The sequence below is a fragment of the Heteronotia binoei genome, chromosome 2, assembly GCF_032191835.1.
Source record: "Heteronotia binoei isolate CCM8104 ecotype False Entrance Well chromosome 2, APGP_CSIRO_Hbin_v1, whole genome shotgun sequence".
NCBI classification, from domain to species: Eukaryota; Metazoa; Chordata; class Lepidosauria; order Squamata; family Gekkonidae; genus Heteronotia; species Heteronotia binoei.
This window is the reverse complement of record NC_083224.1, coordinates 186,380,854-186,451,681: the sequence shown is the minus strand read 5'-3', so window position 1 is coordinate 186,451,681 and position 70,828 is coordinate 186,380,854. Positions and strand designations below refer to the sequence as shown.

The following is a 70,828-nucleotide window of genomic DNA, read 5'->3' as shown; positions in this document are numbered from 1 at the left end:
CCACCCACTGACTGTTTTGAGCAGGGCTTTCTTTGTAGCAGGAACTCCTTTGTATATTACCCCTGGTGTAGCCAGTCCTCCAAGAGCTTACAGGGCTCTTAGTACAGGCCATACTGGAGGAGGAGGAGGAGAAGAAGAAGAGTCGGTTTTTATACCCCACTTTTCTCTTCCCTAAGGGTCTCCAAGTGGCTTCCAGTCTCAAACCAACTTCCCTTCCTCTCCCCGCAAGAGGCACTTGTGAGGTAGGTGGGACTGAGAGCGCTCTGGGAGAACTGTGACTGGCCCAAGGTCACTCAGCGGACTTCCTGTGGAGGAGCAGGGAAGCAAACCCAGTTCTCCAGATTAGGGTCTGCTGCTCTTAACACTAGACCACGTCGGCAGGGTTTTGTACGTTTGCAGGGTTTGTTTGCCCTGACGCGGATGGCCCAGGGTAGCCTGATCTGGTCAGATCTCGGGAGCTAATCAAGGTCAGCCCTGGTTAGTATTTGGAAGGGAAACCACCAAGGAAGCCCAGGGTCTCTACACAGAGGCAGGCAATGGCAAAACCACCTCTGAACATCTCGTGCCTCAAAAACCCTACAGGGTCGCCTGAAGTCAGCTGGGACTCCAGGGCGCTTCACCCCCCCCCCCCCCAGCCTGTAAAGGCAGTGACAAGCCTGCCACCTGGTGGCCACAGAACTCAGAGCACCAGAAGCAAACCAAAACCGTCCTTATTTCGGGGAACCAATAAGATTAACAAGCAGCTGAGAAAATAATGACCTCCTCCCCTCTGCTCGGCACAGACTCACAGTGGGTCTTTCTAGGATAAGGATTGCGGTTAGCTGGGAGTCAGAAAAGAAGGCCAGGGAGCCTGGGAAGAGAAATGCATCAGAAGGGGATTCAATTAAAGCAGTTGGTGTTATTTCAGCTGCCGGCTGACCTTCTGTTGGCGGATTGTGGATTAATAGGGCCCCTGAGGGTCAGCAGACTTTTGTCAGTGGGAGGTCATGATTAGGAGAGAGAGTCCTGACAACTGGGAATCTTTCACAGTCAGGGCTTTTTTTTGTAGCAGGATATTCTTTGCATATTAGGCTACCCACCCCTCCCTCCTGGAGCTTACAGTAGGCCCTGCACGAAGAGCCCTGTAAGCTCCTGAAGGATCGGCTACATCAGGGGTGTGTGGCCTGATATGCAAAGGAGTTCCTGCTACAAAAAAAAAGCCCTGTCCACAGTGCTTCTGCATGGGAGATAATGCAATGCTTCTGCATGGAAAAGGGACTCCTGTTAGCTGGGGATCTCTCTGTGCCTTGTTAGAATGAGATATCCTCAGAGCAGGAAGAAGGTAACGACAGAGAGAGAGAGAGAGCAGGCGTCAGAGTTTAGTCATTTTGAAATTGCTTTTGCATACCCTGAATGCACTTTCAATCCGATTGTAATGGACTTCAGGAATTATTTGCAAGTAGATTTTGCCATTTCACACAGTAAGGGCTTTTCAGAATTCTCATTTCTCCTCGCTTGTAAATTCCTGTTTCTTTGGGGGGGAGGGGGGGAGTGTTTCCGTTCCACATGTGTTCTTCTCCCTCTAGTGGTCGATTTGATATTACACGGGTTATGTCTGGCGTTATCTCCCTGCATATTTAAATGGCATGTTTTTATGTAGGCAATAAACTGGTGTAATATCGAATTGACCACTAGAGGGAGCAAAACAGATGGGGAACAAAAAGAAACCCCCCCACACACACAGAGAAACAGGATTTACAAGCAAGGAAAATGAGGCACAAAGTGCATTGGAGTAGATTGAAAATGCATTATTCAATGTGTGTGAAAGCAAGAGAGGATGAAAGTATTTTGCTACGGTTTGCTGAAACTTGGAGTGTAGCCCTGGGGAAAGGTCCGCGGGGGATGCGTATGTTGGTGTCTGGTGGATCCTCCATCTCCATTTCTGCTCTTTGTGTACATTTTGCAAATTCCACAAGATGCGAAGCCCCACCAGCTCTCTCTTCCAACTTGAAATGGAAACATTTAGAACTCACCACTTGGCGAGCATGCAATAAAGCTAGTGGCAAAGGTGAACTTAGTCTGACCATCCTGAAACGCACGTCAGCGTTATTTACACCCAATGCGGAAGAAAGTACACCAAGCATGTGCAGAGTGCTTTGCCATTGTTTCCTGAGGAACTATCGAGGAACAGACCAACTGGTGGGCTGAACCTACCACCTGGCAGCTAAGTGTGATTGGCATTGTGATTTGGAAAGCGAGATGCGCTGGGGCCAAATCAGTTTGCAAGTCTAACCCTGAAAACCCAGGGGTGGGATTCTAGCAGGAGCTCCTTTACATATTAGGCCACACACCCCTGATGTAGCCAATCCTCCAAGAGCTAACAAGGCTCTATTTTGTAAACTCTTGGAGGACTGGTTACATCAGGGGTGTGCGGCCTAATATGCAAAGGAGTGCCTGCTAGAATTCCACCTCTGTGGAAACCCATATCCTGAATTCCAGGCAGGCGGAGATGAGACGTTACAATACTTGGGATCAAAAAAGTGAATGGGAATATTGGGGGCGGGGGAGAGAAGGTGGCATGATATTGCCCGATCTTGTTAGATCTCAGAAGCTAAGGAAGGCCAGTACTTGGAAGGGAGACCTCCAGGAAAAGCCCTGCAGAGGAAGGCCATGGCCAACCACCTCTGCTCCTCACTGGCCATGAAAGCCCCTTGCTGGGGTGGCCAGAAGTCAACTGCAATTTGACTGTGTCAAGATCGACTGATTCTGACTCAAGACTGGGGGGATCTTGGTCTGTTGCATCAGGCTTAGTTAAAATCATAATGGATCCACTGCGGCTAACGTTTTACCCTCTAGTTGTTCCCCCCCCCCTTTTCTTATTTTGATTGCAACTGGTGCGAAGGAAGTAGTCGGCGCCTTCTCAGGGCCTAAGATGGGAAAAGAGAGAAAGGATTAAGAAAGATGAAATGTGTGACTGACATGGAAGGTCTCCAGTCATCACAGCGGGGATGCAAGCAGAGGATAGGGAACTGATATGTACACTTTCCAACCAGCACTGTTTAACAGCCCTTGCAACAAAGAGAATTATGCCAACAGGTCCACCTTTCCTCGATTTTTCCACTGAACATTGTTGGCTTGAGCACTCAAGGAGGTGCTTTCTGATTATATATCCGCAGGAATGGCTATAATGTTAAAACACTTTTTAAAATTGGGGGGAGGGTCCTTTTCTGTCAGTGCAGGGATGTTGCAGCATGAAAGCCAGTTTGGTGTAGTGGCTAAGAGGGGCAAACTCTAATCTGGAGAACTGGATTGGATTCCCCATTTCTCCACATGCAGCTGCTGGAGTGACCTTGGGTCAGTCACAGTTCTCTCAGAGCTGTTCTCTCCACACCGGTTCTCAAAAGAGCTCTCTCAGCCCCACCTATCTCATAGGGTGCCTTTTGTGGGGAGAAGAATGGAGAGAGATTGTAAGCCACTCTGAGACTCCGAGTGAAGGATGGGGAATAAATCCAACTTCTTCTAGTACCCAGCAGCATTAAAAAATATTCTTTGCAGTGAAAACCAGTTTGATTGTGAGAAGACAAGGGTGTGAACATGAACAAAACTTTGGAAATGTAAAACAAAAGTCTTTTGCACCTCATAGAATAATATACTTGGAATATACCCCAAGGTCATCTAGCCCATCCTCCTGCACAATCCAGGAAATTCACAAATACCTTCCCCTAAATTCACAGGATCTGCATGGCTGTAAAATGGCCATCCAGCCTCTGTTTAAAAACCTCCAAGGAAGGAGAGCCCACCACCTCCCGAGGAAGCCTGTTCCACTGAGGAACTGCTCTAATGGACAGGAAGTTCTTCCTGATGTTGAGCTGGAAACTCTTTTGATGTAATTTCAGCCCACTGGTTCTGGTTCTACCTTCCGGGGCCACAGAAAACAATTCCACACCATTCTCTAGATGACAGCCCTTCAAGTACTTGAAGATGGTGATCATATCACCTCTCAGCCGCCGCCTCTCCAGGCAAAACATCCCCAGCTCTTTCAACCTTTCCTCATAGGACTTGGTCTCCAGACCCCTCACCATCTTTGTCACCCTCCTCCGGACCTTGAATGGCAACTGGGTCTGGTTGTTCAAGGCAGGGAGGGATGAGCCATTGTTTGGCACGGGTTCAAAGGCCATCTTTTAATATCTGGTGTGCAAAAACAGGTTTCAGGCTTCAATTCTAGCCTCCTGCAGAAGCTCCGTTGAAAGGAGACAGCTGTTGCTCCCCAAAATAGCTCTCCAGACGGGCAAATGCAAGGAACAGGCCCTGTCTGGGATGGAACTGGTTAATCAACCCTGCGGCCACAGAAGACAAAAGGGCCATTCAGACAGTCCAGCTGCTTGCCTCAGCTTCCTAACTCCATCAGCCAGAGACAAATACATTCCCAGTGCAGAGGAGTCAACACAGCAAAGGGAGATGGGAGGGGGGGGAGAAGACAAAGATTCTGGGCAAGGAAGGGGCTGTCTTGTAGAGTGGCCAAATTTCCAAATGGCATTCTGGGGTAGGACTTCTTCCTGCAGATTTCCCCAGGGCTTGTTTTGTAGCAGAGACTCCTTTGCATATTAGGCCACACACACACACACGATGTAGCCAATCCTCCAAGAGCTTACAGGGCTCTCAGTACAGGGCCTACTGTAAGCTCCAGGAGGATTGGCTCCATCTGGGGTGTGTGGCCTAATAGGCAAAGGAGTTACAAAAAAAGCCCTGCCAGGAACTGATGAAATTGACTATCATCAAGGAGAGGTGAAATTGACTGTCTCATGGTGGCATGCAGGGCTTTTTTTGTAACAGGAACTCCGTTGCATATTAGGCCACGTACCCCTGATGTAGCCAATCCTCCTGGAGCTTACAGTAGGCCCTGTACTAAGAGCCCTGTAAGAAGAAGATATTGGATTTATATCCCGCCCTATACTCTGAATCTCAGAGTGGCTTACTTACAACCTCCTTTTCCTCCCCCACCCCCAACAACAGACACCTTGTGAGGTAGGTAAGGGGCTGAGAGAGCTCTCCCAGAAGCTGCCCTTTCAAGGACAACTCCTGTGATAGCTATGGCTGACCCAAGGCCATTCCAGCAGGTGCAAGTGGGGGAGTGGGGAATCAAACCCGGTTCTCCCCGATAAGAGTCTGCGCACTTAAGCACTACATTCAAACTGGCTCTTGGAGGATTGGCTACATCAGGAGTGTGTGGCCTAATATGCAAAGGAGTTCCAGCAACAGAAAAAGCCTTGGACCTTGAGTGCTCACAGACATCACTAGACCCATTTCCCTGGAGTTTAGATTCAAAAAGATTTCCATTTCCTCCTCTCTGTAGTCCAAAACAGAATGTCTGGTTTCAGTCTTTCTAATCCTACCTGCAAACAAACCACATTGCTTTTGTTTCCATGCCATTCTCTGTCTCCTTGGGCCAATTCTCCCCCCCTCCTCCATAAATTTTGTGCATCAATAAATCACCGTTATCCATTATGCAGATAACTGTATTATAAATACTCTGCAAATGGTACATTAAAAACACATGACAGTATTATTTTATGAAAAGACGATTACATTGTATAGTGATGACTTTGTATCTATAAACCATATAAACTGCAAATAACAGCCCTAAGAGCGATGTGCGCAACACAAACAAGTCTCCAAATCAGCAGAGGGGGAAAGAAACAGAGAACTGATAAAGATAGCAACTATAACAAGAGAAACAAATCAAGGATAATTTCACTCCACCCCAATTTAGCTTAGCCGGGTTTTTTCTTTTGTAGCAGGGACTCCTTTGCATATTAGGTCGCCACACACCCCTGATGTAGGCCCTGGACTAAGAGCCTTACAGGGCTCTTAGTCCAGGGCCTACTGTAAACTCCAGGAGGATTGGCTACTACATCAGGGTGTGTGGCCTAATATGAAAAAAAGTTCCTGCTACAAAGAAGCCCTCAGTCTCTTTATAAGGGGGGGGGGGGGAGAATCAACCACAAATCATGGAAGATAGTTTGATCATGATAGCTAAATGCAACCTCCATATCCAGAGGAAGTCTACCTAAAGGCAGGATGTTGGGGTGGTGGGAGAGTGGCAGGGATCATTCTGTAGAAAAATAGGTGGCGGAGCCTATTAGCATAATTTGTTAGCATATGCTGCCCCCCCCCCCAACCAAAAGCAACCCGATGCAAGAAAGCAGAGCCCCAGGCAAGCGAGGCCTGCTTGGGCTGGCTAGAGATCCAGCCAGCACAAGCAGGCCTCACTCTCCTGGGGCTCCCTTGGGCTGCCCTCCCCCCCCGCCAGTCAAAAGGCCAGCAAGCCACCCACCATCCAAAATTATATAAGAAGTGGAGAAAGGGTTGTGCGGGCTTCTCCAGGGGTACCTATTGTACCGTAGAGTTTTCCCTCCCAAATGGCTACAGCATCTGGGAAAACCAGAGTTTCCCCAGAAACACCTAGAGCAGCTGCTGCACGCTGTCACGGCGCGATGATGTAACTTCCAGGTGACATCATCATGCCGGCGACGTAGGGGGAGGTTCCTTCCACCGGCCCAATGTGGGCTGGCAGGTCGGAAACCTCTTGAGTGGGGGAAGTCCCTCCCAGACCAGGGGTTTGGCAGCCCTAATGAGAGCTGCTAGAGGCGTGGCAAAGCCCCTGGTGGCTGGCTGGCTGCCCACTCTCCTAATCCAGGGATTGTTATGCAGCTGCACCTACTATTTAATGGACAAGGTAGGTGAGGAGAAGGGAGGGCATCAGAAAGGTTCAGGAGCTGTGCTCCTTTGCGCCTGCTGAATCTGAGGCCTGGGGAGCAGCAAAGAGAAAGCTGTAACTTACATTATATTCACAAGTGATGGATCTTAAATTGCAATTAATTAATTATTGCAATTAATTAATTATAATTATAAATCTATAATTTATAGAGGAGGAGGAGAAAGCCCAAGCTCTTCAGCTAAGCAGGACCGGTTCTGGCTTAATAGGGTTGCCAGGTCTGTGTTGGAAAATACCTGGAGATTTTGGGGGTGAATCCAGGAGTGGGTGGGGCTTAGGGAGGGGAGGGGCCTCAGCATGGTGCAATGCCCTAGAGTCCACCCTTCCAAGCAGCCATTTCCTCCAGGGGAAGCAAGCAGAAAAGAGAATCACGGGAAAAGACAGAAGAAAGAAAAGATCCGTAATAAATAACTAAGTACTTTGTCAACGTGAGAACTAACTGTGAGCTCATTGTCACTTGCAAATGGTGTTTGTTTGCTTATATGACCTGGCCGCTTTTCATATGCTTATACACATTTACACCGAGTCTTATATATAAATTGTCTAGAAGTAGTATTCAATTTGTATTCGTTATTTATTGCAGATCTTTCCTCGCTTTGTTTGTTTTCTCCAGGGGAGCTGATCTCTGCCAGCTGGAGATCAGTTGTAAAAGTGGAAGATCTCCAGGCCCCACCTGGAGGCTGGCAACCCTAGGTTAGTATTTAGGGGAGAGATCACCAAGGAAGTCTAGGGTCCACTATGCAGAGGCAATGGCAAACCCCCTCTGTTCATCTCTGGTCTTGAAAACCCTGCACAGTTAATACAAGTCAGCTGCGATTTGAAGGCACTTCTGAGACAGGGAAAAAAATATCTGGAGGCCTAACTTTCCCCCTCCCCTCCCGATAGGATATCTAAATTGTTAAAGTCTTTTGTCTGATCTTTATTGTCTTTTTCTGAGTTCTTTCCTAGAAGAGACTAAAGGTAAAGTAAAGGTAGTCCCCTGTGCAAACACCAGTCGTTTCTGACTCTGAGGTGACATCGCATCACGACATTTTCATGGCAGACTTTTCTACGGGGTGGTTTGCCATTGCCTTCCCCAGTCATCTACACTTTCCCCCAAGCAAGCTGGGGACTCATTTTACCGACCTTGGAAGGATGGAAGGCTGAGTCGACCTTGAGCCAGCTACCTGAACCCAGCTTCTGCTGAGATCGAACTCAGGAGATGAGCAGAGCTCAAATTGCAGGACTGCAGCTTTACCACCCTGCACCACAGGGCTGCTTTAGAAGAGATTAGGGGAAGGGTTAATTGTTGAAGGTTTTTCCCCCTTGGTCCCTTCCTAGAACAGCTTAGAGGAAGAGTTTTAGACGATACAGGGAAAGAATGTCAAAATCCAGATGTTCTTTGGACAGAAAGTTGGCTCTTCCTCTCCAAAAGTTTATACAGAGCTGGTTTCTCAACCAGGTGGCGTAACCAGGACGTGACCTCATGATGCCAGTTTCCAGAAGGGCAGGTTTCCGTGCCCAGTCCCTCCCCTGAACAGTGCTAAGATTCGTTCAGAAGACCTGTAGCCAGACACCAAATCCAAGGAGGTAAGAGGAAGCTGCAAGCTGCAAGTAAGTACCCTTGGGGGGAGGCGGGGGGGGGGGCAGATTCCGTAGACATCATCTGGCAGCAATTTGTACAAGGGCCTCTTGATTTCAGCTTGGGAGATTCGGCATTGGAGGGGAGAGCTGCTTTGTGACTAGATTGAGCAGAGGTAAGGGACCACCATGAATGGGGGGTGGGGTTTCTCCCCAATGAATTTTATTAAATGGGTTTTAAAACACAGAGATAAAGAACAACCAGAAAATATTAAGAGAAAATAAAAGAGATGCAAAACTAAACAGTAAAGCAAGAAGAATCGGGGGGGGGGGGGGGGATATAAAGAAATGACTTCTGGTTTTCTCCACAAGTGCAAGCAAAATTACAAACTTAACACTCTCTTAGTACCAAAGAAATAGCTTTTTCTTTTTTTTTTCCTACCCTCTAATCTTTTTGTCACCCTCAATCCTCAAACCCACATCTCATTAGTTCATTTGATTCCGTTTCCTGCAAAAAGTCTTTAAAGGGTTTCCAATTAGTGATAAATGTAGATAATGTCCTTTCTTTAATCAAGGAAGGAAGCTTAGCCACCTCTGCAAACTCCACCATCTTCATCAACCATTCCCCCTGTAGTGGGTAATGTTGAACTTCCCCATTTTTGTGCATAGATTCATCTCCCCGCCGTCATTGCGTATTTTTTAAAAAGGGCCCTTCCCTCCCCCAGCTGTCTGTCAATTAGTTCCAAAAGAAATGCCTCTGGTCTCATTTGAACATTAGCAACCACCACCATGAATGGGTGATGTTCAAAATCGAAAGCATGGAAACTCCTTGCTTGCACCCTGATCTGGATACCCCAGGCAAGCCCGACCTTGTCAGATCGTGGAAGCTAAGCAGGGTGAACTGTAGTTAGTACTTGGACAGGAGACTGTCCTTGAAATACCCAGTTAGGAGGGCGGAGCAGGCTCTATTCAGCCAGCTCACTGAATATCCTCCAGCCCACCAGTAGGAGTCTGTCATCAGAGGTCGCCATGACTTCCCGGCACAGATACACACACACACCTAAAATACACCAAAACAAAAACAAAAAAAGAAACTCCTTGTTTGCCACATCACTGCACCACAGAAAAATCAGCTGACAAGTCCAGCCTGCCTTAATCCAAGTTCCTAGTCCATATGCCTGCGTTTCTCCAGCAACGGGAGGGCACCGCTGAAACTGGCAATGCACAGGCGTGGTTCAAGAGAGCATCCACCTCCCCCAAAATAATTTCCTAATCAATGGTAGAATCTCTCTCTCTCTGCCTTCTCTGCCTCTCATCATTCCCTGATTTATGTATTTTGCCACCACACTCAGTGCACATACAAGAAAAACCTTCTGTCTGAACTTAGGACAGTGGAGAAAATGTGTGGGAATGGAAAGAGCCGTCAGTTGCAGCCAATTTACTGCAACCCCATAAGGTTTTCAAGATAAGAGGCAGTCGGAGGTGGCTTGCTATCCCCTGCCTCTGCATCGTGATCCGCAGACTTCCTTGGTGGTCTCCCATTCAAGTGCTCCCCAGGGCTGAGCCTGCTTAGCTTCTTGAGATCTGACAGTATCAGGTTACCCTGGGCTATCCCACTTGGGGGAGGAAAAAACAGAAATATGCGTCTTTGTTTCCAGTGTTGTGTTGGTGCCAGGGTGATTTAGATCCAGGGCCGACTCATCCACTAGAGGCCTGGGAGGGGAGTGTTGAACTGGGCTGCCCTCCCATCCCCATCCCCAAGACAAATGCCTAGTTTTCTCTGAGTGTGTGGGGGGCGGCAGCAGAGCGCTGCAGAAGGGAAGGGGGGAGAAAGGGGGCGGTGGTGGTGGCCCGGCCTGGGGTGTGCATGTGCCTAGGGTCCCCAGGGGTGCAGGGCAGTGGACAGTGAGTCTGCCTGGGGCGCCATGCACCCTGGGGCCAGCCCTGTTTAGATCCAGGGGAGAGGGGGATACCAATAAAAAATGCACCTTCTCCTTGACTGTTTTTCTGTAAGAATACAAAATGGTGTTATCTTCCATATGGCACAGAGCTTGGGTTGTCAACTTCCAGGGGGGGTCTGGAGATCTCCCAGAACTGCAGTCGCTCTCCAAACAACCAAGATCGGTTCCCCTGAAGAAAACCAAGATGGGCAGCTGTGCTAGTCTGTCTGTAGCAGTAGAAAACAGTAGGCGTCCAGGAGCACCTTAAAGACTAACAGAATTTGTGGCAGGATACGAACTTTCATGAGTCACTGTGCTCACATCTTCAGCTCTAAAGACGTGAGCCGTGACTCGTGAAAGTTCATACCTTGCCACAAATATTGTTACTCTTGAAGGTGCTCCTGGACTCTTACTCTTTTCTGCTCCAGAGAGCCAATTTGGTGTAGTGGTTAAGAACAACGGACTCTAATCTGGGAGAACTGGGTTTGATTCCCCACTTCTCTCCTCCAGATGCACCTGCTGATGTGACCTTGAGTCAGTCACAAGTTCTTGCAGAGCTGTTCCTCTCAAGAGCAGTTTCTGTCAGCGCTCTCTCAGCCCCACCTACTTCACAGGGTGTCTGTTGTGGGGAGGGGGAGGGGAAGGAGATTGTAAACCGCTCTGAGACTCCTTTGGGTAGTGAAGGGCGGGGTATAAATCCAATGTTTCTTCCTCTTCTTCTTCCTGCTGCTTTGGGGAGGTGGATTATATGGTATTATACTCTGCAGAGATCCTTCCCTTTCCCAAAATGTGCCCTCCCAAAACTCCACTATCCCCCCCCAAAAAAAAAAAAAATCTCAAGAAATTTCCCAACCCAGGGTTGGCAAACCTACACAGAGCTTAACCTTCAGAAGCTAGAAGAGGGAGGGTGCAAAAGGAGGGTGAAATCTGACTCTTTCTGTTGTTAGATGTTGTTCGGTTGGTCCCAATAAAAGGTACTGCCCTAACCCGGATGGCCCAGGCTTGCCTAATCCTGTCGGATCTTGGAAACTAAGCCGGGTTGGCTCTAGTTAGTGTTTCAGACAGTACCAAGGAAGTCCAGGTTGCTACGCAGTGGCAGCAGGCAATGGCAGGCCAGTGAAAGAGAAGGGTTCAAGGGCACTAGAGGAGCTTGAAAACTTCATGTTTCCAAAGTTTCTATTGCCTATGACTGGGGGGCGGGGGGAATGTGCTTTGAAAGCATACAGACTGTGGCTTGTCACATTGCAGTAGACAGAGGAGGTTATCAGGGAGTAGGATTGCCAGGTCTGTGTTGAGAAATACCTGGAGACTTTGCGGGGGGTGGAGTCAGGAGAGGGTGGGGTTTGGGGAGGGGAGGGGCCTCAGAAGGCTCCAGTGCCCTAGAGTCCACCCTTCAAGGCAGCCATTTTCTCCAGGGGAGCTGATCTCTGCAGGAGTTCTCCAGGCCCCACCTGGAGGCTGGCGACCCTACGACAGGGAGGGGAAGTAGTTAAGTCATCCTTGCCTCCCGTGCCATTCATCTACTCACACTGGCAATCTCCAAAAACTGCTTTTGCTAGATGAGGGAACGAATCGCTCAGCTGATCGCCAGATGTCGTTTGGGGCCTCGGAACCAGGGGTTTCAATTATTTAACCAACTAAGATATTTTTACCTCCCCCATTCTCAGAGGAGCACAATGAGGTTCCGTTGTATCTTCACAACAAGGCAGGTTAGAGCCTGAGAGAATGAATGGGCTGAGCTGCAAAGTGGGGGGTGGGGGGGAAGGATCTGAACCCCTGCCTCCCAGCTCCTCATCTGCCACTCTAGCCCACTATGCCACGCTGACCCCTCAAGCTTGCGTAGCCTAGTGGTTAAGGGACTGAGCCACAAATCTGGATGTCACTGGTTCGAATCTCACAACCGCCATCCCTTCAGTAGCCCTATTTGAGGCCTCACCACACATACACTCATCTGCAGGTCACCAATCCCCAGGTGGGGGGCTGGGGATCCCCCATTTTGAGGCCCTTCACGCATTTCAAGATTATCAGAAAGTGGGGGGAGAGGGGAGGGAAATGTCTGTTGGGCACTCAATTATACCTTATGGAGACCGGTCCCCATAGGGTATAATGGAGAATTGATCCATGGGTATCTGGGGCTCTGGGGGGGCTGTTGTTTGAGGTAGAGACACCAACTTTTCAGCATAGCATCTGGTGCCTCTCCTCAAAACACCCTCCAAGTTTCAAAAAGGTTGGACCAGAGGGTCCAGTTCTGTGAGTCCCAAAAGAAGGCGCCCCTATCCTTCATTATTTCCAATGAAGGGAAGGCATTTAAAAGGCGTGCAGTCCTTTTAAATGTGATGGCCAGAACTCCCTTCGGATTTTAATCGTGTTTGTCACACCCTTGCTCCTGGCACAACTCCCAAAGTCCCCAGATATTTCTTGAGTCAGACATAGCGACTCTATCCACAGTACAGGGAATAATAATGCTGTCCTACCATACAAGACGGTTAGGGTTGCCAAGTCCAATTCAAGAAATATCTGGGGACTTTGGGGGTGGAGCCAGGAGACATTGGGGGCGGAGGCAGGAACAAGGGTGTGACAACCATAATTGAACTCCAAGGGAGTTCTGGCCATCGCATTTAGGGTTGCCAAGTCCAATTCAAGAAATATCTGGGGACGTTGGGGGTGGAGCCAGGATACTTTGGGGGTGGAGCCAGGAGACATTGGGGGCGGAGCCAGGAACAAGGGTGTGACAAGCATAATTGAACTCCTAGAGAGTTCTGGCCATCACATTTAAAGGGACAGCACACCTTTTAAAATGTCTTCCTTCCATAGGAAATAATGGATAGGGGCACCTTCTTTTGGGGTCATAGAATTGGACCCCCTGGTCCAATCGTTTTGAAACTTGGGGAGTACTTTGGGGAGAGGCACTAGATACTATATTGAAAATTTGGTGACTCTACCTCAAAAAACAGCTCTCCCAGAGCCCCCAAAACCTCCAGAACAATTCCCCATTATACCCTATGAGAATCTATCTCCACATAGGGATTAATGAAGACATTTCCCTCTCCCCCCCCGCCCCCCGTTTCTGGCGAGTCTGAAGCAGGGGATTGGCCTCTCTACTCACCAGTTGCTGCCAGCTTCTTCATAGCAACACAGACACACCGTCCCAAATTGAAGCCTTTCAAGTCAAGCCTCCAGAGGTGCAAAGGCACATGGTCCTGGGGCTTCCCCCCCCCCCCCCGCCATACAGCTGACTGGGAGTGGGAAGCAGCCTGGGAAAACGGAAGAAAGGCTGCTGCGATCGGGGCTGGGTGGGAAGGGAAGGGCAAGGAGAAGCTGCTGGGATGGGGGCTGGGTGGGAAGGGCCGCCATTCCCCCCCCCCCCCGCTTTCTGGATTTTTGGCGAGCGGGGAGGGGAGGCTCCAAATCGGGGGTCCCCTGCCCAGGCGGGGGATTTGGGAAGCCTAAAGACAGTTGTTAACATTATGATACTGTGTGTAAAGCACTTTGAAGAACACAGAGTGTTGTTCAGCTGAATTTCTCTCTCCAGAGTCAGGCAGTACAGGAACATTTAGTCAGTCTCCTAAAAGTAGCAAACAATGAGGCCAGGGGCAACTACCAAAAAGGCCCCGCCAGCTTGGTAGTCATAGCCAGTTCTTCCAACCACAGCACGTAATCTCTGTCTCTTCCTTCTCACAGCTATAGGAAACTCTGCAATGGCTTATCAGGTCACAGCTCTTTCCCTAGCTTGCATGATGACTCTCCTTCATGGCCTCCAGGCCTCCCTATGCCCTCCGCTGCCCATGCCGAACAATGCCACCGAGTTCTCCTGCTCCTCCCCTTCTCTTCAGGAGTTCCCAACAGGCTTCCCCAATGAGACTCTGCTCATCTCTGTGGAGTTCACAAACATCTCCAAGATTGGCGCAGATGCTCTCGTGGGCCTCAGCAAACTGCAGGAGCTTCACCTGTCCAGTAACAAACTGAGATCTCTTCCCGACGGCCTCTTCCATGACCTTCCAGAGTTGGCCACTTTGGATCTCACTCGCAACCTCCTGGAAGACCTGCCACCAGGGATCTTCAGGAACTCCAGCGTCTTGACTCAACTGAGTCTCCATGGAAACCAGCTGGCCACCCTGCGGCCATCTTGGTTTCACCCCTTGCGTCACCTCGCCATGCTCGATCTCTCTCATAACCAGTTCACGGAGGTGCCCCCCTTTTGCTTCAGCAAGCTGGAGAACCTGACAGATCTGGACCTCTCCTTCAATTTTCTCCACACCTTGACTCCCCAGATACTAGAAGGACTACTCCATCTAGAGAAGCTGAACCTAGAAGGCAACCAGCTCCAGTCCATTGCAGATGGGACTTTCCAACGTACACCGAGCCTGAAGTTTCTCTTCCTCCGAAACAACACCTTGGCCAGTCTCTCAGCTGGGATCTTTGAGCCGTTGAACCTTCTGGAACTGTTGGATGTCTCCTACAACAAGCTCACCTCTCTCGTGCCTAAGTTTTCAAGTCAGGCAATGAAACTCAGTCTTGATCTATCAGGCAATCCCTGGGCATGCAAATGTCACATGAGTGCCCTGGTGGCCTGGCTGAAGGAACATTCTATCTTTCTGTGGGCTGAGCAACAAACCATCTGTGCCACCCCAAAGTACCTGGAAGGGCAGATGATAACATCTCTCGCCCCTGGCAAGTTTGGCGCCTGCTGAAACATAAGAACATAAGAAGAGCCCTGCTGGATCAGACCTGTGGTCCATAGGGCAATACCAGGCTTTGTAAGATGGTTTATCTTAAATTGTTTTTGTTGATTTTAAACTTATGTATCCCTATATGATGTACATCGCCTAGAGCCTGGCATTGCCAGGATGGGGCTATTAATTAAGCCAAATAAATCATGATAATAATTCAGACCAGCATCCTGTCTCATATAGTGGCCAACCAGTTCCTCTGGATGGCCACCAACAGGGCAGAGAGGCTGAAGCCCTCATAAGAATATAAGAGCCCTGCTGGATCAGACCAGTGGTCCATCTATCCAACATCCTCTCTCACACAGTGGCCAACCAGTTCCTCTGGAGGGCCAACAACAGCGCATAGAGGCCGAGGCTTTCCTTGATAAGATCCTAAGAAGAGCCCTGCTGGATCAGGCCAATGGTCCATCTAGTCCAGCATCCTGTCTCACACAGTGGCCAACCAGCTCCTCTGGAGGGCCAACAGCACGGCAGAGAGGCCAAGACCTTCCTTGATAAGAATGTAAGAGCCCTGCTGGATCAGACCAGTTGGTTCATCTCGTCCCGCATCCTTTCTCACACAGTGGCCAACCAGTTCTTCTGGATGGCCAACAACAGGGCATAGAGGCTGAGGCCTTCCTCTGATGTTACCTCCTGGCACTGGAATTCAGAGGTTGACTGCCTCTGACTGTGGAGGTTCCCCTCAGTCACCATGGTGAGTAGCCACTGATAAACCTGTCTTCCATGAATCTCTCTAATCCCCTTTAAAACTGCCTGTTTCTGTGGCGGTCACTACATCCCCTTGCAGGGAATTCCACATTTTAATCCCTCTCTGTGTAAAGCAGGATTTCCTTAAAATATATTTTTATCTGATTCCTCCTCCCCCCACTAGAACATGCACGTCATTCTCATCAAACCAACTTCTGCCAACCCCAGTGAAGGGCTTTCAAGGCCAGTGAGAAGCAGAGATGGGTTCACCATTGCCTTTCTCTGCAGAGTCTTCTTTAATGGTCTCCCCTCCGAGTACCGCCCCTGCTCAGCTTCCAAGATCAGGCTAACAGCCGTGCCACCTTCCCCTTCCCCCAACTAGAACAGCGGTGTGAACTATCGCAAAATGTCCACAAGTTTTGAAGGCGGCATTCAATTTGAACAAGCTGCAAGCAAATTCACCTTAACAGTTAGATGAGGTCAAAATTTTACTCCCCCCCCCCCCCCCAGCACTGTGCATTTCAGCAATGGCTTAGTTCAGGGCCTTTAAGTCAAAACTTCATTTTAGCAAAGCAATGGGATTTCATAGAATCATAGAGTTGGAAGGGACCTCCAGGGTCATCTAGTCCAACCTCCTGCACAGTGCAGGAAACTCACAAAGACCTCCCCCTAAATTCACAGGATCCGCATGGCTGTCAGATGGCCATCTAGCCTGTTTAGAAACCTCCAAGGAATGAGATTTGTCCATTTGAAATGCACACATAGGGTTTAGCAGGGCTTTTTTTTTGAGCAGGAACACACAGGAACGGAGTTCCGGCTGACTTGGCATCAGAGGGTGTGGCCTAATATGCAAATGTGTTCCTGCTGGGTGTTTTCACCAAAAAAAGTCCTGGGTCTTAGACCCATTCCACTGATTACAAAACAGGCAACTGTGCTCACGAGAGGGTGCAGATGAAGCAGAAGGCTATGAAATCTGAGGCAAACCAAGAATGCTTTTGAGTAAAACAGGAACGAGGAGGAACCTCTACGGCTAACCGAGTTTATTTCGGTGCGAGATTTCAGGGGTCAGCCTTCGCTGCTCCAGAGAGCTTTAAACAGACATTTCTGCAGAAGCATTTCTAACCTGAATTGCAGGGGGGAGGGCAGAGGGGAGAGGAATGGCTGTGCCAGAGAGAGAGCTGTTATAAATCATTCAAGTATGAGTCCCCAGCGTAAGGGATCAGAACAGACATGGTTGGTACACTCGATGACAGCTGCGAGAGATCACAGGTTCTAGCCTGCCATGGAGTTCTCTTTGGGAACTAATTTTTGAAATGGTCCGAGTGGTGTTCAAGATCTGGAAGAGTGGAATTGAGGCTACGGATGCCAGCCTCCAGGTGGGACCTGGAGATCCCCTGGAATTACAGCTCATCTCCAGGCTACAGAGAGCAGTTCCCCTGGAGAAAGTGGTTGCTTTGGAGGGTGGACTCTATGGCATTGTATCCCACTGAGGTCCCTGTCCTCCCCAGACGCCATCCCCAAATCTCCAGGAGTTTCTCAACCTGGATCTGGCAACCCTATACCCCATCCTCCACCGATGGCCGGGGGGGAGACTCGGCAACCCTAAATTGAGCACAGAGTTATCAACCTCCAAATATGACTTGGATTTAGGGTTGCCAGTCCCCAGGTGGGGGCAGGGGATCTCCTGGTTTGGAGGCCCTCCCCCCCCCCCGCTTCAGGGTCATCAGAAAGCAGGAGGGGGGAGAGGGAAATGTCTGCTGGGCACTCCATTATTCCCTATGGCGACCAATTCCCATAGGGCAGGGGTGGCCAACGGTGGCTCTCCAGATTTTTTTTTTGCCTACAACTCCCATCAGCCTCAGCCATTGGCCATGCTGGCTGGGGCTGATGGGAGTTGTAGGCAAAGGCCACCCCTGCCATAGGATATAGCAGAGAATTGATCTGTGGGTATCTGGGGCTCTGTGGGGGAGGGGGTGCTGGGAACCAAATTTGCAGCATAGCATCCGATGTCTCTCCTCAAAACACCTTCCATGTTTCAAAAGAATTGGACCCATGGGGTCCAATTCTATGAGCCCCGAAAGAAGGTGCCCCTATCCTTCATTATTTCCAAAGGAGGGAAAGCATTTAAAAGGTGTGTGGTGCCTAAGTGTGATAGCCAGAACTCTCTTTGGAGTTCAATTACGTTTGTCACAACCTTGCTCCTGGCTCCACCCCCAATGTCTCCTGGCTCCACCTCCAAAGTCCCCAGATATTTCTTGAATTGGACCTGGCAACCCTATCTGGATTCCTCCTGCAAGTAGAGTTTATCTCTGGATTTTGGCCACTGTGTGACGCAGAGTGTTGGACTGGATGGGCCATTGGCCTGATTCAACATGGCTTCTCAGGTTCTTGTGTTCACCCTCCACCCTCAAATCTCCATGAATTTCCTCACCTGGAGTTGGCAACCCTAGTTCCCCTAGAGAAAATGGCTGCTTTGAAGGATATACTCTATGGCATTATAGTCTGCTAAGGTCTCTCCTCTCCCCAGACTTTACCCTCAAATTTCCAGGAATTTCTCAGCCCAGAGTTGGTAACCTTCTCTGGACCCCATTCTTGGGGATTTGGGCACCCCTTAAATACCATCCTGGGATGCACTGTCAGCTCAAGCTAGATCAGTCCCTGGATCTCTGCTTGGCATGTTTGTGCTCGTGTTCACGAGATGAGGATATATTAACGCTATATTAATTGCTTCCACAATCAGCATGGGTTGTTTTCCTTTCTTTATTTCCCCCCGTTTTTTAATTGGGAACAAAACGACATTCTCTGCCGCTGCGGTCTCTCGCCTGGAAATTTATGGCCCAGCCATCCTCCCCGTGGAAGTTTTAAATTAAACCCAATTGCTTAAAGCTGCTGAGCAACTGGCTGTGATTTAACAAAGCAATAAAAATAAAATTCGGAAAGTAAAATCACATTTGCAAAGCCAAAACGGGTGTCCGGATTGTTCTTTTCCCTTTTTTTCCCTTCCTCCCCCCTCTTCTGCCCCCGCACCCACTTCTTGCTTTTAAATAATTATAACCGTGGCTATAAACAGAAAAGAATAAAATTAAGCATTGGGTAGTATAAAGGGAGAAGGGAGCTGAAATGGGGAGGGAGGCGAGGGAGTTGTTCAGGAAGAACATGGTTGAAAACAGGGCTTTTTTGATGTAGCCAATCCTCCTGGAGCTCACAGTAGGCTCTGTACAAAGAGCTCACTAAGTTCTTGGAGGATTGGCTACATCGGGGGTGTGTGGCCTAATATGCAAAGGAGTTCCCGTCACAAATAAAAAACCCTGGTTGAAAAGTCCTGGATTGGGGCAGGAATTGGGGTCAGCAACGCTGGGCATCAGCCAGGGCTCACTAACCCAAAGCCAGCATGGTGCAGTGGCGAAAGAGTCAGCTTAATCTCCAGGAGACCTGGATTCGAATCCCCACTGATGCCATAAAAGCTGGCTGGGAGACCTTGGGTCAGTCACACATGCTCAGCCTAACCTACCTCGCAGCTGCAGTATAAATGAAGCAAACAAATAAATCCAAAACTGGTTAATCTCCCCTAGATCTGGGGTGGCCAAACTGCAGCTCGGGAGCCCCATGTGGCTCTTTCACATATAATTGTGTGGCTCTTGAAATCCCCTCTGCCCCATTGGCTGGCTTGGAGAAGGCACTTCTCTCTTTAAATCACTTATCCAAGCCAAGCTAGCTGGAGGCTTGAAGAATGCATTTAAAGTTAAAGTTACTTTCTTCCAACCTCTCCCTCCCTCTTCCATCCCTCATCTATTTTTTCCTTCCTTCCTTCCTTCCTTCCTTCCTTCCTTCCTTCCTTCCTTCCTTCCTTCCTTCCTTCCTTCCTTCCTTCCTTCCTCTTTATTCTAATTTATTCTATGTGGCGCTTAAGTTAAGCAAGTTTGGCCACCCCTGGCTTAGGCTTTCATTTCAAATCTGACGTTCATGTCTTGCAGCTCTCAACCCTCTGGTGTTTATTCTATGCGGCTCTTCCGTTAAGCAAGTTTGGCCACCCCTGCCCTAGACTGAGTCTTACAGGAGAGGGAGAAAAAGTTCTCTCTCTTCACCTCATCACCAGATGCCAAGTTTAACAAAACTCCATCACTTCCCTCTCTTCCCACACTTGTCGTTTCTCCTGTGTGATTCTCCTGTGCAGCGTGCACATCTCTGAACTGACCGCTGATGGCAGGCGCAATCACAGACACACACACCCCTTCCTCCCAGGTGACTTCAGTGATCAGAGGTTAAGTCCAGCAAACACCAAGGGGCACCATTCAAGCTAAAAGGTAAAGGTAGTCCCCTGTGCAAGCACCAGTCATTTTCGACTCTGGGGTGACGTTGCTTTCACAATGTTTTCACGGCAGACTTTTTATGGGGTGGTTTGCCATTGCCTTCCCCAGTTATCTACACTCTCCCCCCAGCAAGCTGGGTACTCATTTTACCGACCTCGGAAGGATGGAAGGCTGAGTCAACCTGGAGCCAGCTACCTGAACCAGCTTCCACTGGGATCGAACTCAGGTCGTGAGCAGAGGGCTCTGACTGCAGAACTGCAGTTTTACCACTCTGCGCCACGGGGCTCTTACCAGTTACCATTCAAGCTAACCATGTATTTTTCAACACAAGTAGGGTTGCCAAGTCCAAGAAATATCTGAGGACTTTAGGGGTGGAGCCAGGAGACACTGGGATGGAGCCAGGAGCAAGGGTGTGACAAGCATAACTGAACTCCAAAGGGAGTTCTGGCAATCACATTTAAAGGGACCGCACACCTTTTAGATGCCTTCCCTCCATTGGAAATAACGAAGGATAGAGGCACCTTCTTTGGGGGCTCATAGAATTGAAAACCCTGGTCCAATCCTTTTGAAACTTGGAAGGTGTTTTGGGGCGAGGCATCAGATGCTATGCTGAAAATTTGGTGCCTCTATCGCAGAAAACAGCCCCCCCCCCAAGTCCCAGATACCCACGGATCAATTCTCCATTATACCCTATGGGAATTGGTCACCATAGGGAATAATGGAGTGCCCTGCAGACATTTCCCTCCCCCTCCGCCTGCTTTCTTATGATCCTGAAGTGGGGTGAGGGCCTCCAAACTGGGGGACCCCCTGCCTGCACCTGAGGATTGGCAACCCTAAACACCAGCTTTCATGGGTCAGACTTCATGTCCCTACTTAGTCATCTCTTTAATAAACATTGCAGATGTCCATCACTCAGAGCCTTGGCTGGGATGGGGCGATTAATCAAACCTTAACAACAGCAATAACAACAACAATAATAGTCCCAACCTCTTTATTATTTATTTATTTACTTTGGATTTATATCCCGCCCTCTCCGCGAACGGACTCAGGGCAGCTGATCGACCAGAATTTACAGGATTAAATTAAAATATTAAAAACAATAAGCTTAAGCAATATTAAAATCAATTAAAACAACATTGTCGTGCTAGTCAACGGAAACTAAATAGGCAGGATCACAGCCTTCTTGGGCAATTTGGTTCATATTGCTTTCATAGTTATTTTAACTATGCCAGTTTGGCGTAGTGGTTAAGTGTGCGGACTCTTATCTGGGAGAACCGGGTTTGATTCCCCACTCCTCCACTTGCACCTGCTGGAATGGCCTTGGGTCAGCCATAGCTCTGACAGAGGTTGTCCTTGAAAGGGCAGCTGCTGTGAGAGCCCTCTCAGCCCCACCCATCTCACAGGGTGTTTGTTGTCGGGGAGGAAGGTAAAGGAGATTGTGAGCCGCTCTGAGACTCTTTGGAGTGGAGGGTGGGATATAAATCCAATATCTTCTTCTTCTTCTTCTTTAATCTGACCATGGTCCTTATGATGGTCTCCAATTCCTCATAGCTAGTGTTGCTCAGCCTCTATTCAAGCGGCAGTCCTCTCCCATTTAGATATTATAGGCCAATCAAAATAATTCTGTTTCGCAGGTCCTGAAGAATTGGGAAAGATCCCGCAAGGCCCTTACGGCCTCCAGGAGGGTGTTCCACATCATCAGCACTACCACTGAGAAGGCCCTGGCCCTTGTGGAACTCAGTCTGGCCTCCCTTGGTCCAGAGATAGAGAGCAGATTTTGAGCTCCCAAACGCAGTGCTCTCTGGGGAACATATGAGGAAAGGTGGTTCCGTAGATAGACAGGCCCCCCGCCATATAGGACTTTAAAGATTAATACCAGCACCTCAAAATGAATTCGGAACGCAACGGGCAGCCAGTGCAGCTCGTTCAGTTGATTGTGCTCCCATCTTCCACCTTCCCTCACAGAATATGTGCTCCAACCCCAAGATGCAGCTTGGTGAGTTCTGACAATGCCTCTGAACATGAGCAAAGGGAGAGCTGGGGAGAGGATGATTCTCCCCAGCCTGCAGAGATTCTGGGTTTCCATGTCCCAAGCAGCAGAACTGACAGCTCACATATAAAATCAGGTTTCAAACAACAGGCCCTAAATATTGGCACTCCGTTTCAGTATAGAGTTGGCACTTCCAGGTTGGGAAATTCCAGAAGATTTGAGGGTGGAGCCTGGGAAAGGAGCAGTTTGCAGTGGGGAAGGGCCTCAGCAGGGTATAATGCCATAGAGTCCATCCTCCACAGCACTCATTTCCTCCAAGAGAACTGATCTCTGTAGTAGGGTTGCCAAGTCCAATTCAATAAAAATCTGGGGACTTTGGGGGTGGAGCCAGGAGACTTTGGGGGTGGAGCCAAGATCAAGGCTGTGACAAGCATAATTGAACTCCAAAGGGAGTTCTGGCCATCACATTTAAAGGGACGGCACACCTTTCCAATTCTTTCCTTCCATAGGAAATAATGAAGGATAGGGGCACCTTCTTTTGAGCCGCATAGAATTGGACCCCCTGGTCCAATATTTTTGAAACTTGGGGGGTATTTTGGGGAGAGGCACTGGATGCTATGCTGCAAATTTGGTGCATCTATCCCAAAAAACAGCCCCCCCAGAGCCCCAGATACCCGCAGATCAATTCTCCATGGTTTTCTATGGGAATAAATCTCCATAGGGAATAATAGAGTTCCCAGCAAACATTTCTCTCTCCTCCCCCCGCTTTCTGACGACTCTGAAGCGAGGGGAGGGCCTCCAAACCGGGGGATCCCCTGCCCCCACCTGGGGATTGGCAACCCTACTCTGTAGCCTGGAGACCAGCTGTAATTCCCAGAGATCTCCAGGCCCCATCTAGTGGTTGGCAACCCTTATTTCAATGTACACCAAAGGCTGGAGACAGATCATATTGTTTTAGAAAGCTGGATGTGCTCTGAAAGGGAGAACACTGCTCTGGGTGTGTCCTTGTCCTGGCGTCTCCTCTGGTTGAACAGCATCAACAGGTTTTTGAGGTTTTGCCAAAACCTGCCAAACCAGAGATGAACAGGGCAACTTGAAGAGTAATAAACCTCCTTTGGATCGAGGAGTCCAGGCGGATGGTCAAGTGAGGCCTGTTGGTTGTCTTCATCTCTGCAGGCTGTTCTCTGCTTCCAGTATATATGCAAGGGGGTGTTCCAATGAACTAGCCAGCCACAGAGAACATACATTTCCTGCTTCTATGCTGCGGCCACAGATGCAAGCCAGTTCAGTGCGTCAAACAGGAGGAGAGACAGTGTCATTTGCCACAGACCCCTGTCCCTTGCAGTCTGGCGTATCCCTGTGTTTGACATTCCCCAAGTCTGTCAGCATCATCGGCATCCTGTCCCCACAAAAAGACCTTCTGCTTACCAAGCAGATGCTCTACCACTGAGCCACCATCCCTCCCCAGCCAAGCAATTAAGAGAGCCATTTTCAGTACTGAGAAAACAACAGCTACCCACAATCTCCCTAACAAAGGATTGGTGGGCCAGTAGATACAGTAGCCAGCCCACCAGAGGGCAACAGCAATACCAGATTCTTGTGAGTCTGATATCCCAAACAAAAGCAGGCCTTATTGTTTAGAAGCAAACAAAATCATTACTTAGAAATACAAAAGGGCAGACCTCATTTTGGGCAGGAGCTCACAAGAGCGCAGCTCCAGAACCTCCAAATTTTATTGTACTCATTCTCCCCCCACCACCACCACCACACACACACACACAAATACTTGCTTCTGGGCTCCATTGTTCAAACACCCTGTGAGAAATTTGCTGAACTCTAAGATCAGACAAACTTTCTAATAGTTTCCCCCACAACAAAATAGGAAAATAACCGAGACATATAAAGCAGACAGATGGAAATCTTCATCATGCCATCTTGGCCGTCTAGGAGAAAGTAATTTAAAAAGTACGATGGGAGTAAAGTTTTTATGATGACAATTATAATTCAAGAAGCCTTTTAAGGTAGATGCTGAGCTGATCTAATTTAGTACTCCTTCTGGTGATGTCAGGGTGTGTGTGGCATATGCAAATGAGTTGTGCTAATGAGCTCCGGCACCTCTTTTTCTATGAAATGACCCTCGCGAAAAGGGTTTATAAAACTGTGTCAGATGTCAAGAATACAGAGAGACCTTTTCTTCCCTCCCTTCTCCCTTAATATTATAATTCAGGGCTATCCAACTGATCAGTGGGGGATTTGGGGTAAAATCAGTGGGGGATCTGGGGTAATTAAACGAACAAAAAAAAAATCCTTCCTTGCATAATGCATAATTAGCTTGCAGAATGCACTGCCCCAGGTTACAGCAATGGTCATCAATTTAGATGGTTTTGAATGGAGATTAGCCAGATTAACTAGGGGAGAAGTCTTATTCATCATGGTTGAATGGAACCTCCACATTCAGGAATAGCAGGGTTTTTCTTTGTAGCAGGAACTCCTTTGCATATTAGGCCACACACCCCTGATGTAGCCAATCCTTCAAGAGCTTACAGGGCACTTAGTCCGGGGCCTACTGTAAACTCCAGGTGGACTAGCTACATCAGGAGTGGGTGGCCTAATATGCAAAAGAGTTCCTACTACTAGAACAGCCCTGAGGAGCAGTGTGTATTTAAGCACTGTTGCTTGAAGGCAGAAGTGAGGTAGAACTGTCCTCAAAGCACTCCGTTTGGTCAGTCTTGAACCCAGAAAACAGGTCTAGAACAGAAGTCGCCAATCTTTTTGAGCCTGTGGAGACATTTGGAATTTTGACATGGCATGGTAGACGCAGCAACAAAACCTGCACAGCCAATTAAATCCCCAGTTGTCAATCACAAGCTCTGACTGGCCCCAACTCACTTCCTAAAAACACTCGGCAGGTGCTGAAAAAGGTGTCAGCAGGGGTTGCCAGCCTCCAGGTGGGGCCTTGAGATCGTCCACCTTTACAACTGATATCCAGCTGGCAAGAGCAGCTCCCCTGGAGAAAATGGCTGCTTGGAAGGGTGGACTCTGTGGCACTGCGCCATGTTGAGGCCCCTCCCCTCCCCAAACCCCGCCCTCTCCCAGTTCCAACCCCCAAAGTCTCCAGGTATTTTCCAACACAGACCTGGTAACCCTAGGCATGGCGCTCCCAAGACCATCACGTTGGGAACCCCCCATCTGGACAAGAATACATAAGGTTGCCAAGTCCAGTTCAAGAAATATCTGAGGACTTTGAGGGTGGAGCCAGGAGCAAGAGTGTGGGAAGCACAATTGAACTCCAAAGGGAGTTCTGGCCACCACATTGAAAGGGACTGCACACTTTTAAATGCCTTCCATCCACTGGAAATAATGAAAGATAGGGGCACCTTCTTTTCGGGCGGCTCATAGAATTAGACCCCCTAGTCCAATCTTTTTTGAATCTTGAAGGGTATTTTGAGGAGAGGCACCAGATGCTATTTGGTGCTTCTACCTCAAAAAACAGCCCCCCCCCGAACCCTAGATACCTGCAGATCAATTCTCCATTATATCCTATGGGAATAAGTCTCCATAAGGAATAAGGAGTGCCCAGCAGACATTTCCCTCCCACTCCCGCTTTCTGATGACCCTGAAGTGGGGGAAGGGCCTCCAAACCGGGAGATCCCCTGCCCCCACTTGAGGATTGGCAAGCCTAAGAACATAAGAGAAGCCATGTTGGATCAGGCCAATGGCCCATGCAGTCCAACACTCTGTGTCACACAGTGGCCAAAAAAACCCAGGTGCCATCAGGAAGTCCATCAGTGGGGCCAGGACACTAGAAGTCATCACACTGTTGCCCCTCCCAAGTACCAAGAATACAGAGCATCACTTGCCCCAGACAAAACGTTCCAACAAGCCTTCAGTCTGCTCCATTTGTACTCTTATATGTCGCAGAGACCCATTTGTTATTATCCTTTAATCAAGGGGACCAGAAAAGCCTGCTAAAGGACATCAACAAGGGATATTTAAACCAGCATCCAACTTTTTTGTTCTCCCAGGAACCCAGGCAAGTGTAAATCTACGAAGGAATTTTAATTTTCTGAACCTCTCTGGAGCACAACACTCCAAAAGGAGGACTGGTTCTCTCAGCAGAATCACCTTCCAGAGTGCTTGAGCAAAGGGAGGGGGTTGCTATGGTAACCCCAGAGCGCATAGCACATGGCAACTGTGGTTCAAAAGCCTCCTGCCGTTGCCATAGACACAACACCGGCCTACATTCCAGTTGCAAGAAAAGCAATTTTCAGATTTTCACATTAATTTACCAGGATCATTGCTGGGGCGGGGGGAAGAAAAGCAAGGAGATATCAACAAAATTCGGAGCTCGTCTTGGGACACTGAGTTTCTCCACTCTGCGTGAACCAAAATGTTTGAATTCATTATCTCCAATTTCTGCCCAACTTGTCTCCCCAGTGGGGACAGAGTAGCTTATAATGTGATTCCCTTCTTCATTTTACCCATGTGAAAACCCACCCATGGCTTCGGCACACAATCCATGCACAGCAGGTGCGTCTCTGTGGGCTGCTCTGAATGGTATCCAAAGGGGGTATTTGCAGCACGCATTCATCTCCTGTGGAATTCCAGCTTTCCACCATGGGAAGCCGGTTCACACACATACACACACGCGTGCGTGTGCAAAACAATCCACTGCTGAGTGTCTAGCTCCTGGCCAGCTGCAAATCTAATGTCAGCGACAGAACTTCTCTGATCACTTCGGTTTAGGGCTAAGCCAGAGAACGGCCAGGCCAGGGCTCTTCTCTCCTTCCGACAATCTGCCTGCCCATCAATCAGCCAATGAGAACCAGTAAAATGTAGTTCAAGGCAAATTAGAACTTGGGAGACCCAGGTTCAAATCCTCACTCAGGCACAGAGCTAAGGATGGGCTGTCAGCTAGTTGCTCTCTCAGGCTAACTGACCTCACAGGGTTCTCGTGAAGTTAAAATGGAGACAGGAGAGACAAATCCATTGCCCTCAGGTTCTTGATAACAAGGTTCTAGGTAGGTGGGATAACTACAGCCCAGGAGGGGCCAAACTTGCTTAACAACAGCCATATTGAATAAACATCAGATGTTTGAGAGCCATAAGACATGAATGTCAGATATTTGAGAGCAGGCAGGCAGGCAGGAAGGAAATATATGGGGGAGGGGGAAAGAAAGCAACTTTAACTTTAAGGCTGGCTTGGCTTGAAGAAATGCTTTAAAGAGACAAATGCCTTCTCCAAGTCAGCCGATGGGGTGTTGGGGGCTTCACAAACCACACAATATGTATGAAAGAGCCACATGTGGTTCCCAAGATGCAGTTTGGTCATCCCTGCTAGAGACAAACATTTGATTCCAGTGAAATCTTCAAGACAAACAAATTTAATTCTGGGTATCAACTTTTGTGCATACAAAAGCTGATACCCAGAATTAAACTTCCTTGGTCTTGAAGGTGCCATTGGACTCGAACTTTGTTCTGTTATTCACACCAACATGGCTGGATCAATGTTCTAGATAATCTACGTAGCATCTAAGTTTATCCCTAAGTAGCCATCAAGAAGATGCATTTCCATTAGATAGGTTTACATGTTCTCTGACTCCTGGTAAGTAGGACACTTCGTTTCTTGTCCCAATAATGAAAAGCGGGGCTTTTTTTTATAGCAGGAATGCACAGGAATGCAGTTCTGGCTGGCATGGCACAAGGAGGTGTGGCCTAGTATGCAAATGAGTTCCTGCAAAACAATGGTGATATCGGGGGTATGGCTTAATATGCAAATGAGTTCCTGCTGGGCTTTTTCTACAAAAAAGCCCTGATGAAAAGCAAACATGGGGTATTGGGGTGGGGGGAGGGATATGAAAGTTCTGTCTGGAGCTGTTCTTCAGTGACCCTGAAAATGGGTTACCAACCTCCAGGTGGAGCCTGGAGATCTCTTGGAATTACAACTGACTGAGATTAGTTCCCCTGGAGAAAATGGCTGCTTTGGGAGGTGGATTCAATGGCATTATGATCCCTTCCCAAACCCTGCACTCTCAACACTCTACCCCCACCCCCAGTCTCAAAGAATTTTTCAATTTGGTGTGAGAGCCATTTTGATGAGCAGCAGACTCTAATCTGGAGAACCAGGTTTGATTCCCCACTCCTCCTCCACATGGCCTTGGGCCAATCCCAGTTGTCTCAGAGCTGTTCTCTCAAAATCAGTTCTCTCAGAGCTCTCTCAGGCCCACCTACCTTACAGGGTGTTTGTTGTGAGGACAGGAAAAGGGAATGTAAGGTGTTCGGAGACTCCTTTGAGTAGTGAAAAGCAGAATATAACAACCAACATTTCTTCTTCTGCCAGAAGGTGACAACACTAGCTCATCCACACATGCAAACTGTGGTTCTATTTAGCAACCTAATGCAAGGTTCCCAACTCTAGAGTTACAACGTTCCTGGAGATTTGGGAATGGAGCCGGGGGGGGGGGGCGGTATAGATATAATGCCACAGAGCCCACCCTCCAAAGCCCCCCTTTTATCTCTGTCATCTGTAGATCGGTTGTAATCCACTCTCCTCACCAGGAGGCTGGCAACCCATCCAAATGCTTGTGGATCAGAAGAGCGATTAAAAAAAAACCAAACATAGCAATTCAAAATGAAAGTCTTTGCCTCGAAGACCAAATCACAAGCTTGTGCACAGAGAAAAGGAAAGCCGATACCTGAAGGAAGCTTTTATAGAGTTGTTGATCTCGAAGGTGTTGCTGGATTCACTGTTCATGTGCTCAAACACACCCTTCTTCCAAACCTCTTCTTTTCTTCCAGCCCCACTTAACTTTTGACTCTTAGCTTTGCTTCCGATTAAGTCGTGGTCAGCAGTACAAGAACCGAACCAAAGGCAGGCAGGCAGGCTGGTTCAACCTCACAGACATGCATTCCCACGCTCATACCCAAAAGCACTTGTATTACAAGTGCACAGGAAAGCTTACACCTTCAATAAAACTTTGTTGGTCTTAAAGGTGCCTCTTAGGGTTGCCAATCCCCAGGTGGGGCCAGGGAATCCCCCGCGTTGGAGGCTCTCCCCCAGCTTCAGGGTCATCAGAAAGTGGGGGTGGGGAGGGAAATGTCTGCTGGACACTCTATTATTCCCTATGGAGACCAATTCCCGTAGCGTATAACAGAGAATTGATCTGAAGGTATCTGGGGCTTGGGGGGGGGGTCTGTTTTTTTGAGATAGAGGCACCAAATCTGCAGCATAGCATCCAGTGGCTCTCCTCAAAATACCCTCCATGTGTCAAAACGATTGGGTGAGAGGGTCCAGTTCTATAAGCCCCAAAAGAAGATGCCCCTATCCTTCATTATTTCCAATGGAGGGGAGCCATTTAAAAGGACTGTGGTGCCTTTAAATGTGATGGCCAGAACTCCCCTTGGGAGTTCAATTATGCTTGTCACAACCTTTCTCCTGGCTCCACCCCCAAAGTCCCCAGATATTTCTTGAATTGGACCTGGCAACCCTAGCGCCTCTCGGGCTCCAGCTTCGTTCTGCTGCTTCAGACAAACACAGGAACTCGCCCTATTAATTTATCTTTGTGTAACAAGTTCTAATCGCAAAGTTCCCGGCCTTTGGCACTCCGTCGCTCCCTATTGGCTGGAGCCGAGCCCTCGCTTCACCGGATTGGTCCTGACGCACTGAAATGCAGCGAGGCAGTCTACTTCTCGCCACGGCGATTTTTGTTACTCCAGAATCGATTGTTGCCAGTGGCGCGGCTGGGCTCCGGAGCGAAATAGTTACACCCGCGGGGTAAGTGGAAAGTTCGGTTTGCGATTGCAGGCGTGTTGCTAAATTAATTACGCTTCCAGACAAAGTTCTCGGCGCTGGGAGAGGAACGTTGCTTAACTTCCACTTTGAGGCTGGATTGGTTGGTGGCTAAAATGGAGTGTTTGTAGCCCCAGCTCGGAGGGGGAGTTTTAAAAGGCGTGGCTGAAATTTGCTTTTTTTTTTAAGAATTGCAACTTCGCTCCTATCGGTTTCTTTCCTTCCCCACCCCCTTCCCTCCACCCCAAAATTCCAGCTGGCGCGCGTCTTTCTCCTGCCCTCCTGCAAACAAAGTTTAAAAAAAACTTCCAAAACCCCTTAGTTTCTTGCAAAAATGTATTTATTTGACTCCTAAACGCTATCGAAGTGTCGGTTGGTTTGGTTTTCAGGTGGGGCTTTTAAGTCTGTTTTTAAATTCTTGTTGCAAGCCTCATTGAAACTTGCTGGTACCTCGTTGCGTTTCTTAGCGTTCTTTGGCACCTTTAAATATCTGTGAGTTCTAGTGGGTTAACTTTCCTCATCAAAGCAGTTATTTGAAAGGGAACTTAGTTTTGGAAAGGAATTCCTATGCGGGAGAAAGTTGGGATTTGGAGTGTATACGTTATCACTGAGTAAATATTTTGATAAAGGTTTAAAATTCAAACAGGTATGCAGTCCATTAGTATCTGCTGGGAAACAAGCTTTGGCTTTGACGGTTCCAGCGTGGTTTAGTGATTAAAGTGTCGGACTAGGATCTGGGTTCAAATCCTGTACTCATTCTAGGGAAGCTCACTGGATGACATTGGGCCAGTCACACACTCTTAGCCTAACCCACATCGCAGGGTTGTTGTGAGGATAAAATAGAGGAGAGGGGAATGTAAGTCACTTGGGGTCCCCATTGGAGTGAATGGGGGGTACAAAAGAAGTTAATAAAATCTAAAATGCAACCAGGTTGAGCTGGATCATACTTCCTGTTTAGTTATTAAGTGAATAGCTGTAGCCTTTTGTAATTGCTTTCATCCTGGTGACTTTGTTTCTAATTTTTAAAATTGCAGCTATGTGTGTATATATATCTGCAGGGTGGTGTTGGATAAGATCTGAGTTCGAATTCATGCTTATTTATTTGCTTCATTTGTGTATCACCTTTCTCCCTAAAGTGGCTCGCATTGTTCTGCTCTCCTCCAGTTCATCCTCACCACAGCCCTATGGGGCAGGTTAGGCTGTGACTGACTCAAGGTCACCTAGCAGGTTTCCATGGCTTACTGGGGACTCGAACCTGATCTCCTAATTCCTAGTCCTGCACTATACCACACTGGCTCTCACAAAGCTCTGCTGTTCAGCTTTCTGAATGATGGTGGATCAGCCTGTGAGTCTCAATCTAGCCTACCTCACAGGGTGACTGTGAGGCTGCAAAAAGGGAGGAGGTGTATATGCTGTCCAAAATGCATGAGGGGGGGTGGGGCTAAATTACTTACATAAGTACCTGCATAAAAGCACTCTGGGGCGTTGGGAAAAGATGACCGGAATCATCTCAAGGCCACAATCCTGTATATACTTCTAGCCAGGGGTGGCCAACCTGTGGTTCAGGAGCCACATGTGGCTCTTTCACACATATTGTGTGGCTCTCAGAGCCCCCACTGCCCCCATCAGCCAGCTTGGAGAAGACATTTGTCTCTTTAAATCACTTCTCCAAACCAGTCATCAACTTGGAGAAGACGTTTAAAGTTGATTTCTTTCCCCCTCTCCCCATCTGTTTGCCTTCCTTCCTTGTCTTACAGCTCTCAAATACCTGATGTTTATTTTGTGTGGCTTTTACATTAAGCAGGTTTGGCCATCCTTGCTTCCAAGCTCTTTGGGGCTAGCTGTGAGTTATGGGACTTCAGTAGATCTCTGGAACTGCTCTGCCACTGGTTCACATAGCTCCAGATTCAGGGCTCCGCCCACAAAGGGCTTACAGTCTGAATTTGGGCGGGTGAAGTAAATATTGGGGTGAGGTGGAATGGAGAAAGAAACTGCTTGTGTTGGTGCCTTGATTTTGCTTAAGATCTTTCAAGTCATTATTGTTAATTTCTTGCTCTGTTTTCTTTGTCTGGGTCAGGTGCATGTGATTAATGGGGCGGATCCGCTTTGGCAGAACTGTGTGGTGTAGAGTGTTTCATCATGTTCCCAGGGCTGGGACACACAATCTCTTCCATTTTCAGCTACAAAAGTGGCATTCTTAGAGTTTCCAGCTCCTGGATGAAAAATTCCTGGATGTTTTTGGAGGGAAGGGGTGGCAGAATCTGAGCATAGCAGCATTTGAAGAAGAAGATGATGATATTGGATTTATATCCCGCCCTCCACTCCGAAGAGTCTCAGAGCGGCTCACAATCTCCTTTACCTTCCTCCCCCACAACAGTCACCCTGTGAGGTGGGTAGGGCTGGAGAGGGCTCTCACAGCAGCTGCCCTTTCAAGGACAACCTCTGCCAGAGCTATGGCTGACCCAAGGCCATGCTAGCAGGTGCAAGTGGAGAAGTGGGGAATCAAACCCGGTTCTCCCAGATAAGAGTCTGCACACTTAACCACTACACCTCAGTGAAATATACTGTCATGTCCATCCTCCAAAGCAGCCATGTTCTTCAAGGGATCTGATCTCTGTTGGCAGGAAAACAGTTGTAGTTCCAGGAGATCTCCAGGCCACGTCTGGAGATTGGCAACCCCGTGTGGCTTGCTGGGGGGGAGAAATGATGCCTTTACTATCAAAAGTATGGGGTAACTAGCGAAACTCCCTCTAAGCTATGGAGTCTTGTGAGCAATAAATTCTACTTTGTGAGCTACTGGCGTTAATGTGAGCGAGTGATTGGGCTACTGCAAATCAGTTTGCTCTAGGGCCATCCTTCCTGTGAGCCAGAGGTTAAAACACTGTGAGCCAGAGGTTAAACTGTGAGCTAGCTCACACTAACTCACCTTAGAGGGAGCACTGGTAACTAGTCCTTACGTTATATCTTGCTCCTCCTCTTTTCCAGTGTTCCCTCTGAGGATGAGAAACCTGTGTTATTGATTTATTTTTTTAAAAGCAACTCTGCTATGCGAAACGTGACCTATGACTTGGATGGTCTTTCCTCCATATTGGAGGTATTGTGCCCCTGGGTAATCTTGCCTCTTGCCGAGTCATTCCCAGTGGTGTGGTGTCTCCTTACTTACTCTCTGGTTGCAACATTTGGAAGGATTCTTGTGGAAAGCACACGTTGCATGACTAACTTGTGCTGCAGTGAGTAATTTCATGTTGCGGCGTGTGTCCCCGAGGTTGACCTTCTCCTGAATGAGTGTTGAAAGGACTCCCGCAGTTTCTAAATGAGTAAGCTCAGGTTGAGCCTGCCGGCAGCTGACCCAGTAGGGCAGAGTTGAGACACTACACAAACACAACCCGCTTCCCTGTCGCACAAAGGGCAGGGGCCCCTTCTGCCTCCAGGGCTCCCTTTTTACCTTTCTGTTTCCTCCTCGCACTGGCCCCGAAGATGGCTTAAGACAGTGATAATTACTAGTTTTAAAATGGAACTGGCATTCTTCTAGTCCTCATGGGTGTATCTGGTTCTAAAAGATGGCAGGTGATATTTTAATACTGCAAAAATATATTACAGCTAGCCATCAATGGCTTGTGTGGGCTACTGCAAATCAGTTTGCTCTGGAGCCATCCTTCCTGTGAGCCTACCTGTCTTTTGACACGTCGAAGGATGACCACATGTTTTTATGGCACTAAGCCTCCGGGGCTTTCCTTTGTTCCTCCGTTTGTCTTTTTTTTTTTAACTTAAAATGTTTATTTTACCTTAAACTCATATAGTACATTCTGTCGGTAAACCTTTGAATTTACAATTACCAAGAACCCCAGGGATGTTAAATAATAACCCGGGATCATGTTAAATAACCACCAGATCCCTCAATCGAATTTCTTAACTTTTGTCTTAGGCATGCCACCCACATTGCTTCGGTTTCCTATTTCTCAGACACCATGCAATTTCTGGATTCAGAGTGTAGTTGCATTCAAAAACAGAGGCAAATCCTTTATTATAGTTTTCAGGAATTTCCTTTTACACAACTGGAGTCAACTACATTTCCCACTCAGGATCCTGCACTCTCATTCTCCCACCCCCCCACCCCCAATTTGGAGAAGACAATAATGTTGGGAAAATGAGGATGTTATAAGGATGCTCCCTTCCTCTGTTATTAGAGTTGCCAATTTCCAGGGGGGCAAAAGAACAATGGCAGCACAATATATAGAATACAAAAATATCAAAAAATATTGTGCAAGAACACACACTCTTGACTAGTATATACAAAATTAAGAAAATTGTATTATCATGTAGTAACCAACCTACAAAAGTAGGCATACATTCCTATTCCTCCAGTAGAAATTAAAGACAAACAAGAGTCTCACATACAGTATTACAGGGAGGACCCCACACAGTCTCTTAATTTTCCAAACAGAGTACTAAGACTCAGCAATAAAGTTCCACAGGAGTCCCTCCGTTGCTTGCTGACTTCTGAAGGAGAAATTCTTCCCTTCACGCAAACTCCGGCTTTGATTGCGTTCCGCTGCTCCTGCAGCTTCCCTCGTAAGCCAACTGAAAGTTCCAGCCAAGTTCTCTCTCAAACGCCCATTTTGGTATCTTAATTAGCGGCTTTCTCCCTTGGAGAAAATGGCTATTTTGGAGGGTGGACTCCATGGCACTGTAGCCTGCTAAAGTTTCTGCCCTCCCTAGGCCGCACCCCCAGAATCTCTCCAGGTATTTCCCAACCCACACGTGTTAATCCTCCCTGTTACCCGTACCTTGGCCAGTCCCACATTCTCAGCCTAACATGAAATGAGAGAATGTGAGCACTTCTGAGTCCCATTTGGGGAGAAAGGTTCAGAGATGTTAAACTCATTTGTTATGAGGGCCGAATATGACATAAATGAGACCTTGTCGGGCTGGGCCATGTGTGTCATAAAATGTAATGCCAGGTAACAGAAATATAAACTTTATAGAGAACACAAACACTATTAAATATATATAGAAACTTAAAATAAAACATGCTTAAAACATTTGCACTTGTTGGTCTTAATGGTGCTTTTTTTGTAACGCTCTTGTGATCCAGGGAACTGGGCAAAGGAAGCTCTGGCTCTTTCCTTCCTTCCTCAGGGGACCAGGAAGGGGAGGAGCCTCAGCCAATAGATGAAAGAGAGGCTTAGGTCATTAGCTCTGCTGTGCAATTGCGAGAGCCTGGCAAAGGAAGCTGTCTCTCCCCCCCCCTCCCCAAGATAGGAGCCTCAGCCACTGGAGAAAGTAGAGGCCTTGCTCTGTAGCTCCTGTGTGATTGAGCAAGCCTGACAAAGCAAACTGTGATGCAGAAGGAAACGAGAGAGGGAGAAGGAAGATAACAGCTCAGAAGCTTGATAGCAGCCCTCCAGGGCCCCAGTTTGTCCCCCAGGCCGCACCCCAGGGGAACAAATCCCCAGGGATTTGACACCCCTGGTAGAGATTGACTAAATTTTTTTTAAAATATATATTTTCCATTGAGACTCCAATGGTGTTAAATGAAAGCGAGGGGAATTGGGTATGTATTTGATATTTCTATACTGCTGCTCTTGACTGTTCAGAACATATTCCTTTTTCATTTCTCTCTGAACTCTTACCAAAGGGGTGCTCAAGGCATCCAACGGAAGCTTTAAAGCAGTTTTTAAAAAAAAAAAATCATTGCATATTAAATCGGGGGCCATAAAACAGACACGGCTTGCGTTAAATCAGCAGCAGTAACATTTTTTTAGCAGCCACAGGGTGGTATTAGTATGGAAGTGAAACTAAAAATGCCAATAAAATGTTAAAAATAACTGGTGCCAGGAATAATCGCCGGCAACTGTTTTGAAACAGTGACGTGATGTTCAAAGACAAGAGCGTGAAGTTTGTTAAATTTGCAAGGAAGTTAAATAACACACATAACATGCAGTTGGCCAGGCCTTCCTACACTAATGTATATCTAACTGGTGCTGGGAACTTGGCACACTTCGGGAGGATGTTCCACAGTCGAGGGGCCACCACAGGAAAAGCCCTGCCTTGTGTGGCCAACCATCAATTGAGAGAAACTTTGGAGGAGGACAGTTCTGTGATCCGCAGGACCCACCTTCTGCAAGGAGCCTGTCATGGCAGATATGGCCATGTGCTGAAATTTTAAGAAGCCTGCCAGCCTCTTGTCCAGCGCAGGAACATAATAATAATAATAATAATAATAATTTTATTTATATCCCGCCCTCCCCACCTTGGCAGGCTCAGGGCGGCTAACAACATTTTATAAAAACATACAGTAGTTAAAAGCCTTTAAATTTAACAATATAAAACAGTGAACACTAACTTAACAACATTAGAACAATCCAGTAAGTACAATTATTCAGCGGTATAGGTCTTCGAACCGCATTGGCGGATCCTTAATTGCCGATCTTCTTAGCAGTCCAAGTGTGCAAGCTTAAACAAGGTGGTCTTGCAGGCCCTGCGGAACTGATCAAGGTTCCGCAGGGCCCGCACCTCCTCGGGGAGTCAGTTCCATAGGGTAGGGGCCGCGATTGAGAATGCCCGTACCCTAGTGTTCTGGTATTTAGTCTCCTTTGGCCCAGGGATGGTCATTAGATTTTTCCCAACTGACCTCAGTGCTCTCTGGGGTTCATACGGGGAAAGACGGTCCCTCAGGTAGACAGGTCCTCGGCCATATAAGGCTTTAAAGGTAATGACCAACACTTTGTACTGTACCCGGTATATGATCGGCAGCCAGTGCAGTTCACGTAGCCCCGGCCGTATATGTTCCCGTTTTGGGAGTCCCAACAACAGCCTGGCCGCCGCATTCTGCACTAGCTGCCATCTCCGAGTTCGGCACAGAGGTAGCCCCAAGTAGAGGGCATTACAGTAGTCCAATCTTGAGGTGACCGTTGCGTGGATCACTGTTGCGAGGTCCCGGCGCTCAAGGAAAGGGGCCAACTGCCTTGCCCGCTTCAGATGGAAGAATGCTGACTTGGCAGTGGCTGCTATCTGGGCCTCCATCGATAATGAAGGCTCCAGTAAAACACCCAGGCTCTTTACCTGGTGCGCTGCTTTCAATGGCGCACCATCAAAGGCCGAGAGAGCTATTTCCCTTCCCAGAGCGCCGCGACCCACGCAAAGGACCTCTGTCTTCGCTGGGTTCAACTTCAGCCCACTCAGCCTGAGCCATGTCGCAACAGCCTGTAAGGCCCGGTCGAGATTCCCTGGTGCGGGGTCGGGCCAGCCGTCCATTAGTAGATAGAGCTGGGTGTCATCTGCATATTGATGGCAACCCAGCCCAAACCGCCGGGCAATCTGGGCGAGGGGGCGCATATAGATGTTGAACAACATCGGAGAGAGCACTGCTCCCTGGGGCACCCCACAGTCCAGTGTGCGCCTCCGGGACCGTTCACTCCCGATAGCCACCCTCTGTCCCCGACCCAGGAGAAAGGAGGAAAGCCATTGCAAGGCCGACCCCTCAACCCCAATGTCGGCGAGGCGGCGCGTCAGTAGCCGATGGTCGACTGTATCAAATGCAGCCGACAGATCTAACAGCATCAGCACCACAACGCCGCCTCGATCCAGTTGCCGTTGGAGGTCATCTACCAAGGCGACCAGCACCGTCTCTGTTCCATGGCCCGACCGGAAGCCAGACTGACATGGGTCTAGGACAGAAGCGTCATCCAGAAACCTCTGAAGCTGCGACGCCACGGCCCTCTCAGTTGCTGATGTGGTGTGCAAGAACACACTGGGGTTCTCTTGTTCTTTCCACAGCTGCTATCCAAAGCAGGGGACTGGGGCCTTCTATAGGCTGCTACCACTCTGGTATCGGTCTGTCTGGGGGGGTCTCAGAACCCACCTGACTGCTGTCTTCTCAGCAGGCATCTTTTATCTGAAGAGGTGTGCAGACCCAAGCAGTATAACGAGTTTATTGTAAATGCTCAAAAGCAAACAAGCGGGTTGTAACTTTTAGTACAGTAGTGAACTTGGGAAAACGGCAAAGGTGGTACAAAGCAACAAAAGCCCTGATGTAACAATGTGTCCCGTTCCTCAATTGACTCGCCACTCTAGATCAGGGAACTCTCCTGTTGCAGCCCACTCTCCAACTCAGCCTTTCCAGAGAGAACAACCTTCCCTCTCTAGCTGGGCCTTTTATTACCTCCCTTCCAGGTCCCACCCTTCCGGTATCCTCTGGACAACTTTTTCTCTCCAAAAACGTGGGTGCTGCTCACCCAATCAGAGGGGCAGGAGGGAGCCTGGGAAATGTAGGTTCTGTAGCTACTCTAATACTGGCTTCCCTTGAGCATGTAGGCCTCACTAGGCCTAGGATCATGACAGCTGCCTAGATCTGACCTTCTCTCACCTTATGGATCCCCTTTCTCTAGCAACAATCTTGTGACCATTCACTGACAACACAGCAGCCTAGTGCCTGTTTCGGGGTAGTAGGGTCAATCTAGTTGTTTGTCAAAAGCAAGCCGGATCTTCAAGATGGAAACAAAGCAGGCCGCAGCCAGGTTTTTTCAGTTGCCAAGCTTCTTTGGAGCCTGATAATTGGAAGGAAGCCAATTTGTAAGAAAAATGGCATAGTTTCAGGTGTTTTGCGTTAGGGAGCAGTTCAGTACTGTGGGGGGAATCTTAATTTGTTTCCTTGGGCTCCCATTTCTAAAAGCTGACTCGCTTCTGGTTTCAAGGCATTGTTTCTCATAGTTTAAATTTTGGCACAGGGCACAAAGATGTTTAGTAGATGCAATGCAGTGGGTGTATTTGAAATGAGTAAAAATAGTCCATGCCCAGAGGAGCGTTGCAGTTGGAGGGTGTCCAGAGAATACTATCCATGCAGGCGGCTCTAGCTTGCTGTTGTATGGGTATGGAGGTGTGGAAATGAAATGCTGAAACTCTGCCAAACTTAATTCTGCCCCCACCTCCCAAAACTATCTCAGTTGGGCTTCAGGATGGGAAACAAAGCCTCAGTGAGTACAGAGCCTTTATAGTGGTTAAGACTGTTTGGCCAAGATTGAGGAGATACGAGTTCAAATCCAACAGTGGCATAAAGCTCACCAGGGGCCAGTCATGTGGTCTTTGTGAGGATAATATTTATCTGCTTTTCTCTCCCAATGGAGGGCTAAAGCCACCTTTATCATTCTTTGTCCTTACAACAGACTTGTGAGGTAGCTTAGATTGACTGGCTCAAGGTCACCCAGCAAGCTTAAATGGCGGAGTAGGGATTTGAACCTGGGCCTGGACTCATTGAGATCTGTGGAGTAAGTTTAATGGGATAAAAATGTACATGACAGAAAGACCCTGGGGGCTGGGTATTCTTGGAAAGGGAACAGCTCATAAAACCTGCCCCCACCTCCATGGGGTGGTTTGCCATTGGCTTCGCCATCATCTACACTTTCCCCCCAGCAAGCTGGGTACTCATTTTACCAAGCGTGGAAGGATGGAAGGCTGAGTCAACCATCAGCTGGCTACCTGAACCCTGCCTCCTCTGGGATCAAACTCAGGTCATGAGCAGAGCTTGAACTGCAGTACTGCAGTTTTACCACTCTGCATGCAGGGCTCTATACTATACCTTGTGACTAATAACCGCTGATGGACCTCTGCTCTGTATATTTATCCAGTCCCCTCTTGAAGTTGTCTATGCATATAGCTGTCGTAACTTCCTGTGTTAATTACTCCTTAAGTGAAGAAGTACTTTTATCTGTTCTAAACCTATGGCTCCTTAATTTCTCTGAGTGCCCACGAATTGTTGTATTGTGAGAAAAGGGGGGGGGGGGTAGAGTACTTCTTTCTTGACCTTCTGTATCCCATGCAAACGTATTGGGTTTTGCTTTTAAAAGTAGCAGAGTTAGCAAAATAAATAGAGCACGCACAGTGTATTTTGAGCTTAAAAAGAAATCTTAACTTCACTAGGGGAAAAAAGGTAGGGGAGTTACATTTGGAAAAAAAGTAAAGAAAACAGACTTGGCCATTCTGACTACATGTTTACAGTTAAGAGGTAAAAGGTTAAAGGCTGCTGCTTCTTGCTCACAGACAAAGAATGGAAAAGGTACAATAAAAGGTTGTAAATAGATGTATGCAGGATCAAAGCATTTCTTCTAATCTATTGATGGCTGATAAGAGATGTTACAGACCATTTCATTGGAATGAACTACACCCATAGTTTTCCCAAGCTAGCTAAACTCAGCTTTAATTGAACAAATTTTGAGTCCAGTGGCATCTTGAAGACCAAACAAAAGTTTATTCGGGGCGCTGCTAGACGCCAGATTTGTTCTACTGCTTCAGACCAATACGGCTGCCCTCTTGGATCAGGTTTAATGATTACAGATCAGTTATGTAATTCTCTGCTTATTAAGAACAAGTTAACTCTACAGTGAGTGGAAGTGGAAGCAACTTGAACAGATCCCAACAGTAATTTTGTAAACCTCTGTCATGTCACCTCTCAGTTGCCATTTCTCCATGCTGAAGAGCCCTACCTCTTGAGCTTTTCTTTATAGAGGGATTCTTCCATCCCCTTAATCACCTTAGTTGCTCTTTTCTGCTCCTTTTTCAGTGCTAGAATATCTTTTTGGAGGTGTGGTGTCCAGAATTGAACGCAGTATTCCAAATGAGACCTCACCGTAGATTTATACAGGGGCATTATTCTCTGGTGGGGGATTTGGGGAGCTGAGATGTTCAGTTGCAGGGAAGGCTAAATGTGTCTTAGATTGCGTGCTTGCCTTATTCACTGTGCTGGGTTACCTAAACATTTGTGTCTGCCCCATTTGTAACCTGGGAGTATTAGAATGCCAGGAGTTCTATGGCAGATAAATTCATAGATGGATGATTCTCTCGAGTAGTTTCAGGAAGGGTTAGGATTTTTTAGCAATGGCAAAGGGTTTTTTTTACTTGCACTCTGAAAAGTGGCACAAATGTTCAGAGAAAGGGAGGAGGGAGATGGTTAGTACACTCTCTACACATGTTCCGTAACCATCACTCTGATAGCTCAATAGTTTCATAAAAACATCTCTTAAGGTTCGACAAATTGCCCTGTAGGTGTGGGCTAGCAGTCAAATTGCCCTGTAGGTGTGGGCTAGCAGTCATACCAGGAGGGCATGAAAGCAACAGCCTTCACTGGCACATAAAAGTAGACTAATGATTCCTTTGGGTGTTGTCATGAGGAGTTGGTTTAAGAATGTCTTGTTGGATCCAACAGAAGGTCAACCTAGAATGCTTCTCAACAATAGCCAACCACATGGGTTCCTAGCCTCCACTTTTGAGCACCTTGGCAACAGCCCCACCCCTTTTGGTTCCCCAGTGTCTGGTATACGGTTCCTGTACATGGAGGCTCCACTGAGGCCTCCACTCGTTCTTGGTTTCTGATGAACTACTTTGTTCTTACCTGACATGTTAAGCTGGTAGTCCTTGCACTGATGTTTGTGCCTGAAAGTTCCAGAACTGGGTTGGTCAAGCCAGTTTGATGTAGTGATGAAGAGCAGAGAACTTTTATCTGGAGAGCTGGGTTTGATTCCCCCCCTCCCTCCTCCACATGAAGCCAGCTGAGTGATCTTGGATCTGTCATAGTTCACTCAAAGCTGTTCTCTCAGGAGCAGTTTCTGTCAGAGCTCTTGCAGCCCCACCCACCTCACAGGGCGTCCGTTGTAGGGAGAGGAAGCTGATTATAAACTGCTCTGAGACTCCTTCAGGTAGTAAAGGCAGGCTATAAAACCAGCTCTCCTTCTTGAAGAAATATTGATTCTTTCTCTTCTCTCTCTTCTAGCTGCATCATGCCATCAGAAGATAATATCTCAAACGAGACCGCTGGTGAAAACAAGGAGGTGGACCTACAGGTAACTGAAGGCCAGCAGCAGCCCACCTTTGACCTAAATTGACTCTTCTCCCACAGAATTCTACTGCACTGTTGCAGAGGCTGGAGGGAGACCCATTGGCCTGTCTGCTTTTGGCAGGGGAAATCCGGATACCTTCCAAGATCCTTGTGCTTCTCCTGTGTCATTCATGTCTGTCACCGCCAGAAACATGGCTATAGATATCTTCTGAGTCACATCTGTGATCCTACATTGGTTCCCCTACAAGAAGATTGTGGAATCTTTTACCCTGTTTGCTTGCATTTTCCAAGGTTATTCAAAAGAAGGGGGGAATCTGTTGTTCTGTCAGAGTCAACCCTAAACTGAAGTTCCTTGGGGACCCTTCGGTGGTCTCCGCCCTCAAACTGTGGTGGGCTTTTATGAATGGTTGGCAGTGCCCTAGTGGTGTGGGTACAGCGGCCTATAATTCTGTTTATTCAAAATATTTATAAATCTGCTTTTCTCCTGACAACCAGGGGTGGGGAGCAAAGGTGGGTCTCCTGATTCTGCCCCTAAAAGCCCAAACAGGAGGGGGGCTATTGTGGGGGGCAGTTTGCTTGTCCTAAGAACATAAGAGAAGCCGTGTTGGATCAGGCCAATGGCCCATCCAGTCCAGCACTCTGTCACACAGTGGCCACTTTTTCAGGTGCCATGGCACCCGTGGGCACTGTGTTGAAGACCCCTGATTGTAAGTGAATCAGAAAACTTTGTACCTTAAAGCTAAGAGTTCTGATTTCAAGAACAGAATCATAACTGCCCCCTTAACTTTTCCCCCTCCTCTCTTCCTAGAATGTGGTCACTCGAGTTGCCAACTTGCCTCTTGTGAGTTCAGCCTATGACATGGTCTCCTCAGCTTATGCCTCCACAAAAGAGACCCACCCCTACCTCAAGTCTGTCTGCAATGTGGCGGAGAAGAGCGTGAAGACCCTCACAGCAGCTGCTGTGAGTGGGGCCCAGCCCCTCTTGAACAAGCTGGAACCTCAGAGTAGGTGACTTAGCTCAATGTATGTAGGTGGATTGGGCCAGTTCTGATAACTAGGTCATGTATGTTTGTAAGGCCTAGAGTTCTTGCTTCTCTGTGAGGTAATGGTGTCACTTTACTCTGCTCTGGTAAGACCTCACCTTGGAGTATTGTGTTCAGTTTTGGGCACCACATTTTAAGAAGGATATAGACAAGCTGGAACGGGTCCAGAGGAGGGCGATAAAGATGTTGAGGGGTCTGGAGACCAAGTCCTTTGAAGAAAGGCTGAAGGAGCTGGGCATGTTTAGCCTGGAGAGGAGGCGGCTGAGAGGTGATATGATCACCATCTTCAAGTACTTGAAGGGCTGTCATATAGAGGATGGTGTGGAATTGTTTTCTGTGGCCCCAGAAGGTAGGACCAGAACTAATGGATCTAAATTAAATCAAAGGATTTTCCGGTTCAACATTAGGAAGAACTTCCTGACCATTAGAGCAGTTCCTCAGTGGAACAGGCTTCCTCGGGAGGTGGTGGGCTCTCCTTCCGCGGAGGTTTTTAAACAGAGGCTAGATGACCCTCTGACACCAATGAAGATCCTGTGAATTTAGGGGGAGGTATTTGTGAGTTTCCTGCATTGTGCAGGGGGTTGGACTAGATGACTCCGGAAGTCCTTTCGAACTCTGATTCTCGGGGGCTTGTAGTTCACCCAGCGTCTATAAGACATTGCGTGTCACAGCCTGCATTAAAATTACATGAAAGGCTAGGATTTCTCACTCGAAATGAGCTCTGTGTTTTGTCGGCTTGGTAGTCATAGTAACAGGAGCGGAGGAGCTGCAGGGTGGCAGCCGTAGGGTTGCCAACTCCAGATTGAGGAATACCTGGAGAATTGGGAGGTGGATCCTGAGGAAGGGGCAGGGTTTGGGGAGAGACTTCCGTGGGGTATAACGCCATAGATCCCACCTTGCAAAGCAGCCATTTTCTCCAGGTGAACTGACCCGTGTAACCTGAAGCTCAGTTGAACCCCAGGAGATTGCTCGCTACCTTTGGGAGGTTGGCAACTCTAGTGGCATGGCAGTCTCTGGGTTGGTGGGTTCAGCCTAGACGTGCAGTGGCTAGGGTCTGGTAGTCTCTGTCCCCATAAGGACACAAACTTGGCAAAGCATGTTGTCTAGGGCAGGGGTGGCCAAACTTGCTTAACATAAGAGCCACGTAGGATAAATGTCAGATGTTTGAGAGTCACAAGACATGAACATCAGATGTTTGAGAGTCACCAGGCAGGAAGGGAAGGCAAATAGATTGGAGGGGGAGGTGAAAAGAAAGCAACTTTAAATGCCTTTTCTTAGATGGCTGATGGGGTGGGGGCGGTTTTGAGAGCCACACAATATGTGTGAAAGAGCCACTTGTGGCTCCCGAGCCACAGTTTGGCCACCCCTGGTCTAGGGCGTCGTCCAGAAATGTGGGATGCTCCTCTCCCCCCCCCACACTCCAAAATTCCCTGTGTGCTCTTCCCTGCCCTCCTTTCATAGAAAAGGAATGTTGCTGATTCTGTGTGCCAAAGGGTGGAGGGTCTCCATTTTTTAAAATTTGAGTTTTCCCAGTTATTTTTAAGTGCCGTAAGCCTCCTTGGAGGCTGCATGTTTTGGAAAATAGTAAAAAATCCAGTAGCACCTTTAAGACCAACAAATTTTATTGTAGCACAAACCTTAGAGAATCCAGTTCTCTTTGTCAGATGCATCTGACGAAGAGAGCTGTGTTCCTCGAAAGCTTATGCTACAATAAAATGTGTTGGTCTTAAAGGCGCTACTGGACTCTGTTTTGCAGCAACAGACTAACACGGGTAACTCCTCTGGATCTGTGTTTTGGAAAGCAAGCCTACCAATATTGTACCCAAGGACACGGCTCTTGCCATTGTGAGGACTAGCAGCTTGGGGGGAAAGTGAACTCTTTGGCTCTCGGGACCACATGTAACAATCTCTCTTATCTCCCTGTAGTTGCAACAGCCAATGAGTATGCATGCAAGAGCTTGGATAAATTGGAAGAAAAACTACCCATTTTGCAACAGCCATCGGAGAAAGTCAGTATCTCTCTTTTCCCCAGTCCTAATAAAGTGTAAATTCAGGGTCCTGCTAAGAAGCGGTCCAGCATCCTATTGATCCATTTCTACGCTTGGTGCTGTACAAGCCGCTCTTGGGTGTGACTCACTACGAATCTGTATGTGGAAGGCTTGCACAATTGAGCATACAAAACCTCCCTGCACTGAGAGCCAGTTTGGTATAGTGGTTAAGTGCACGGACTGTTATCTGGGAGAACCAGGTTTGATTCTCCACTCCTCCACTTGCACCTGCTGGAATGACCTTGGGATAGCCATAGCTTTCACAGGAGTTGTCCTTGAATGGGCAGCTGCTGTAAAAAGTTCTCTCAGCCCCAACTACCTCACAGGGTGACTGTTGTGGGGGGTGGGGAGGTAGAAGAGATTGTGACCGTTCTGAGATTCAGAGTATAGGGTGGGATATAAATCCAATATCATCTTCTTAGAAGTCTTGCAAGTCAAGTTCCTGGTGCTGTTGCAACTTTTAGAATCTTCCTGGGTACAATGTCAGTATTTTTAAAACTGTTGGGAAGAAACAGGTTAGATAGAATGCTTTGGTACTGACTTGCTAGTTATGTGCAAGAGGGTTTTTTTTTGGGGGGGGGTGGAATTTTGGTATACTTGTATGCCTGTGCAATCAGGGTAGTACAGGGTAGATTTACAGTCTGTGATTTCAATGGAAATGAATGCTTGCCAGCAAGAGATAGCATCCAATTACCTAGAAGTAGTTCATGGTTTGATTATGGACACAAATACTCTTCAGTGTATTTCACGGATATCATAAACATTCGTGGGCCATAGCTCATAAAAAAATTGAAAGTTTGTAAGTCCTGTTCATCACCGGTATAATAAACTTATCCAGTCCAATAAAGTGCTTGTGTAGAATCTCTTCTCATATAATGGTGCAAAATCCTCAATCTTATACAGGACCCCCCCAAGACCACCTCTTAGGTTGGTTGCTAGCTGGTCAGTGCATTTCAGTCAAACCTTCCTCATGGAGGGGTTGAAAAGTTGTCCAAATTTTTATAAGTTCCCAACCACTTCAGTACACTCACAACTGACATCAAGCACAGAAATTTCTTCAATGGCTCCATTGACAATTTTTCAACCCCACCATGAGGAAAGTTTGACTGAAACATGCTGAGCAGGTAGCGAGCAATGTAGGAGGTGATCTTGGGATGCCCCATATAAGATTCCAGATCTTGCACTGTTATTTGAGAAGAGATTCTACACAAGCACTTTATTGGGCGGGATACGTTTATTATACCAGTGAACAGGACTTACAAACTTTTGATTTTTGTATGGACTATGCATGTTTGATATTTATGGAATACATTGAAGAGTACTTGTGTCAATCAAACCATGGTCTACTTTTGTGTAATTGGATATCTATTCTGTGGTTCTCTCCAGCAAGGAACAGCTGCTCTGTTCGATTGCAACAGCTTCCAAAGAACGGCTGCCTTTCCTCATTTCCCCCTGGGCATCTAATGTGCAGGAAATGCCTTGGTGGGATTCTACTCGCTGGATGGTTTATCATGTGATTGTAGTCGTTTGAAGCCTGGCTTTTTTGAGGTCTAGAAACCAGAAGACATTATGAGACTTCTCTATATATGTATTTTTAGATCCAAAGACAGGAAAAGGAAAGATTATATAATCCTTTCCTTCAAAAGGGCAGGGCAGGGCCTCAATAAGCTGTTCACATGGATGGTCCTGACAGTAGGCCGTTCTGAAGTGGCATTTGCCTTCCATGTTTGATTTGTGACATTACCTAACCATTATAGTTTTGCAATGAGGGGCTAAAATCTTCAAAGGTCCCTATGCCTTCTGAAATGAAGTGCGTGGCAAACCAGGGGCAGGGCTTTCTTGGTGGAGGCACCTAGACTTGGATCTATTCACTAGATAAAGCTCTTTCATTCCCCCCACACACAAATTGTGTGCTGGGCCTTTTTGGTGGCGGCAGCTTGATGCTGAAAACTCTCCTCCACAGTACCCTGCTTGAGTCTGGTCACCAGATGAAGCTTTTTCATTCCCCACTACCAGCTTTCAGTGGTTTTTGTATTTTTCTAACTGTTGATTTTTGGGGGTGGGGGTGGGGTACCTGTCATAAAATCACTTTTTGTGATAAGGAGTTTTTTGTGCCGGGGGTTGGAAGGAACAGTTCCCTTTTTTCTCTCCATCTTGAAATGTGAACCTCACCTTCCAGGTTGTTGCCAGCACTAAGGAAGTGGTCTCGAGCACCGTCAACGGGGCGAAGAATGCTGTGGCCAGCGGTGTGAGCGGGGTGGTGGACATGACCAAATCGATGGTGTTGGGCAGCGTGAATACCGTCATGGGGTCCAGAGTGAGCCAGATGGTTGCCGACGGCATGGAGGCTGTCCTGGATATGTCAGACGACCTTGTGGATCATTACCTCCCTACAACACAGCAAGAGCTTAGTAGGTATAGGGTAAGGCATAGGGTAGCACCCTGTATTGACAGCAGAGTCTAGAACAGGGGTCCCTTCGTGGTGCCTATGGGCACCCACCAACACTTTCCCAGTGCCCACCAAATCATTTTAGAAAGTGAGTGGGGCTACGGTGGCACTTATGCCCAGTAGGGCTTCTGGTTAGCTGTATAGGTCAGGGGTGGTCAACGGTAGCTCTCCAAATGTTTTTTTGCTTACAACTCCCATCAGCCCCAGCGATTGGCCATGCTGGCTGGGGCTGATGGGAGTTGTAGGCAAAAAACATCTGGCGAGCTACCGTTGACCACCTCTGGTATAGATTAAAAGGCGTCCTGTTAAAAGGGAAATATATCCTGTTAAACGGAGTAATAGATCAATTCAATTCCTGACATCCAGTCATTGGCTCCACTTCCTGCAGTTTCTATTTTGTGACTGTTTCCACTGCTCTGAGTCAGAATTCTAAAGAAGCTTGCAGGCTCAGAGAAGTTGGGGACCCCTGGGCTGGAAACTTGGTGTTTCTTTGTTTTCACGTTCTACTAGTGGGAGTTGCAAAACTGGTACTTAAAAGCAGTTTACTAAGAACCACCAGCCTATTGTAAATTCTGTGATTGTGTTAAGGACTGTGGTTTGATAGAGGGAAGTATGTGGAGTCTAAGATGACCCCCAGTGCAAGAGAAAAAAGAGATGAAAAAATGGGGAAAATGAATGAGGCGGGGGGGAATACAATGTTGAACGCCTCCATATTTTGGCATAAAGCACTACTTGAAATTGCCATATCGGGGTCACATGGCCCCCAGTGTTTTGAGTATGTGCTATGTTCTTATCTATCAGATCAACTTGAGTACATTGTAAAAAATAATAATAATAATGGGAGCCACTTGGAACTGTTTAAATTATGACAGATCTCTCAGCAGTGTTCCAAGGAAACAAATATTTAGACACAACTTAGCAGTAGACCAGATCTTGTATCTCCTGGCGGCTTGGAGGATGCATTTAAAGTTAAGAGTTGCTTTCTTTTCCATCCTCCCTGCCCTCATCTATTTTTTCCTTCCCTCCCTCCCTCCTCTTACATTAAGCAAGTTTGGCCACCTCTGCTCTGTAGAGACTTCAGGGTGCTAAGCGGTGGCTGACGGCAAGTGCATCAAATCTCAGCCAACTTATGGTTTATGGTTTTCAAAGCAAGACACATTCAGAAGCGATGTGCTGTTGCCCGTCTCCGTGTAGCTACCGTGGACTTCCTGGCTGGTGTCCCACCCAAGTACTAGCCAGGGCCAGCTCTGCTTAGCTTCCTGGATATGACAAGAGCGAGCTAGCCTGATCCATCCAGATCAGGGCAAGGGGGGTGGGTACAGCTGTGCAATTTGGTAGAAATCTCAAATGAAATGGGTGTGTCTTTACTTTGGAAGCTGGGTGCGTTAGGAACTGATGAAGTTTTTCTGAGAGTTTAGGGAAGAGCCAGAACAGATCAGCCACTGGGCTTCTTATTGTCTTGCTCCAGGCAGGGCATTTTGCCTGCAGGGTGAGGTAATTCAAGGATAGACAATCCCTAAATGAGAACTTTCCACTTAGCAACATGGCCAAGAGCTGCCGAGCCTTAGAATTTTGGTTCCTGCCCTCGCTCTACCTTGTAGCGGTGATTTCTACAAACTAATTTGGGATCATATGTGCCAGGGAAGGTCCTAGCAGCAGGCTGAAATAGGGTTGCCAGTTTGAGGTTGAGAAATACCTGGAGATTTTGGAGGTGTGACCTGAAGAGGCTGGGGTTTGGGGAGAGGTGGGGCTTTGATGGGGACATAATGCCACTTTCCGAAGCAGCTGTTTTCTCTGTCGCTTGGTGATCAGCTGTAATCCCAGGAGATCTCCATCCACCCTATGGGATTGAAGCAAAGCAAGTCAAATGTATCTTTGCTCCACATTCCTGTTGCTTCTAAACCTTGTGAGACTCTCAGGTGTGGCTCTTGCCGCTGCCCTCTTCCAGCCTCACCCCTTCCTTTGTAATACAGGTGATACTAGTCCACCTTAGAGAGGGGTTGTGGAGGACATAAACAATGATTACGAGAAGAGGAAATGGGTATGGGGTTCTAGGAAGCTGTGTATTCTAGCCCTAGATTGAAAGAATCCTTTTCGTTTCGCTTTTAACGGTGCAGCTAGCAAGCCCCAAAAGAGTTCTAGGCCTACAACTCCCAGCTGGTGAAGGCCAAAATGATGGAAGAGATGGATGAACTCCATAGAGATTCTAGCCTCTGGGGATCCCCCAGAATTACAGCTCACCTTCAGTCTACAGAGATCAGTTCCCTTGGAGAAAATGGCTGCTTTGGAGGGTGGACTCTGTGGACCCTTGTTCCCCACTGAGGTCCCTGTCCTCCCTAGGCTCCATCCCCAAATCTCCAGAAGTTTCCCAACCTGGATGTGGCCACCCAGTGGCCGGGGGGGGGGAATCTGGCAACTGTATGCCCCCCCCATATGCTTCCCTGAGTCCCCTGAAAGAAAGGGCAGGGCAAAAATATGACTAGCCGGCTGGCAGTTTCTTGAGTTTGCCTGTTGAAGGCCAGAAACCTTCTTGTTTTCTTTCTTCCAGTTGAAATGGCTGAGTTATTGGATACCTCTGATACGGGTTTCTCTGTGCTGGCCCCCTTAATGCCGCCAAGTGAGCAGGAGAGTTATTTTGTTCGCTTGGGATTTCTCTCGAGCAAAGTCCGTCGCCGGGCCTACCACCATTCTGTGAACAAGCTGTGGAACATCAAGAAGGCCACAGAAGGCCCCTTCACCCAACTCTACCAGATGATCGTGCTGGTAAGAATGCCCTGATGAGGTTTCTGAAGCGTCCTCTTGGGCCACTGTGGTTATTCACTCTGCTGTTCTGTCTGCAACCTGCCTTTGCTTTGCTGCGTTGCTGTGATGCTGCTGAATGTTCTCAAACATTCAGACCGCTGAGGGGTGAAGGTGTGTTCAACAGAACAGTGGCAGCTTCGCCCTGAACTGGATAGCCCAGGCACGCCTGATCTCATCAGATCTCAGAAGCCAAGGAGGGTCAACTCCATTCAAGTATTTGGATGGGAGACCTCCTTGGAATACCAGCAGCCAGGAGGTGGGGACAGGCTTTATTCATCCACCTTCCTGAATATCCTCTAGGCCCCTAGTAGAGGTCACCATGACTTCCCGATGCAGACACACACACATGGCTCTTTTTGAGCAGGAACGCAGCTCCAGCTGGCTTGGCTTCGGGGTGTGTGGCCTGATATGCAAATGAGTTTCTGCTGGGCTTTCACTACAAAAAAGCCCTCTGCAAAACAATGGTGATGTCAGGGGGTGTGACCTAATATGCAAACGAATTCCTGTTGGGTTTTTTCTCTACAAAAAAGCCCTGTGTGAAGCAATGGTGATATCAGGGGGTGTGACCTAATACACAAATGAGTTACTGCTGTGCTTTTTCTACGAAAAAGGCCCTGTGTGCACACATATATTAAACACAAAATTCCCCCCCACCACCACCCAAAAAAAAGGAGAAAAAGAAAAGAACAGTGGCAGCTTCTTTGAGGCAAGCAAGGGGTCAGTTTGAATTGGAGAAACAACCTCAGAACCATCTGCCATTCAGGATTTGGGAAGGAGAGAAGGTTCAGAGATGGAAGGATGATGGAGATGAGGTTGAAGGAAGAGGAGGAGCTGGGTATAAATCCTAACATAGAACCAATGTTCCTTCTAAGTTGTGGAGTCTTGTGAGCAGAAATTCTACTTCGTGGGCTACTGGCCTTTTAAGTTGTGAGCTATTGGCATTAAAAGTTGTGAGCTACTGCATAAATTAGTTTGCTCTAGAGCCATTTTTCCTGAGCTGAGACAAAAACGTATGAGCTGGAGGCTAAAAAATTGTGAACTAGCTCACACTAACTCAGCTTAGAGGGAACACTGCATATAACTATGGTCGAGCCAGGGAAGGAGCTGGCAAGGGAATTTGGCTGAGGGCAGGCAACCAAGCAGCAGCAAAGGAAATGCCATGGTGGTTTAAGCGAACAAAGCTCAAGCTGTGTAGTGTTCCATGCTGCTACCTTCCAGTAGTAGCAACTGAGTTGATTTAGTTACATTCGGGATTGTTTCCCTGAACACTCACAGTGTTAATAAATAACTGTGTGGGTATTACACAGGAATAAACTTAACTCTTTTTGCATTGTGAAAAGGTGTTGGCGTGAATCACTCTGGGGAAAGGGGAGGGGAAAAGTAGTAGAAATTACCTCATAACAGGAATCTGAGGTAATTTCTACTTTCTCCCCTACTTCTTCTGGTGTGAGTTACACAGAACACCTTTTCACAATTACCCCTCCCCCAAAAATAATAGTTTATTGTATTTTCTTTAGAAGGGCTCAGCGTTTAAGTGGTTTGGTGGGTAAGGCAAGGAAGGTAGTGAGTTATTAGATTTTCTACAGCAAGGGATAGAATTTCTGCCTTAAAACAATTGCAGTTTCATATACTTGCGACCTTTTACTGAACTGACAGTTCAGTTTTCCCAGAAAGACCTGTCCTTAAACTTAAGAATCTCAGCATATTGAAATAGGGCAGGGGTGGCCAACGGTAGCTCTCCAGATGTTTTTGGCTAGGGCTGATGGGAGTTGTAGGCAAAAAACATCTGGAGAGCTACTGTTGGCCACCTCTGAAATAGGGCTAGCTTTTCTCTTGGGGTATTTCTCTCAACCCCCTCACCAGTCTCTACCCTACTATTTCCCTTAGGTAACACAGAATATGTGCTCTATTCTTGCCTGTCAGCTCTAGAGTCCTGTATACCTATTGTATAGATAATGGAGTATTTTTCTCTCACTGGGCAAAGCCTAACTATTCTCCTGGCAGTCCCCCCCCCCCCCAATTTCTCTGTTGCTTCCCCCCCAAAAAATCTGAGGCAATGCTCAATATCCCCTCCACCTAACTCTCCCCTCCAAAGGTTCTACAGCCTCTCATTGGCGGATGCCAATTAGCATTGGCCTACACACACACCAAAGGCAGGAATTTGCTGGGATGGGATGCCCTGAGGGTGGAACTAGAGCCTGTCTAACACTGGTGTGGCAGTAGTCTCAGCCCAGGTGTGAATCAAGTTGAGTTGGAATTGTTGCTCTTTGGTATTGGTGGTGGTGGGGCCTCTCTGAGCCAGTTTGGTGGTGTAGTTAAGTGCACAGACTCTTATCTGGGAGAATTGGGTTTGATTTCCAGGTCTCCACATGCACCTGCTGATGTGACCTTGAGTCAGTCCCAAGTTCTTGCAGAGCTGTTCATCTCAAGAACAGTTTCTGTCAGAGCTCTCTCAGCCCCACCCACCTCACAGGGTGTCTGTTGTGGGGAAGGGAAAGAAGATTGTGAACCACTCTGAGACTTCTTCAAGTAGTGAAGGGCAGGGTATAAATCCAAACTTTTCTTCTTCTTCTTCTGGTGCATGGGGGCTATGTTTGTAACTAGGAGAAAGCATGGCTGCCCCCTCTTAACCCTACCCCTGAACCCTTTGGCTGTCTCGGTAGGTGGAAAACGTCAAGGCGGGTGTTGGCCATAGGCTTCAAGAAGGCCAGGAGAAGCTACACCAGATGTGGTTGGAATGGAGCAAGAAGCAAACAGGGAACGGAGAACTGATGGACTCTTCGGGACAGCCGGAGGTTAGCTTGTTTGTGGTGCCTGCCCCTGGGCAATGGAGCTGTTCTTTCTGGATTGGTTCTAGAAGCCTGGTATGACCCATCTGAAGGGTTCCGATTGAAGGCGCCTCTAGTCCACCCTCTTCTCCCTGATGTATCTGAAGAAGTGAACAGTGACTCATGAAAACTCATACCCTGCTCCAATTTGTGTTAATCTTTAAAGTGCTGCTCGACTCTGGCTCTCTACCACTTCCGCTTGTTAACTTCCAAGCTTCTGATAACTCATGTGCCTCTGAACATGGGAGGTTTTTTTGTGACTGCTTAATGTCCATTGGGTTCCTCACAGGCTTATTTTTGTAGCAGGAACTCCTTTGCATATTAGGCCACACACCCCGATGTAGCCAGTCCTCCCAAGAGCTTACAGGGCCCTTCTTACAGGGCCCACTGTAAGCTCTTGGAGGACTGGCTACATCAAGGGGTGTGACCTAATATGCAAAGGAGCTCCTGCTACAAAAAAAAAGCCCTGGATTTTTCCAGCCCTTTCGGAAAGCCTTCAAAGCCTGGGCTTGACTTGCCACAGGAAAAGGTGACTGAGTGCAAAGACGGTGAAACAGACTGTATTGTTTCAGTTGTTGGTGACAGATTGTATTTTGCCCTTATTTGCCTATTTAAAAATTCCCCGAATGTGGGATAACTGGCAAACCATTCAAGAAGCTAAGCTTAGGAGTTTCTTCCTGATTTCTAGGATGGCAATAAAGAGGTGATAGGCACCCCTCTAGTGTTAAGTAGTACAGTCCACCTGGAAATGCAGGCAGTTGCCCTGCATCAGCGGCCCCTGTCTTCTGAGATTAAGTTGGTAGCAACCTGAGAAAGGGCATTCAGTATTTGCAGCACTAAACCTCGAATTCTGTTCCCAGAGAGGACCAAACCATCTCCCTTCTGCTGCTGTCTTTTGCTAGAGCAGGGGTGGCCAAACTTGCTTAACAGAAGAGCTGCATAGAATAAACATCAGAGGTTTGAGAGAGGAAGGAAGGAAAATAAGTGCAGGAGGGAGAGGTGGAAAGAAAGCAACTTTAACTTTGAATGCATTCTCCAAGCTGCCAGCTGGTTTAGCTTGGAGAACTGATTTAAAGAGAGAAATGCCATCTCTTAGCCAGCTGACAGGGCACTGGGGACTTTGAGAGCTTCATAATACATGTGAAAGAGCCACAAATGGCTCCTAGGCCACAGTTCCCCCCCCCCCCCCGTGCTAGACGATGAAGGCCTTTTTGTTTTGCCTGGCATTCCCTCAGCAATCCCTCTTTCCTACCTCATGTATTTTATTTTTTACCTTGTGTTCTTACTGCTAATTTTAGCTTGGGTTTTAATTGTGTGTGTTTTGTTGGAATGGTTTTAAAGATGTGTTCTTATTTTTTTAATCCGTTTGCTGCCTCTCTGGCCCTGATGAGGGCAGGGGGCAAATTTTGCTAAGGATAATAACAGAATCAAGGTCTTCCCCCTTTTCAGGTTGAGTCGCAGACCCTGACCATGTTCCGGGGCCTGACTCAGCAGCTGCAGGGCTCCTGCTCAACCCTCATCTCCAGTGTCCGAGGCCTTCCGGTTTCTATCCAGGACAAAGTCCAACACCTCCGCCACACAGTGGAGGACCTCCACACGTCCTTCTCAACAGCCCATTCCTTCCAGGACATTTCAGCCACCATCCTGGCCCAGAGCCGCGAGAGTGTCTCCTGGGCAAACGAGGCGATGGAGGACGTGCTCGACTATGTGGTCTCGCACGTTCCCCTCCCATGGGTGGTGGGGCCTTTCGCCCCCAACTTGGTGGAGCTTCCGGAAGATGCCTGCGCAGATGCAGAAGATTCTGTCCGGGCCTGTGTAGGGTCGAAGGAGAAGCTGGACAGCCCACAGAAGGACCCCTCTGAACCTGAAAAGTTGGACAGCCCGCAAACTGAGATAAAGAAAGACGTCTAGGTTTTTGTTGCAGGTTTCCAAAATGTCTAATGTGGCTTTTGTGCAAAAACTTCTGGGAATTCTGTTGGAAGGACTTTGGCAAAACTACAGTTCCTAGGTATTAGGAGCGCTAACTCTGCTAATGTTGCTGCAGAAATCCCTCTCGATCTGTGATGTTTCAGGTGTGCCTTCTAAAAATTAGAATAGATGTAAATGACTTACGACAAAGGTCAGCTGGCTTGTTAAGAATAGAGTGGCTAGAATTGTATTAGTTTTACCTCTGGGTGACTAGATTTCCGCAGGATCTCTTTGCCAGTATCCCTAAGAGCAAGCTGTTTCAGTGTTTTGAGACAGTATCTTACTTGACTCACGTAGCACAGTGCCTACCTGTTTTCCAGAATCCACACATTAAGCTTCTTTTAGATGTCTAGAAAAACATTATTTTTCTTCCTTCCCAATCTACTTTAAGGGCATTAGCAGCACCCAGAAATAGTTTTCAGCTAGAAAATGGTGAAAGTTCAATCAGCAAATAAATGGATTGCTAGATCTTCTGGATTTGGGGGTGGGGGGGTGGGGGGGGAAGCTAAGGTCTTCAACTGGTCAGTAGGAACTCTGCAGCCCTACCTTTTGTGACTCTTCGTAGGGCATCTTAAGGAAAACCAAGATGTCCAGTGCCTTAAGTGTTCCCGGAACATCCTGTCCTTCATTCCATCCTCACTCCACTTCAGATCTTCTGACATCTTCCCTTTCCTCGACAGAATTGCACCTTTAACCCGTAGGGGCAAGCCTCGAGATCTGTATGCTGCGTTTGTCTTTTGGGTCTTACCTCTTGCTGTAGTAGATACTTGGGCTGGTGCCCTTGTAGCATTGAATCTTGATAACAGATAAATGTAATGAAACTAATGCATGTGTTTTTTTTGTACAGTGTCCTAAAAATTAAAACTTTTCTGATTGGCATTAATTGTGCTTGTATGACTTATTTTTTTTCTGTGAAAGCTAGGGGTGCACAACAAAAGTATCAGCTTCCTCAGATTCCAAGTATCAATATGGTATTCAGATATGCTTTTTTTTTCCTGGGGTGGAGCAATTTCTATGGGGCTGGGGTATGTTTTTGAAGGTACTGGCACCAAAATTTCAGGAGAGCTGCTAGGACCCACCTTTTAGATAAAACCCAAATTTTAGGTGAAGTGAACCAAAGGGTTCAGTCCTATGGACTCCTGAACAAAGTGCCCCCAGCCATCTTCCATTGTTTCTTATTGTGGGGGTGGGGGCAAAAATGTAAAACGAGAGAACCCTCCCCCATAAGAACACTCTTGAAGTCATTGCTTATGTAAAACATGAGAATCTGAAACTATGGCATGCATAAATCTCAACCTATGAATCTTAAAAGTAAAAGACAACAATCTGCAAGAAGACTACAAACTACTTGGAACAAAAAACAAACTTGAAAAGTGACAGAATCTTTCCTAAAGCTGCCTGGCAAACTGTGATGCCAAGCCCTTTGGGACATAGTGACATCAGGCGAAAGGGCAAGGGGAGGAAGGAAAAAACAGTCCAGGGAGCCTGCAGATATTTCTGGGATTTCCCTTTTTACCCTGATATCCCACAGTTCCAGTAGTGGGGCCAGATTCTGTGGGAAATCTATACAGCAGCCAAAGGCTTTTTCCTCTGTTCCCCTCTTTCACCAACAGGGTAGGGAGGGGTTCATCGTTATCTGTCTCTCCGGTTCTCCAAGTTCCCGGTTTTCAGGGCATTTTTTGAAAGTTAAGTTGTTTTGGACATGCTATATCTATATAACAAAGATGCAGACCTCGGATTCAGCGGGAGCTCATAGGAGCACAGCTCCTGAACCTTTCTGACAGTTCCACCTCCTTCCCACCTTGTCCAATGAATAGTAGGTGCGGCTGCATAACAATCCCTGGATGAGCACCACGGCCTTAATTTCTACGAAACGACCCCTGCAAAGGTGTTTTTACAACAATGTCAATCTTCAGAAGTTGGAAGACAGTTTTATTTAGGCCTTCATTTTGATTTTAGCTTTTGGTTATTGGGCAGTGTTTTTAAACTGCCACTTTTATGGATTTCGTGAGTTTGTTTTTATTGTTTTACATAATGTTTTGTTTAGATTGTAAGCCACCTTGAGTTCCCCAAGGGAAAAAGGCTGCAAATAGATGTTTCAAATAGATATTATTGACCTCTTCCAGTTGGTGTCCAGAGAGAAATACTGCCTCCAAACATGGAGGTTCCAATTAACCATCATGTCCAGTAATGAACAGGTCATGGATTGGCTTAATCAGGCCTTTTTTTTGTAGCAGGATCTCCTTTGCATATTAGGTCACACACCCCTGATGCAGCGAATCCTCCTGGAGCTTCCAGTAGGCCCTGTACAAAGAGCCCTGTAAGGAATTCTAGCAGGACCTCCTTTGCATATTAGGCCACACACCCCTGATGTAGCCAATCCTCCTGGAGCTTACAGTAGGCCCTGTACAAAGAGCCCTGTAAGGAATTCTAGCAAGACCTCCTTTGCATATTAGGCCACACACCCCTGATGTAGCCAATCCTCCTGGAGCTTCCAGTAGGCCCTGTACAAAGAGCCCTGTAAGGAATTCTAGCAGGATCTCCTTTGCATATTAGGCCACACACCCCTGATGTAGCCAATCCTCCTGGAGCTTCCAGTAGGCCCTGTACAAAGAGCCCTGTAAGGAATTCTAACAGGACCTCCTTTGCATATTAGGCCACACACCCCTGATGTAGCCAATCCTCCTGGAGCTTCCAGTAGGCCCTGTACAAAGAGCCCTGTAAGGAATTCTAGCAGGATCTCCTTTGCATATTAGGTCACACACACCTGATGCAGCGAATCCTCCTGGAGCTTACAGCAGGCCCTGTACTGAGAGTCCTGTAAACTCTTGGAGGATTGGCTACATCAGGGGTGTGTGGCCTAATATGCAGAGGAGTTCCTGCTACAAAAAAAAAGCCATGGGCCCTTTGAAAGCCGCTTAGGTGAGCGGCTATCCTTGCATCTTGTGATGAGTACCTTAGGACGCATTTTGTGAAGTACTACCTGCTGGTCATTTGAAACAGTCTGCCTTTCAACTTCATTGGGTGCTCCTTTCATCTAGAATGACCCAAGGAAACATGAATCTTTTTCACCGCTTGTCAACAACTGAGCAATAAAAGAAAAATCCATCTCTGGCCATGTGCTGTAGCTTCAAAAGGCACCTGCATCTTCGACCTGAGCCAGGCCGTTTCTCCGGGTGTCCCTGTCTCTTTTTGTTGTTCAGTCGCACAGCTGAATCCGACTCTTTGTGACCCCATGGACCAAGTCACGCCAGGGCCTCTCTTCCACCATCCTCCGAAGTCACTGCAAATAGAACCTCAGCTGCTGCTGCTGCTAACCAGAGATTCTAGCCTTGGGTTTTCCCTGACAAGCTACCTTTCTATATGCAGGGCTATTTCTTTTTGGTATAGTCTATTACAGGGACACTCTGTGGTCTGAACTGCTGAAACAGGAGCACGGACTGGAGCCTTCAGAGCTTTGCCACTTCCTTTCCATTGCATGGGCCACTCAGCCTCTGCTGTTTTATCTTTTCAGAGCTCCACCCTGTGGAGAACGCCAAACCTAAATCGAAGACTCCTGCTGTTCCCTTTGGTGAAGCCAGAGGGAGCCACAGTCCAAGATTTGCAGTGAAAGCCAAGCGAACCCTGCTTCTTGGTAGCCGCTTGGATTTGTGTGTTTTTCCTTAAAGCTCTCCTTCCAGCGTCAAGTGTGAAAGAGGGGAAAAGTCTGAAAAGAGTAGCTTTGAAGCTCAGGTGGTTTTTCAAGTCAAATGCCCACTGGCCCATCATTTGTTGTTTGTTGAAAACCTGTGCAGTAAAAAAAAATAGATTCATGTGTTGGTCTGAAGCAACAGAATAACGTTTGAGCCCTACACCAAAGGATAAATGGGCACAAATCCAACACCAAGAATCACAAGATTTATCACTTCCTCCAACCATTTAAGAAAATATGTTCTGGTTGAAACTGGATATTAATGCCAGTTACAGGTTGCATGTGGTGTAAAATATCTAGCCAGAAAGGCTGTTCGGTGGTCACTTCATCCAGCAGTGAAGATAGGATCCTATTCCTCCATAGATAGGAGAAGCTGTTTGGAAAGGTGAGCGCTCTGTTTTGGAGTCAAATGCCAAAGAGACAGTATTGTGAAGCTTTGAATTTTGATTTCTGCAATATTAGACACGAAAGGGAAGCATCCAGGATCTTTCCAAAGCTCCTCACTGTTGTTGCCAGAATCAGAGGCACCCCACTAAGGGCTGGAAATTGGAGTCCCACACCCATCCCCCCCATGACTCAGGAACAGGACCGCCATCTTACCTGGATTAAGTTTTAGCCAGCTCTGTTGTAAACAGTCAGCCACAGCCCCTAAAGCCCTAGCCAAGATGTCCGGGGCGGAGTCCAGCCAGCCTTCCATGAGAACGTAAGTGAAGCCATGTCACCAACACTCTGTCACACATTGGCCAAAAACCCAGGTGCCATCTATGCTTGTAAACACCACCATGTCCTGTGGCAGTGACGGCTATGTTTTAATCACCCTTTGGGTGAAGAAGTACTTCCTTTTATGTTCTAATCCAACTGCTCAGCAATTTCATTCAGTGCCCACGTATTGTGACAAAGGGAGAAAAGGACTTCTTTTTCTGTCATCTCTATCCCATACATAATCTTGTAAACCTCTATCATTTCACCTCCTCAGTCGACGTTTCTCCAAGCTAAAGAGCCCCAAGCGCTTTAACTGTTCTTCCTAGGGAAAGCATTCCAGCCCTTTAATCATTCTAGTTGCCCTTTTCTGCCCTTTTTCTGATGCTATATCTTTTCTGAGATGTGGTGACCAGAATTGTACACAGTATTCAAATGAAGCTGCACCATTGTACACGGGCCTTATGATACTGGCTGATTTGTTTTCAATTCCCTTGAAATTCCATCAACAGATATAGCTGGGTGTCATCAGCATACTGGTGGGAACTCAGCCCAAACCCCCAGATTAACTGGGTGAGGGGGCACATATAGATGTCGAATAGCATCGGAGAAAAGATTACCACTTGTGGGATGCCACATACCATAGGGCAGGGGTGTCAAACATGCGGCCTGGGGGCCAAATCAGGCCCTCAGAGGGTTTCTATGAGGCCCCCAAGCAACTGGCTGTCATCTAGACTGCTATTGGGCCTACCTCGGTGGGAACATGTGCAGGCTGGGCTGCGAGAGCTGCATTGGCTGCCAGTTATTTACCGAGTTCGTTACAAGGTGCTGGTTATTACCTTTAAAGCCCTACATGGCCGAGGACCTGTTTACCTTAGGGACCGCCTCTCTCCATATGTTCCCCAGAGAGCACTGCGATCCAGCTCACAAAACCTTCTGGAAGTACCTGGGCCAAAGGAGGCCAAACTAAAAACAACTAGAGAACAGGCCTTCTCTATAAAAGCACCCCAATGGTGGAACCAGCTGCCGGAAGAGGTGCGGGCCCTACGGGATATTAACCAATTCCGTAGGGCCTGCAAAACCACCCTCTTCCGGCTAGCCTTCCAAGATGGAACCTGAAATGAACACCATGCCATCACTAACATCAGCAATCGAGATAGGAAAATGATGAGATGATTTTAGACTTTATATTATGTAAATTGAATGGTAAATTTTAAATGCTATTGAAATGTATAACTGTTTAATAGGTACAAGAAGAAGAAGAAGATATTGGATTTATATCCCGCCCTCCACTCCGAAGAGTCTCAGAGCGGCTCACAATCTCCTTTCCCTTCCTCCCCCACAACAGACACCCTGTGAGGTGGGTGGGGCTGGAGAGGGCTCTCACAGCAGCTGCCCTTTCAAGGACAACCTCTGCCAGAGCTATGACTGACCCAAGGCCATGCCAGCAGGTGCAAGTGGAGGAGTGGGGAATCAAACCCGGTTCTCCCAGATAAGAGTCCAGACACTTAACCACTACACTACACCACACGTAGCCCAGCCCGACACAGTCTCATTTATGTCCAATCCGGCCCTCATAACAAACAAGTTGAACACCCCTGCCATAAGGGTAACATGGCAAAACCCTCTTGCTAAGTGCCACCCTCTGTCCCCAACCATGGAGAAAGGAGGACAGCCACAGCAAGCAGGGCCAGCCCCCGACTATCTGGCACCCTAGGCGAGACTAACTTCTGGCCCCTCCACACTCCCCTGCGCTGATAACCAGTTTTCAAAAAACAGATGAATCGTGGGCAAAATGAAAAGTCACACGGGGGAGCCCAATTCAGTATCCCCAAAAGGCCAGCGCCCTAGGCAGTCACCTAGTTTTCCCAGGGGCAGGGCCAGGTCTGCAAGGCAGTTCCCTGTATACCCATGTCTGTGAGGTGGTGAGTCAGAATTAGGGTTGCCAAGTCCAATTCAAGAAATATCTGGGGACTTTGGGGGTGGAGCCAGGAGACTTGGGGGGTGGAGTAAGGGTGTGGCAAGCACATTTGAACTCTGAAGGGAGGTCTGGGCATCACATTTAAAGGGACCACACTCCTTTTAAATGCCTTCCTTTTAAGAGCCAGTTCGGTGTAGTGGTTAAGTGTGCGGACTCTTATCTGGGAGAACCGGGTTTGATTCCCCACTCCTCCACTTGCACCTGCTGGAATGGCCTTGGGTCAGCCATAGCTCTGGCAGAGGTTGTCCTTGAAAGGGCAGCTGCTGTGAGAGCCCTCTCCAGCCCCACCCACCTCACAGGGTGTCTGTTGTGGGGGGAGAAGACATAGGAGATTGTAAGCCGCTCTGAGTCTCTGATTCAGAGAGAAGGGCGGGGTATAAATCTGCAATTCTTCTTCTTCTTCTTCTTCTTCCCTCCATTGGAAATCATGAAGGACACGGGCACCTTCTTTGGGGGCTCATAGAATTGGACTTCCCAGTCCAATCTTTTTGAAACTTGGGTGGTGTTTTGAGGAGAGGTATCAGGTTCTATGCTGAAAATTTGATACCTCTACCTTAAAAAAAGCCCCCCCCCCCAGAGCCCCAGATGCCCACAGATCAATTTTCCATTATACCCTATGAGAATCAGTCTCCACAGGGAATAATGGAGGGCCCAGCAGACATTCCTTCCCCCCCCCCCCCGTTTTCTGATTACCCTGAAGCGGGGGAAGGGCCTCCAAACCAGGGAATCCCCTGCCCCCACCTGGGGATTGGCAACCCTAGTCAGAATGCGTCTTGACTCTACTTAGCCCTTCCTGGCAACTAACCACCACCACCACCACCACCACCACCCCCCCCCCCACACACACCTGTATGTAACACTTGAGGAAAACTGTTTCAATCTGGAAAAGTGTGTATCTACGAATGCTAAGCCTCTCAGCTATTGCTTATATCAAGAAGCAAACTTTGTTGGAGCTGCCAGTGGTCTCAAACTCAGTTCTCACATCTGTTTTTTGACTCTTGTGTTTATATGCTAATTTGCTGCCACTCATAGGCCTTACCAACTGCTTTAATCTGATCTCAGCTATACTTATCACCAGGGCTTTTTTCATAGCAGGAACTCCTTTGCATATTAGGCCACCCCTCCTTGATGTAGCCAATCCTCCTGGAGCTTACAGTAGGCCCTGCGCTAAGAGCCCTGTATGTCAAGCATCAGTATTTTGAATAAACAAGCTGTTATTTGATACAAAGACTCATTTTATTGATAATCCGTTGTTGGCTCAAGGTATGGTACCTTGAGAGTGATACAGAGTTTCACACAACATAGTGTTTTAAGGGCTACATCAAAGGAAATAGAAAAGATAGCTTCAAGCCATAACATGCATATGTGAATTGCTACAAATATTTTTGTAGCTGGTTCCACCTCCTGCGGTAGCCATTTTGTGGCTGCGCCTACCATGCTGTGTCAGGCTTCCAAAGGTGCCCACAAGCTCGAAAGTCTTGCAACCTTCTCCCCAGGTGGTGGAGTGCTGTATTGACGGTCTTCTTCCCGAGGTGGAATGGACACAGTCCAATGATCCAAGTTTTGTTTCACAACCTTCTGCATGTATACTTAGTGAAAACTTTCACCCCCTTTCAGCCCATTGGAAACATGCACACCCCAGGACCAATGGGCTGCATTCCTCCCCTGAGATACTGGCTTTTCACAATCTTGATGAGATAATGTGCAGAGCTGTGTCCAAATTATTGCGAAGCACATCAGCGGAACAGTCAGCCCAAACAATGGTGATGTGGTCTTGCATATGATGGGTCAATATTGCTCTTGCACAATTTTTTTCCCTATGCACAATTGTGCCTGGTTATGCCCAATTACAAGATTATGCATGGAATAGAGAAGGCAGAGAAAGAAGTACTTTTCTCCCTTTCTCACAATACGAGAACTCATGGATATTCAATGAACATTCTAAGCAGTCAGGTTAGAATGAATAAAAGGAAGTACTTCTTCACCCAAAGGGTGATTAATACATGGAATTCACTGCCACAGGAGGTGGCAGTGGCTACAAGCATAGATAGCTTCAAGAGGAGATTGGATAAGCATATAGAGCAGAGGTCCATCAGTGGCTATTAGCCACAGCTTATCGTTGGAATTCTCTTTTGGGGGCAGTGAAGCTCTGTATACTGGGTGCTTGGGGGGGCACAGTGGGAGGACTTCTAGTGTCCTGGCCCCATTGGTGGACCTCCTGATGGCACCTGGGTTTTTTGGCCACTGTGTGACACAGAGTGTTGGACTGGATGGGCCATTGGCCTGATCCAATATGGCTTCTCTCATGTTCTTATGCCGAGGCCACCCCAAATTCTGGAATCAGGAAATTCTCTTAATTCAAGGGACATTAACAACATGGAAAGTGCTGCATACGTTGCTTCCAACACTGCTCCTAGATGCTGTAGTTAGGGTTGCCAGCCTCCAGGTGAGGCCTGGAGATCTACCACTTTTACAACTGATCTTCAGCTGCCGGAGATCAGCTCCCCTGGAGAGAATGTCAAACAGACTCCCACTGAAGAATAAATATATTAATATATGGATAGAGTATACACATGATCAAATGCACATATATGCGATCAAATACACAATTATACGTAATATCAAATACACAGTGCGTGCACACAAGCAACAATATAATAACTGCCTCCCACAGACAGAAGAATTATGCAAGAAGGATCTCAATGTCCTTGACAACAACGATGGTGAAATCACTGACCTCAAGCCAGACATCCTGGAGTGTGAAGTCAAATGGGCCTTAGAAAACATTACTAACAACAAAGCGAGCGGAGATGACGGTATCCCAGTTGAGCTATTCAAAGTTCTAAAAGATGACGCTGTTAAAGTGATGCACACATTATGTCAACAAATTTGGAAAACTCAACAGTGGCCACAGGATTGGAAAAAGTCAGTTTATATTCCAGTCCCAAAGAAGGGTAATGCCAAAGAATGTTCATACTATCGCTCCATTGCACTCATTTCACATGCCAGCAAAATCATGTTAAAGATCCTACAAGCTAGGCTTCAGCAGTATGTAGATCGGGAACTACCAAAAGTTCAAGCTGGGTTTCGGAGAGGTAGAGGAACTAGAGATCAAATTGCCAACATTCGATGGATTACGGAGAAAGCACGGGAGTATCAGAAAAATGTCTATTTCTGTTTCATTGACTACGCTAAAGCCTTTGATTGTGTGGATCACAACAAATTGTGGCAAGTCCTTAAAGAGATGGGAGTACCAGACCACCTCACATGTCTCCTGAGAAACCTGTATAAGAGTCTACAAGCAACTGTCAGAACGGGATATGGAACAACTGATTGGTTTAGAATAGGAAAGGGAGCTCGACAAGGATGTATATTGTCACCCTGCTTATTTACATCATGTACATCATGCGGAATGCTAGCCTAGGTGAAGCACAAACCGGAATTAAGATTGCCGGGAAAAAACATCAACAACCTCAGATATGCAGATGACATCACTCTAATGGCAGAAAGTGAGGAGGACCTAAAGAACCTCTTGTTGAGGGTGAAAGAGGAGAGCACAAAAGTAGGCTTGAAACTCAACATCAACAAAACTAATATCATGGCATTCGGCCCTGTCACACCTTAGCAAATAGAAGGGGAAGACATGGAAGTAGTGACAGACTTCACATTACTGGGATCCAAGATCACTGCAGATGGTGACTGTAGCCATGAAATTAAAAGACGTTTGCTCCTTGGGAGGACAGCTATGGCGAACCTGGCAGTATAATAAAAAGCAGAGACATCACCCTGCCAACAAAAGTCCGTATAGTCAAAGCGATGGTATTCCCAGTAGTAATGTATGGCTGTGAGAGCTGGACCATAAGGAAGGCTGAGTGCAGAAGAATAGATGCTTTTGAGGTGTGGTGCTGGAGAAGACTCTTGAGAGTCCGTTGGATTGCAAGATCAAATCAGTCAGTCCTAAGGGAAATCAACCCAGACTGTTCCCGTTTTAAATAAAACTTGGTTGGTCTTATAGGTGTTACTTGACTCCTGCTTTGTTTCCTGTAAGGTCAGATGCTGAAGCTGAAGCTCAAATACTTTGGCCACCAAATGAGAAGCGAGCACTCCCTGGAGAAGATCCTGATGCTGGGAAAGACAGAAGGCAAAAGAAGAAGGGGACGGCAAAAGATGAGATGGCTGGACAGCGTTACTGATGCAACAAACACACATTTGAGTAGACTTCGGAGGATGGTGGAAGACAGGAGGGCCTGGCGTGACTTTGTCCATGGGATTGCAAAGAGTCGGACTTGACTGTGCGACTGAACAACAACTAAAATTTTGAAATGAGTCTTCAGTTGGATCCACATAGCTTTTTCTTCCTTATAAATAGCCCCGGAAACATTATTAAAAGTAAAAGTATAGAAGATAACATGAGAGAAGATGCACCAGGAAATCCACGGTACGTTCACCACAAAAGAGAGATAAATGGAACAGGAACACAGTTCCTGCTGGCTTGGTGTCAGGGGGTGTGGCCTAATATGCAAATGAGTTCCTGCTATGCTTTTTCTACCAAGCAAACCTTAATCTTCACATTCAGATCAACGCATGCGTGCTTCCACTCTCTGAACCCAGCTTGGCACAGACCTGGCATATAATCTTTCTACTGCTTGGCACATCCAGATATTGGGAAAAGGGGATTTTTACATTCCCCAGAACTCTGCTGGACTGTGAACCAAGCTTGTGTGGAGCTGGACTTTGCTCAGTGGAGGCGTCATACTCTTCTTCAGATGTTTTACCTCATTAGGTGCCAAAGGTCTCTCTCTCTTTCCTGTTTGGTGTAGTGGTTAAGTGTGCGGACTCTTATCTGGGAGAACCCAGCTGCTGGAATGACCTTGGGACAGCCATAGGTATCGTAGGAGTTGTCCTTGAAAGAGCAGCTTCTGGGAGAGCTCTCTCAGCCTCACCCACCTCACAGAGTGTCTGTTGTGGGGGAAGGAGATAAAGGAGATTGTAAGCCTCTCTAAGAGGCTCTGAGAGGTTCTGTGACTGTAAATTAAATGAAAACTGTGAGCTAGCTCACACTAACCCGGCTTAGAGGGAACACTGGAGTTGATCTCTGCCAGCTGGAGATCAGTTGTAAAAGCAGGAGATCTCCAGGCCCCACCTGGGGACTGGCAACCCTAGACAAACTCACCAGCTGTTTATGACTATCAGGCATGATAGTTAAATGGAACCTACCTCTGAACACCAGTTCAGAAGGAGATAAAGGAGAATGTAAGCTGATTCAGAGAGAAGGGTGGGGTATAAATCTGCGGCCTTCTTCTTCTCTCTGGTTGCCAGTCCTGGGTAGGGAAATGGGTAGGAGATTTTGGGGGCAGAGCCTGGGGAGGGCATGATTTGGGGAGAGGAGGGGAGGGACCTTAGCAAGGTGTAATGCCACAGAAGCCACCTTCCAAAGCAATTTTTTTTCTCCAGGGGGACTGATCTCTGCCACCTGGAGATCAGCTCAGGGCTTTTTTTTGTAGCAGGAACTCCTTTGCATATTAGGTCACACCCACCTGATGTAGCCAATCCTCCTGGAGCTGACAGTAGGCCCTGTACTTAGAGCCCTGTAAGCTCTTGGAGAATTGGTTACATCAGGGGGTGTGACCTAATATGCAAAGGAGTTCTTGCGACTTGCTGCAACCTCTCCCCCTTGTCATTCCTGGAGATCTCCAGCTACCACCTGGAGGTCAGCAACCCTACTTGGGTCCCTATTGTGGTTGCATTTGGAATCTCCAGGTCCAGGTAAACTTGTATATTTGGGAGAAAGGTGCAGTGCAAGGTGTAACTCAAGCAATCATCTTCCCAAAACAAAAGGACAGCCAAAATAGAGTGCCCACAAAGCCATGTGTGAGCTTTGGTGTTCTCTAGACTCTGCTTTTGAAGAGTCTATGAATAAGGGGGAAAATAAATGGGTTTTATTAGAAGGCCTGGAGGCAAGCATCTGCTGTTGGCAGGCTTTAAAAGTGGACTCCATTAGGAGTTTAGGGGCATAGCTAATTCTTCCCTTAGCTTGGACCAGGGGTGGCCAAACTGCGGCTCGGGAACCTCATGAGGCTCTTTCGCACATATTGTGTGGCTCTCAAAGCCCCCACTGCCTCGTCAGCTGGTTTAGAGAAGGCATTTGTCTCTTTATATCACTTCTCCAAGCCAGCTGATGACCTGGAGAATGCATTTAAAGTTGCTTTCTTTCTACCTCCCACCTCCCTCTCTTCCATCTATTTTCCTTCCTTCCTTCTTCTGGCTCTCAAACACCTGATGTTTATTCTATGTGGCTACATAGAATATTCTGTGTGGCTACTCCTGCCCTGGACAAATTTGTGTCCAGGGAGGCAAAGAGAGTGGTCTATCACTTATGCCAAACTTGCCATCTGGCTCCCTAACTGTCTCCCTCTGACCTTGCTACTGTGAGCCATGCAATAGGCATCTCCAGATTAGACTACTGCAATATGCTCTACATACATCTGCCTTTGAAGACCCTTTGGACATTTTGGACATGCAGAAATAGTTCTGCATATATAACATCAATATTTTGATACCCTGCACTGGCTTCTGGTGCAAATTCAAAGAGCCAGTTTTGACTTATAAAACCATAACCCTCTGGGCCCATCCTACCTACAGGACTGCCTCTCCCTGTATGCCCCCCCCTCACCTCCTTAGATCATCACCGCAGTTGCCTGGCTCATCAATTGCCCACTGTCAAAAACCAGGGCAAGGGCATTTCAGTGGTGGCCCCTTCTCTCTGGAATAATCTTCCCTAGGGAAATTCACACCCTGAGGGATCTTTCAGCATTCCATAAGCACGTATTCCATAGGACTGGTTTATTCTGTGCAGTTTTTGACTAATGTTACAAACTGGGGGAAAGGAAGGTCCCCTGTGAAAGCACCAGTCGTTTCCGACTCTGGGGTGAAGTTGCTTTCACAACGTTTTCACGGCAGACTTTTTACAGGGTGGTTTGCCATTGCCTTCCCCAGACTTTTACACTTTCCCCCCAGCAAGCTGGGTACTTATTTTACCAACCTTGGAAAAATGGAAAGCTGAGTCAACCTTGGGCCGGCTACCTGAATCCAGCTTCCACCGGAATCAAACTCAGGTCGTGAGCAGAAAGTTCAGACCACAGTACTACAGTACTGCTGCTTTACCACTCTGCGCCATGGGGCCGCTACAAACTGGAGAGCCAGCCACTTAATTAATTGCCCAAGAAATTAAGTAGCATTATATTTAGCAGAATAACAAAGGCATCCGGAAGTGAGTATTCATTTTTTAAAAAAGCTTCACTATATCAAGGAGGAAAAAGAGTTACCTTGGACGTAGAATAACAAGCATCCTGTCTAACTAGTTCTAAGCGCCATGTTGACTGGATGCTAAATTTCCTGTGTGAGAGAACAAAGGGAATTAAGTTTCCCAACAGTCCCCCCACTTCCTGTGTGACTAAACAGACACAGCACCCCAATAAAACTCTGTCTGCCAACAGACATTCTACTCTTCATTAGGAATACTGAAGTTCTCTTCATTAGGAATATTGTCACCTTCTCTCTGGCTGGAAACTGTGTGTGCGAAGATCTAAATGGCCCTAAACTAAATAGCTAATATTAGCTTGCATACATAACAAGTTAACTATTTCATGCCTGAAGGATGAGCTTGCCAACTCCAGCAATTAGGAAGTCAGCATTTTGATTGGTTTTATTGTTCTGCCTATTGCTTGCATTTGGATTTTATTGCTTTTTCAAATGTTGTCAGCTTCTTCGCATCCCCTGCAGGGTACAAATTAATTAAATAAGTAAAGAGGTTGGGCTGCCAGGTCTGTGTGGGAAAATACCTGGAGACTTTGGATGTGGAGTTGGGAGAGGGCAGGATAGGGCTGACAAGTCCAATTCAAGAAATATCTGGGGGCTTTGGGGGTGGAGCCAGGAGACTTTGGGGGTGGACCCAGGAGACATGGGGGGGGGAGCCAGGAGCAAGGGTGTGACAAGCTTAATTGAACTCCAAGGGAGTTCTGGTCATCACATTTAAAGGGATCGCACACCATTTTAAATGCCTTCCTTCCATAGGAAATAATGAAGGATAGGGGCACCTTCTTTTGGGACTCATAGAATTGGACCCCCTGGTCCAAACTTTTTGAAACTTGGGGGGTATTTGGGGGAGAGGCTCTGGATGCTATGTTGCAGATTTGGTGCCTCTACCTCAAAAAACAGCCCCCCAGAGCCCCAGAAACCCACAAATCAATTCTCCATTATTTCTTATGGGAATAAGTCTCCATAGGGAATAATAGAGTTCCCAGTAGCCATTTCCCTCCCCTCTCCCCGCTTTCTGATGACCCTGAAGTGGGGGGAGGGCCTCCAAACCAGGAGATCCCTTGCCCTCACCTGGGGATTAGCAAACACTAGAAATAAACCACTGCGTTTTTACGATGCAAATAAATGCTTAAGCAATTTCTTTCATAATGATGCAATTATATTATTATTATCACAAACCAAAATTCAGTAAATGTCCATGGAAAAAAGTTATTTCACACCACTCTTGTAAGGTAGTCCCTTCAAAATCAAGATGTTATTTCACATCACTCTTGTAAGGTAGTCCCTTCAAAATCAGAAGGTTACTTCACATCACTCTTGTAAGGTAGTCCCTTCAAAATCAGATGGTTACTTCACATCACTCTTGTAAGGTAGTCCCTTCAAAATCAGAAGGTTACTTCACACCACTCTTGTAAGGTAGTCCCTTCAAAATCAGAAGGTTACTTCACATCACTCTTGTAAGGTAGTACTTTACAGTCCACTGTCTCAGTTCTCGTTTGCTTGAAAGACGTAGACGGTACCACGCTTGTATATGATTCCTCACTTGTATATGATTCCCAAAGGAGGAATCATATACAAGTATAGTACTGTCTACATCTTTCAAGCAAAGGAGAATTGAGACAGTGGACTGTAAAGTACTACCTTACAAGAGTGATGTGAAGTAACCTTCTGATTTTGAAAGTACTACCTTACAAGAGTGGTGTGAAATAACTCTTTGATTTTTCTATGGACATTTACTGAATTTTGGTTTGTGATGATAATAATATAATTGCATCATTATGAAAGAAATTGCTTAAGCATTTATTTGCATCATAAAAACGCAGTGGTTTATTTCCAGTGTTTGCTAAACAGTACACTGCAGTTTCCGGTTTGCCCACCTGGGGACTCGCAACCCTGGGGCGGGATTTGAGGAGAGGAGGAGCCTCAGCAGAGTACAATGCCACAGAGTCCTCCCTTCAAAGCAGCCATTTTCTCCATGTTCCCTCTAAGCTGTGGAATCTTGGGAGCAAAAATTCTACTTCGTGGACTATTCGTGGACTACGGGCATTAAAAATGTGAGCTTCTGTATAAATTAGTTTGCTCTGGGGCCATTTTCCCCGAGCTAGGACAAATAGCTGGAAGCTACTGTGTGGCTGTTGTACTGATTACTGCCGTACTGATTACTGCTCTCGAATCTGATCGACATTTTTGTGGCGATGATGATGTATTTGAAGTGATACATTTTAATGTTGTTTTATTGTTGTAAGCCGCCCTGAGCCTGCTCGTGGGATAGGGCGGTGTATGAATTGAAAAATTAAATTAAATTCCTTCCTTCTGCCATGTTATACAGGAGGTTTTAAAAAATACCATTCTTAGATAGGCTATGTCCCTGTGAGCTGAAGGAAACTGAAGGAACAGACCATGTACTTTTAT

At 47.3% G+C, this 70,828-nt stretch overlaps 2 protein-coding genes across 3 annotated transcripts; both read left to right on the top strand.

Moving 5' to 3' along the window:
• Window positions 1–8,232: 8,232 nt before the first annotated feature.
• Window positions 8,233–15,144, top strand: LRG1 (leucine rich alpha-2-glycoprotein 1). 2 transcript variants are annotated; one of them, XM_060232674.1, is made up of 2 exons: window positions 8,233–8,323; window positions 13,936–15,144. In XM_060232674.1, the coding sequence occupies exon 2, from the start codon at window positions 13,953–13,955 to the stop codon at window positions 14,943–14,945; it is 993 nt and encodes a 330-aa protein (XP_060088657.1). In that variant the 5' UTR covers window positions 8,233–8,323; window positions 13,936–13,952; the 3' UTR covers window positions 14,946–15,144. The 2 variants fall into 2 exon arrangements, with proteins under 2 accessions (XP_060088657.1, XP_060088656.1); XM_060232673.1 differs by having other exon boundaries at window positions 8,233–8,347.
• Window positions 15,145–29,468: 14,324 nt separating this feature from the next.
• On the top strand, window positions 29,469–55,611 carry LOC132567068 (perilipin-3-like). Its single transcript, XM_060232668.1, has 8 exons — window positions 29,469–29,745; window positions 41,525–41,594; window positions 42,399–42,594; window positions 44,560–44,642; window positions 46,861–47,092; window positions 49,679–49,893; window positions 52,596–52,727; window positions 54,210–55,611. The coding sequence occupies exons 1-8, from the start codon at window positions 29,639–29,641 to the stop codon at window positions 54,669–54,671; spliced, it is 1,497 nt and encodes a 498-aa protein (XP_060088651.1). The 5' UTR covers window positions 29,469–29,638; the 3' UTR covers window positions 54,672–55,611.
• Window positions 55,612–70,828: the final 15,217 nt, after the last annotated feature.

What these genes read in the sequence shown, in the direction of transcription:
- LRG1 (XM_060232674.1), top strand. Translation starts at nt 13,953, where the DNA reads ATGGCTTATCAGGTCACAGCTCTTTCCCTAGCTTGCATGATGACTCTC.
- LOC132567068 (XM_060232668.1), top strand. Translation starts at nt 29,639, where the DNA reads ATGCAGCGAGGCAGTCTACTTCTCGCCACGGCGATTTTTGTTACTCCA. An exon ending in ACAAGGAGGTGGACCTACAG is followed by an intron (nt 41,595 to 42,398) that starts GTAACTGAAGGC and finishes CTCTCTTCCTAG; the next exon opens with AATGTGGTCACTCGAGTTGC. An exon ending in TACAACACAGCAAGAGCTTA is followed by an intron (nt 47,093 to 49,678) that starts GTAGGTATAGGG and finishes TCTTTCTTCCAG; the next exon opens with TTGAAATGGCTGAGTTATTG.